At 39.7% G+C, this 66,339-nt stretch overlaps 1 non-coding gene and 1 pseudogene across 1 annotated transcript; both read right to left on the reverse strand.

Moving 5' to 3' along the window:
- Positions 1 to 8,956: 8,956 nt before the first annotated feature.
- LOC114634991 lies at positions 8,957 to 44,549 on the reverse strand (annotated as a pseudogene).
- An 11,297-nt stretch (positions 44,550 to 55,846) lies between these two features.
- Positions 55,847 to 55,978, reverse strand: LOC114635012. The gene has a single exon (XR_003713401.1). It is a non-coding gene; the product is annotated as a small nucleolar RNA SNORA17 (small nucleolar RNA).
- Between the last annotated feature and the right edge of the window lie 10,361 nt (positions 55,979 to 66,339).

The raw sequence follows: 66,339 nt of genomic DNA on the forward strand, positions 1-66,339 counted from the left end.
TGGGGAGTAGAGAGTTGTTTAATAGGTACAGAATGTTTGTTTAGAATCACACAAAGAGAGAAAAGAAAGCTAATTAGTGCTATTGTGAGCACACTGAGTACAATAGAATTTTACATCAAAGATGATTAAGATGACAAATTCTTTGTTTTCTATAGTTACAACAACAACAAAAATAGTTTGAAAAGTAGCCTAAAGAACTGGGGTGAACTTTTCCTTTCTACCTTAATTCACAATGGTTTTCTCTCTAACTTCCAAAAACTAAACAGTTAAGAATATGGCTCTAGCAGCATATGTAGCATAGGATAGCATTGTCAGGCATCAATGGGAAGAGAGGTCCTTGGTCTTGTGAAGGTTCTATGCTTTAATGTAGAAGAATGCCAGGGTGGGGAGGTGGGAGTGGGTGGGTGGGTGGTGGGGGAGCACCGTCATAGAAGCAGGAGGAGGGGGGATAGGATAGGAGGTAGCCAAAGGGGAAACTGGGAAAGGGAATACCATTTGAAATGTAAATAAAAAAAAATCCAATAAAAATAGAATATGAATCATGGTACAGAAAAGATGCCTTTACCCTGATGGAGTCTTCATACTTCTGTTTATAGACTGAGAGGAAATATGGTTCAACAACTTCCTCCAGGTATAAAATTTACATATCCATACATAAATCATTTAGCATAATAGGCCTATAATGGAAAACATCAATTAGCAGTTCATCTGTCCTCATTTGTGATCTCTCTCCCCCGCCTTTTTTTTTTTTTTCGACACAGGGTTTCTCTGTATAGCCCTGGCTGTCCTGGAACTCACTCTGTAGATCAGGCTAGCCTCAAACTCAGAAATCTGCCTGCCTCTGCTTCCCTAATACTGGGATTAAAGGCCTGCACCACCACTGCCCGGCTGTGATCTCTCTCCCTTGAGGGAACTGTTATGGGCAGAAGTCATCCACAAACCTCTAAGTAGTGGCAATTGCTATTTCATGTTGTAACACCTTTACTGGTTATTTCAGCTTTCTGCTGTAAGGGATGAACAATAACTCATCTGTGCCACCTCCCACCTGCTTTCCCCTCTGCCTCCCAGTATAGATGCACCACTGTTCTCAGTTCCTCACACCAACCATCGCAGAGACCTCAGGGTTTAACCTCCATTCTTCCTTGCAGCAATCCCAGGCCTTCTCTCCTGAATTCCTATTGGAAGCTATGTATGAAAGAGCCCCTTCCCATCACCCTCCTGCCCCCTTCATCCTGCTTCTGTCAGCTCTGGATTTACCTTTTTGTGTCCAAGGCTAGTAGCAGTTAAAAAGGCATAAGCATCTGTAGTTTCTTTACAAGTTCTTTCCACATGGTCATCACCAGTGAACCTCACTATGATCCTAAGGTCTTATGAGTAATATTATGTGCATGCTATATGTAGTCCTCCTTCTCTGAGGTCCTAATACTATGGCCTCTGACACTTGAATAATAATCCAATGTTAATAACAACAACAATAATAACTATAATAATAAAATAATAAAATGTAATCAATAATTGATTATATTATTAATAATAATTTATTATTATTATTTTAGTTCAGTCACAAATATCATGCTTTATAGTCACCAGTTACTAAAAGTCACAGTGACTTAACTACAGTTTTGGATCCTGATTGGTTGCTTGGCTAGTTGGTTGGTTGGTTGGTTGGCTTTTTTTGAAGTTTCTGGCAGCCTTATCTTTCTTCTTGGTGTTCTGTGTCTTGCTCATTCATTGAAGTTGATAGAGTTTTCAGTCCCTTACTTTAGCAGCCTGCCTTCTGAGCCCTCTCTATTTCTGTTTCACTTAAGAAAAACAGCTGTTTTCTCAGGATGCTGCACAAATGCCTGTTCATTGAGTTAGATTCTGCATTTGCTTGTGTGAAGTTTTCATGTCTTTTCAAATTAACTCTAATTCCCCTAGGGTTATGGATTTCATACTACATTTTTCTTCTGTAGGGAGCTGAGGAGGAGGCTCACACACTGAGCTGACAATCACAGAGCCTGTATGGGTCTGACTTAGGTCCTCTGCAGGTATACTATGATAGTGTATCTTGGTTTTCTTGTGGGACTTCTAAAAGTGGGATTGGAGTGTGTCTCTGGCTCTTTGCCTGCTTCTGGAACCCTTTTTCTCCCACTGGGTTGCCTCATCCAGTCTTGATATCATGGTCTGTGTCTAGTCTTACCGTTACTTGTTATGCCATGTTTCATTGATATTCCCGTGAGGCCTGCTCTTTTCTAAAGGGAAACAAAAGGAGTGGATCTGGGGGAAAAAGAGGTTGTGGGAGGGGCAGGGACTGGGAGGAGGGGGGGGAAATGGAGTTGAGATGTAACATATGAGAGAAGAATTAATTAATTAATTAAAAAAAAAGCCGGGCAGTGGTGGCACATGCCTTTAATCCCAGCACTTGGGAGGCAGAGGCAGGCGGATTTCTGAGTTCGAGGCCAGCCTAGTCTACAGAGTGAGTTCCAGGACAGCCAGGGCTACACGGAGAAACCCTGTCTCGGAAAAAAAAAAGAAAAAAAGAAGAAAAAAAAAGAAAAAATATATTCATATATATATATATATGAATGCAAAGAAGGACTATTAAAATATCCTTATTATACAAAATGATCTACAAATCAATGCATCTCTTAAGAATCCCCTTCCTACAATGGATTTTTTTTTTTTTTTACAGAAATATAAAAAGTAATTCTAACATTCACATGAAGCTATAAAAAGACCCCTAGTGGTCAAACCTCTATTGAGAAAGAACAACTCAGAAGGCAGACTACTAACTTGTGCATGTGAACTATGGATTATGGTAATCAAAGCAGAGCAGTTCTGGCCTACAACAGACAGACACATGGACTAGAGCTGTGATCCAATAATTAATGCACACATTTACATTCCACTGATCTTCAGAAACGTCAAGAGTAGATAACCAGGAGGGAATGTCTTTAAGAACTGGTTTCTAAGGGGCCAAAGAGATGGCTCAGCAGTTAAGAGCACTTACTGTTCCTACAGAAGACTCAGATTTGGTTCCCAGCACTCACATAGACACTCACAACCTTCTGAAACTCCAGTGCCAATGGATCCAGTGCTCTCTTCCTGTCCGAGTACATATTGTACAAACATGCAGACATAATAGTCATAAACAGAAAATAAAAATACACAAACCCTTTTTTAATGGTTTTGGGAAAGCTAAATACCTATGCATGAGATGAAATTGGACCTTTATCTTATACCATATACAAAAATCAACTCCACATGAATTAAAGACCTGTTAGAAAAGAACTAGTAAAAAAAATAATAAATGGAAAAAAATCCCTATAACCAGAGTTATAGACCAGTGACATGACCCCTCTCAAAGCCCAGGTTATAAAAGGAACAAAACTCTATGAACAAAAACTCTATCAGACTAAACTCCTTTATGTAACAAAGGAAATAATCAACAGAGCAAAGAGGCAGCCTACAGAAGGATGAATGTACTAAAAACTTAAAGAATTCCTATAGGTTAGCAGCAACCAGAAAGCCTGACTTAAAAACAGGCAAAAGATCTTCAAGGACACTTCTTCAAAGAATAAATACGAATGTCAGACAGCTATATGAAAAAAAACCCAACCTTCATGTTACTAATGATCTGAGAATCATATCAAAACCACCCTGAGGTGGGTGATTATCTGTTAGGGGAACTACTGTAGCAATAAACAAAAAATGTAAAAGGTGGTCATAACAATGAAGAAAATGGAATCTTTGTTGTTTGTGAGAATATATATTGTACAGCCGTGTAAGAAGCCTGTATGACATTTACCCACAAATTATACAGAGACCTGATATTCCATAATCCAGCAGTCCCCCTACTGGTTAGGATCCACAGAAGAATCCAATCAATATGGCAAAGAAACATTTGCGCGCTCATGTTTGTTGAAACACTATTCACCAGCAGCAAGATACGAAATAAATTATACTAAGGCTTAGTCAATGAATAGATGAAGGGATGGAATTATATTCAGCCTTTTAAAGGTGCCAATCATGCCAGCTGAAGCAACAAAGGAACCAGGGAGGCAGCTAAGTGAATATGTTAAGCACACACAGCCAAATGCTGCATGATCTCACTTATGTGTGCTATCCAAGTTTAGCTTACAAAGCAGAGAGTGGCTACTGGGGGCTTGAAGTGGGCAGAAAATAAGACATTGATTCAAGTTTCATAATGCATAAGTTCTAGAATCACTGCCCAGCCTGGTGATACCAGCTGGTAACAATGTATTAAACAGTACAGAAAAAAAAATGATCTCAGTGTTCTTATCTCCCAAAACTAATAATCCCATGGGTTGACAGAAATGGTAATTAGCTTGGCTGTCATGATCATTTCTCAGTGAGTATACATATAAAACACTACACTGTATGTCATAAATACTTTGTCATATGAAGATAAACAAATGGAGTAGCAAAGCCATTGTGAGCATGAACACACATATTGCTTCAAGATTCACTTCAGTTACTGAACAGGAAGTCTCCCTAACAGGCAGTGTAAGAGGCGGGTACACTCAGTGGTACTCCACATCTCCCTGGAAAGTTTCATGAAAACTTGGGCTTGTTTTTCCTATCCAGTGCTGTAGCATCTTTCCATAGGCACCTTATACAGCATAGCCACTGCACAGCAGTGCCCAGGGCTCTGTTTTCCAGCAGCTATGGATCCTTCCTCATTATCACCACGTATACACTGTCTAATTTGTCTATGACCTCTCGGTCCACTCCTCCACTAGTCACAGCTCCACTGTCTGCCTGCTTCCCTGTTGTGCTCTCCAGACTCAAGAGTGTTATTAGAAGCGTCCTAGTTACTCAGTGAGTATCACTTGCACTGATAAATTCATTATTTAATGCAAGATAGCTAAAAGTGCTAGTCTGGGCCATTATTGTCCCTAAACCTTTTATATAATTTACCAGCATGGCAATAACAGAAGTTGCTGGCTCATAGAAAGTGAGATACATTCATTAGTTAGAATTCTTTTTTGAAACCAGAGAAAACCCAAATCCTTCAGCCTCAAATAAAACTATGAAAATTTTTCACTAGATTTGTAGTGACCACCTCAGCCAGGCAGGTAATCTTACCTCTGGGCAAGTAGAGCTGACCAGTAAAACCATATCCGTTTTCAATGCTTCAGAGTGAAAGAATGTTCCAGTCTTCCCTGCTGGAGGTGCTTTGAACTTTTTAAACAACTCAGGGAGGCTGAGTATGTTCACCAGCAGAGAGCTGAGGAGTAAGACAAAAAAATACCAAGTTATTGCTTAATATTTTAAATTAGTAAATCAGAAAAAAATATCTGAAATGGCTATGTTGATATCTGAGTGTTTCTTAGAATTTAAGATTTTCATTCATTGCATAATAAAAAGTGGCTGCCTTCCAAGCATTTGTATTGCCCTAAAGCAATAGCTATCCAATGTAATAATCTAAGAGGAAGTCCTGAGAATGGTCACTCAAAAGCATCTGTCTTGAAGAGATGACATAATAATTGAATGACTTTTTGTGTTGACATGTCTTTTGCTGTCTACACATAAGTCTAACTCTAGAAAACAATCCATTTTGTGTTTAGTTCAACAAGCATTCATTGTTCATTGTATTGTATTATTGTATTGTATTGTATTGTATTGTATTGTATTGTATTGTATTGTATTGTATTGTATTGTATTATTATGAAATTACCCAACCATTCCACTCCACATACAACGTATCTCAGGTCTTTTATTTTCTACATCTACTTTGAGTGGCTTCAGCACAGTCATTTCCTAAACATCTCCAAAGAGTAACATTTAAAAAAATATTCCTTAGATAAACTATGCTACTTCCATGAAATGTAATATTATTCAACAGTGAGACAAGAACCGTCAAGGCTCAAAAAGACATGGAAAGACTTTAAATGAATGTGGTTAAATAAAAGAAGGAAACCTGGAAGGCTGTGTACTATATCATGTCAACAGTATGACATCACATCAATGGTATGACATCATGTAAAAAGGCAAAACTAAGAAGACAAGTGCTGCCAGAGGCTGAGAGGAGAGAGGGTGAGCATGCCATGTACAATACTACGATGCTGGACACTTGTCACTAAACACTGCTATACCCACAGATTGGGAACATCTAGAATTGTGCCCTCATATATAATCTGAGCATGGCATATAATAGGGTCTCCCTGTAGGTTCATCCAGTTCTAGCATATGAACTACTCTCAAATGGAATGTTTGCTATACAAGAAGAGATCAAGCCTTTGTGGTATCAGAAGACAAAAGGAATTCCAAGTTTGCTGTGGGAATCTAAACCTGCTCTATGACATGTGATTTTTTTTATTAAACTCCAGTTTTTTCAGAGTTAAATAAACCACTGTATGACTCTATTTAGGACATAGCAGTGTCAGAAATGTCATCTATAATTTCATCTTGATTTATTTTAAATTCACCTTCATAAACACATACAGTGCAAATGTGCCACATGTATCTTACACTTACTGCTCAGTGTTCCACTGGCTGTCAGAGCTTGCAAGGTAAGGGTTTAGGACCAAATTTGTAATTCTAAGCTTGGTGTCAACAAATTTGAAGTTACCGAAAGTGCTTGTAAACCCTGACCTCTTATTAGTTAAATGCGCAGAAAAAGTGTCACCTTTCAAATGTGAAAAGTCTTTGAACTATTCTCCTGACTAAGAAAAACAAAATAGGTGCTTAAGGAAGTGATTAATCAATAAGCCAACTGACTGAAACTGGCACCCCATTACTAAGTAAATAAATATGTGTTCTAAATTAGCGCTGTAGCACCTTGGGACCTAGAGACACATCTGAAAACCAATTGATGAATGGATTATCAAGAGTGAGAACATAATTCGTGACAAGCAGTAAAGGTGTACACTCTGTAAAATACAGTACTTTATTAGTGGAAGAAGAAGCACTTTCAGATCTCAGATAACTAGTCTAGAAAATCTTAGTGGAGGTTGGAATTCCTGGATTTCCACACCCAGATCTGCGCATGAGCTGTAGCATGGGTTTCCTGTATCCAGTTTATCAACTTCTGCCTGTTTCTCTGGTTTAATACCTGATTGATTCCTAGCATTACAACTCCTAAGAACACTAAAGAATTATTTCTAAGTATTAAGGCAGTGTCAGGAGCCTCATGTTGTGTCAGGAGACTCGGGTAGAACTCTATGTGTAGTGTCTATTATATCAGAGACATTTTGATTTTGTTTTGTTTTGGTTCTTAGTTGTAAGTAATGCAGAGTCATTACTTGGGGCAATTGAGAATGAGAATGAGAGGGGGGATTGGTATGTGGAGAAGAGTATCTATTAGAACACTGAAATTCAGGAACTTATAATCTACAGTATTAAAACCTGGGGCAGTTGGCAATATCTGAAGCAGAGGAAATTGATCACACACACACACACACACACACACACACACACACACACACACACACAGACAGATAGACAGACAGACAGACAGAGAATTCCTGTAGCAGATACTTCAAGAACTGAATTTTACTTGAAAAAAATCACAGCATAGGGAAATCACCATTGGTAGCATAAGTAGTTTGTGGACAGTTGGAACTTTCATAGCCTGCTGATTGGAATCTGACTTGGTACAACTCTGGAGAACTCTTTGATCTTTTGCTATGAGGTTAAATACTCACTTACCATACAGCCTTCCAAGTGCCCTCTGAGGCACTACCCAACAGAAAAGAAACCAAAGACTTCATATTATTCACAACAGCCCTGAGCTGCAAATAACTCATATGCCTATCAAATGGGCCAATGAATAAGAAAGAATTTAGTCCCATAAAATGCAGCAACCTTTAGGAGTTAGAAAGGAATGAATTATGGATGAACATGATAACATTATGTTGAAGGAAAAAGCCAGAACAAAAAGATTATGTCATGCTTGATACCATTTCTATGAAATTCTGGAGCAAGTAAAACCAATCTAGACTGTAAAAGTGTAGATGTGAAGTTGGTTTGGGAAAGGAAGGGGTGGAGAATCCCATTAAAATAGACCAGGGACTTTTAGTGGGATGAAAATATGCCTTAGGAAGATGGCCAGTTGGGCTTATGTACTGGTCAAAACTTATCAAACTATAGTGCTTAAAACAGCTGCAATTTTTGGTCATGCTGTCTAATTGCCTTCTAAATACTTACATTTATGTCCATAAATTTGTATTACTTTCAACTTTAGTCAGGGAAGTTTCCAACTATGGTGAGCACTATTTAGTGTAGACTCAAAACTGGTCAAAGTACCAAGTATAAATAACAGTTGGTGCTCATCTCTGGATAGGTATTCCACTTTAACCTGCCCCACTCAAGGCCCAGGAAGCATCAAGGAAGAAGAGGCCTGGCAGAGTGTAAAAGCTGGAGGATGGAAGGGTGGGAAGGGCAGTTGTTAAATGCAACAAGCTGCTAGAAAACACATGGCTATTGTATATAGCCACTCATAACTGCTGTGGCTACCTGTACAAGTTCTGCACAAGACCTGCACAAGATCGGGGCAGGAATAATTCCAGTGTACATACAGTTAAGGCCTCCCTGAAAGTTCCACCCTTGGTATAGGAGCTATTAACAGTTGACAGTTTCTTTTCTTCCTTCCTTCCTTCCTTCCTTCCTTCCTTCCTTCCTTCCTTCCTCCCTCCCTCCCTCCCTCCCTCAGTCCCTCTCTCTCTTTCTTTCTTTTTTTTAGATGTTTTAACAGTTTATTTTGAAGTTCTTTTTAAAAACAAAGTAAAAGACAATCTGAGAAAAAAATTACACAGATGATACTCATTAAAAAAGTATGGTGATTAAATCAGATAGGGATATGCTCTCTTCTGCAACTCCAGAAGTGAGTTCTGTGGTCCTGAAGGTTCTTACACTTCCAGAGTGGGGAGGGGATTCATGGCAATTAAAGCTGCCTCATAATCATGTAAATCTACAGTAGCAACCAAATGTTTCCTTTCTTCCCAAGAAATCAATTTCGATCGTCAAATTGTGCCTTATTTTTTTAAAAGATAAGATGCTAGAAACTCAGTGGGATTTGGTGATCTTTCCTTTGCGAGTACAGCAAGGCCCTGTAATAGGATAGACACGACCATCTGTTCCAGGTACGCACGGGTGGGCAAGGACTGTAGATCCACCTTCTGTTTAGATGACTTCTCTGCGTTAATCTTTTCATTCTCAACTATTCTCTCAACACTGTCGGTGAGCCCGTACTCAGAGTGAGGGTTTTCTGCAACCTATGTCTGTCCTTCCAGCATCTGCTCTGACTCCCTGGCGGACAGTGCAAACCGCAATCAACCAGATACCAGTCAGCGCCAATGCTGTCGGTTCCTAAGTCGACAGTTTCTGAGAGAGGGAAAGAAACACTCCTTTGAAGATTGTCTGACCATAAGTTGCCCACACCTCGGGTGGATGGTCACACATTCATGTGCATAGGACAGCACAAGATGCACAGGGTTATTAACAACAATAACAAAGCAGGGCAGGAAGTTGTAAAGAATAGGTAGAGAACACTAGGGCATGTTAGAGGAAGATAGTGTAAGGCTCCCGGAGTGGGGAGACCCCCACTCAAACCACAGGAGAGTTCGCAAGCGACCGAACTTGCTGCAAACCGCAAAAGGCTTTATTTCTGGGTATCAGTCGACTGAGGCCAACACTCACAAGGGGAGCGTCAGAGGCTTAGGAGCAAGGGGTATTTAAAGGAGAAAACCGAAAACCAGGGGGGTGAAGGGGGAAATCAAAAAGAGGAACAGTGGTTAGTCATAAACCAAGGTAGAGAGTGGGAAACATTCTGTACACATTTTTCTCAGGAATGTGACCTTAACCTAGCCAGCCCATTGTGATCAGTCACTCCCTGGGGTGACTTGACCAACCTGTATTTGTAGTTCTGCTATTCTTTGTCAGAACGACCTGGCTGACTTGCCCCCTGGCTAATTCTTCAGGTGGCCAGCTAGTTCCTGGAACCTAGGCCTGTAAACCTGCCAACCTTAATTCAGATGATGGGGTCTCAAGCTTCTCTATGAATTTTTATATCCTTACAATAGTAATGACCCAATATGATCAAAATACATTGTGTAAATGTGTAATATTTTCAGAGAATAAAGAGATTAAAATTTAAAAGGTTAAAACTGGCTACACTTTTTTGAATAAAAAAAGGTTTCTTTTTAATATGAAAGTCTCAAGGGAAATAAAGTTAATTACTTTGTCCTTTCTGAAATAATGTATTACAGGGCCCATGGCTCTTTCTAAGATTTACTAGAGGATGTGTATACACTTTGAGTGAAGGCAAGAAATTTGTTTTGTTTTTAATTAACTTTTTTTATGTTTTAAATATTTAGTGCCAAGATTAGTGACCTTTAATGGCAATCATGCATGTCTGGGGAATAAGCTTTTTCTTCCAAAACTAGGTCTTAACTTCTTTGTCATCAAGGGGTTCTTTCCCTCCTGATACTTTTTCTCTTTAGGAGAAAAATTAGAACAGCAAAGCATAGGTTATAAGAGTAAAGCTTGAAGAAAAATGTAGAGTCTTTTAAATTGCAAGAAGTATTGGGGTGCACAGTCTTGAGAGACACAGCAGGTATGTAGAGCCCTGACCCAAACAGAGAAAGAATTTTAAAATTTCTATATAGTTGCCATTGTGTGTGGATAATCATTTAGGCTTTCAACAATCAAGATTTTGTGTCTCAAATGAAGATGCCAAGGGGTGGGGGTAGGTGAATCTGTAATCTAACCAAGGCTATATAACCTTTATAATCTCAAGTGCCCAGTTTCTATTCCACACTGGATGTTGATCAGGATTCTTTTTTTTTTTTTTTCTGATCAAGGTTCAAAGTTTAGTATTCAGCTCTTCTATTTAAAGGAAAAGCCACACAGTGAACCCATCCTTTGTTTCAGCCAGATTAAGTCACAAGGCAAGCTCAGCAGGCAGTCTATTCTTCTAAGTCCAGTAAAAAGTTGGATCTGCAGTCAAGGAGGATAGCTCCATCTAGGTCCTATTACTACTAGGACCTAATATTACTAGGTCCTACTATTACTAGGTCTAATTGTGGTAAACAAGGTCTTTCTGGCCTGCTCAAGGCTAGAAGAGGGCACAATTCCCCCTTATTAGTTCTCTTCTGGGTTCACACTTCCTCCCTCTTAAGAGAGTAATTGCCTTTATTTCACCACTAATCCTGAGAAAGGATAATCGTCCCTGAGTCTGTATTGCTTCCTCGGTTCCTTTAAGTGTGGATTCCATCTCAACTTCTATAAAAATTGCTTTCCCAGAGATGCTGAATGAAGTGTAATTCTCAGATCTCATGGCTTGTGCTGGACTCACGTGCACATCGAGCTTCAGCGCTGTGACTCTTGGTAAACACTTCTTTCTTACACTGGCTTCCATGGCCTTTTCTCCTTATCTTTAATCCTGTGGTTCTCCTTTCTCCTTGAGGCCAGCAGTCCACAAGGATGAAGGGAGCAGAGTCAACAAACAGGGTTTCCCATGGCCTTCAGATAGCTGGTGAGTATCATGGAAATGACTTGTTTTGGGATCAGCTCCAGAGAGGCAGCTCAACTTTAATTGGGGTAAATCGAGGGCTATATAGTATTTGAGGAAGGGGGAAGAGATTTTTAGGGTAGGGCTACAGTTTAGGGTGCCGGATAATGCCTCCTGTGCATGGAGAAGGGCTCTAGGAATTCCAGGTGCTTGCTGGACAGGTTCATATTGGGGGGTGGGAAAGCTGATTCTGTAATCTAACCAAAGCTATATAACCTTTCAAAGGGAGGGGGGGTGTTGTGCTCACCAGACAAGGTCAAACAGAAAAAAAAGCCCTGCTGGTAAAGGGAGTCCACCATTTTCCCAGAGCTTAAGAGAACTCTCTTGAAAATGGTAGACTTCAACCTTAATCAGCTGGCCCAACGTTATCCCTTCTCTATCCTGTTATTCCATCTAATTCCTCCTTCTCCCCCCTTATTACTACTCCTGCCCCCACTCTTCTCTTCTGCACCCTTCTTCTCTTCCTCTTCCTCCTCCTCTTCCTCCTCCCCCTCCTCCTCCACCACCACCGCTTCTTCTTCTTTCTCCTCTTTCTCTCCTTCTTCTATAAGGGTCCCATACCCAATCTACAATTCTTCCTCCTCTTCCTTTTCTAACATATTCTCTCATAAGCTACATCTTTTAACTCTCACCATCTTGACATGAATACAAAGTTTGCAATGTTATTGACTGGATTCCTCATTCTTTAGCCCCACCCATCCATCCCATTTTGATGGCCATCACTGAGAACACCAAATAGAGAAGACTCACACTGAGCTGACATTTGTATTTTCTTTTTTACTTTTTATTTTAAATTATATTTATTATTTAATTGATATTTTTATAATTTATTTTTTCTCAAATCGTAATTCAATCACACAGGGGTTATAAACACAGAAAGGCAGGATGTGGGGAAGAGAATAACACTGGAGTGTGGGTGATCAAGAGGAATACAGATATCATCAGAACCGGGTATCAGCTGGGTAAAGGTTCAGGGGACAAGTCACTATGACTCTGCCTATGACTCGCTTGTCCTTATCTAAGTTGGTATTGTCTGCCCAGGCTACCTATTTACAAGGTCTATGACTACTCAGGCTTGTAAATTTCCACAAAAGCTGCCTGTGTACATTAGCTTATAGCCATTTGTTTTTCCACTGAGACCCAAGACTTGGTGTTAGTATACATGTATGATAGGCCTATTGCTGATTTTAGGCCTATGGCTGATTTTAGGCCTTCAGTGGGTAAGCAGGGCTGCCCCTGACATATCCTCCCTTCTCTAAGTATAGAAGGGCTGTGGCAATTCTAAACTTGCAAAGGCGGGGATAGAGGCCTGACCTCCAGTATTTGAAGGGGACCTTGTAATGGCTCCAGTCTCCCTGTCCTTATCCAGTGAGGCATGAGGGCCATACCCATCCCGATGTCTTTTTCCTGGAGAGGGGATACTTTTGACATCAACTCCTATGCAGTCAGGCTTGTCCCTCAGGGAACTCAGATAGATATTTTTATCTTTTATTTATATTCCCTTGCAGTGCTTAGCCTCGCAGCCTAAGCAAGAATTCAGATCTCCTGACAGAGGGGGTTCTGGGTGGCCCCTCTCTGCTTGGTCTAGGGGCAGAAGTCCCCCCCCCCTTTTAGGTTGGGTGGAGATGGGTTTTGGAAACACCATGTATAAAGTAACAATCTCATCTTGAGTCTCGTGGTCCTCCATAGCTAACTAATGATAATGTATCTGAGTAGGTTTTGCTACCAAATTATTTATCTGTTGTATCACAGAGTTAGTCCGCCTATTTGAGAGCCAGGGACCATAAGAAAAATTTAATTTATTTTTAATAATATTTATTTTTTAAATATTACACAGTACTATATATCACTGGGGAGGTTGAAAAAAGTACTTTAGTAAATCATTCTTCCTTCTCATCTCCCTGACCCCTCTACTATCTCACTGTCCCCTTGTGCATTTATCCTTTCTACTCTTTTAACAGAGAATCAAAACCAATATCCCCTTGCATTCCAAGCATCAAGAGATTCTCCATCATAACCATAGTGACAGGATGGATCATATTGGTAGATGTTATAGCTCATCTTTTTAGAGTGAAGAAAGCAAGTACAATGCTCTCTATGACCATCATTCTAAGGGCACAGAAGGCTGTCATAGTCTTTCTTCATCCCTGCCTTGCACCTTCCTGACAGTCTAACTCGGAAACCTTTGCACAGCATCTCCCCTGGTTTCCTTCTCCAAGGAAATGATATCTACTTTAGATGCTGTTCTTCTCTGACCAGGGCTGTGGCTAAGCATCTTTTGCTGTACTTTGTATTCTTTTACATGGCATTTTGAGATTCTCTATGAGTACATTCGTGTTTTGAGACACTCTATGGGTACACCTGATGTTTTCAATACTCTATGGGTACACTTGGTGTTTTGAGTATTTGAGATACTCTATGAGCACACACAGTGTTTCAGCTCCTTTATGGAACACCCAGTGTTTTGGATGCTCTATGGTTATCCTCAGTGTTTTGAGATACTCTGGGTGTACCTGGAACTGAATGCATTCTGTATTTTGCTCTGCTGTTTCCATGCTACAGCAGCTGAAGTCCTATTTGCTATTCAAATACCATTCCCTCCATGAAGGTTTCTTCTGGGCTTAATTTTGTTATTTTGTTTTGGTTTTGTCACAGTATGGCTTATTTTGTTGTTGTTGACATATCTTCCTTAACTATGCTGCAAGTTTATATGACCCTTATCACAGGGTCATCTTGCTCATTTTTGTGTTTTCCATGGCACAAATAGAATAGTTTCTTATAAACAAAGGTAAGCTAAGGTCTTTTATTTTTATTCTTCTCTCATATATTACATCCCTACCGCAGTTTTCCCAGCTTCTCCTTCCTCTTCTATACCCCAATCCACTCCTCCATTTCTATCCAGAAAAGATACTCCTCCCAAGGTTATCAACCAAACATGGCCTATCGAGTTACAATCAGACTAGGCATAAACCCTCATATTAATAGTGAGCAAGGCAACCCAGTAGAAGGAAAAGGGTACCATAAGTAAGCAAAAGAGCCAGAGACCATCCCTGCTCCACTATTAAGAGTCCCATAAAAAGATCAAGCTACACAACAATATGCAGAGGTCCTAGGTCAGACCCAAGCAAGCTCCCTGCTTCAGTATCTGTGAGCCTCTACGAGCCCAGGCTAGTTGATTCTGTGTGTTTTCTTGCTGTGTCATTGACCTCTCTGGCTCCAACAATTCTTTCTTTCTCTCTTCCACAGGATTTCTCAAGTTGTGCCTAATGTTTGGTTGTAGGTCTCTGTGTCTGTTTTCATGAGTTGCTAAATAAACCCTCTCTGATGACAATCAAGCTAAGTTCCTGTCTACCAGTATACCAGAGTATCATTAGGAATCATTTAATTGGCTTTCTTTTGCTGGTCATGTATGTTCCTATCCTAGGTCTCTGAGTGATACAGCCTCTGGTTCCTGGCCTTCCAGGCAGTGTCAGGAGTGGGCTTCCACTCATGGTGTAGTTCTCAAGCTGGACCAGTCATTAGTTGGCCATTTCTACTTTCTGAAACACTTTTACTTCAGCACAACTTGTAAACAGGACAAATTGTAGGTCAAAGATTGTGTGTCTGGATTGGGGTCTCAATGCCTGGTTTTAAGAGATGGTCATTTCAAGCTTTATACCCCCCATTACTAGGAGTCTTGACTAGGATCACCCTTGTAAATTCCTGAGAGTTTCCATTGTACTAGGTTTCTACCTCACCCCTGAAATGCTCCCCAGTTCTAACTGTCTCTCCCACCTAAGCTCTTTTTTTAACTGTTTCCATTAACAACATAAAACAGTACAGAAAGTCTTTTGGTAAAATGTTTACACAATCATTAACCTACATGCATTTCTATGGCTTTCAAGGTTTTTAGATCAAAGGCCTTTGAGAATCCATCCAAAGCAATGGACTTGCATTTGGGGATTTCAGGTCCCCCAAAAAGCCATTCATGAACTCCAACTGAGGGATGCTGGTTTTGATGTAAGAAGAAGAGATAGTTATCTCTATAGAAAAAAAGATCAAAGTGTCCCAGGACTGGAAAGGAGGGTGTCCCTTGAGTTCCAGGGGAAGAAAAATATGTCCTTTGGGAATCATGTCTTCCTTCAGTTGTCACACAGATCAACAGAGAGACAGAAGGGTCTCAATCTGGGTATAGTTTTGCATTAACCCATTCTCCATGATCACTAGTGTGGTGGTTAAAGGCAAGAGCAAGAATGCTCCATAAATAGCCGATATCCCAAGAAATCAAAGGCAGAGTCTCTAAGGGCCATTTCTCAAAACTCTAATCATTTATTAAATCTTTTGATTGAATTGTGCATCTTCATGCCAGTGTAAGTTTTTATTTAATGCGGTAGTAAATACAAGGCCAGTTTGCAAGAGTAATGAATAGTAATTAAGGAGACCAGAGTGGCAAAGCTTTTAATTGTTCAGTATCACTACATAAATCTGACATTTATTGCAAGTAGAGCTCTGCCCTGGAAGTGTTTCAGATGTGTTGGTGAGGGCTCTTAGTGATATTTAAATGCTATTATGATAGCAAATTCAGCATTCATGTGTGAATAGCAATTTATATGTGGTAAAGGGTATAATTACTGAGTATCCTAAAGCTAACTACTTATACAGAAATAAACATTACATAATCCATTAAAATAATTACAGATTTTAAACAGTAGCAGACTCACTTAACACTTTTTGTTTGTTTGTTTGTTTGTTTGTTTTTCAAGACAGGGTTTCTCTGTGTAACACTGGCTGTCCTGGAACTCACTCTGTAGACCAGGCTGGCCTCGAATTCAGAAATCCACCTGCCTCTGCCTCCCAAGTGCTGGGATTAAAGGCATGCACCACCACCGCCTGGTGACTTAGCACTTTCTAATAGCAGATGTTATCTTCATCTGTTGAGACAGCCATTAGCTTCTTTAGATGTCTCTGTATAACTCAAAGCACATTATTATTCTCTTTTGTATTTATTGTAAATTCCATCAATGTTATTGTCCTTAACAATCAATATCTTCCATTTATATAGAATTCTATAATTTATAAGGAATTATTACAAGCAGAGCTCTACTTGTAATAAATGTCAGATTTATGTAGTGATACTGAACAATTAAAAGCTTTGCCACTCTGGTCTCCTTAATTACTATTATGTATTATGAGACTCTCTATGATAACCAACTTAGGTAAATAGGATGTTTTAGATTGACCTTCCCCACCTCCACCCTGCTCCTCTGCTTCATGTGGCCAAGGCACCACGATGATGTGTGATGGAGAGGTAGGAAAAATGGAGGAGCAGTGTAGTGTGTGCATTGTGGAGAGAGGCAGAACTGAAGACCTGACAGCAATGACAGGTGTGAGAGAGGGCTGAGGTCAATCGTGGAACAAGTCACTGTTCAGTGTGATTGGCTGGGTGGTACACAACAGCTGGGAGCTTGCACAGATGTAGACTTGGCCAACTCTGGGATCATCCTGGCTCCAGGCAACTATGGAGGCCCAAGATGAGAAACAGTTCATTTTCTGGATTGGACCTCCTCAAAGGACCACTGTGGTCTGTGATGCCACTGAGGGCTATGTGTGACTCAGTGGTACTGATGCTGTCATGTCATGTCATGTCATGTCACTGAAGGCCACAAGGATCTATGGTCTGTGCTGCTGCCATGACCATGTTGATGTGCATGGCCTGCTCTGCCATTTGAGGCCATGGTAATATCTAGGTCTGTACTGCCACTGAGGGTCACATCTGAGTCTATGGTCCTACTGCTGTCATCAGAAACCATGTGGATGTAGAAGCCCATGATTGACACTTTCACTGACTGTAATGAGCAAGGAAGCTACTTTGACATCAGTGATTGCAGACACATAGTTGAGAAAGAAGGACATGAAAGGCTTATGTGAGAACCCCTACCAAAAGTAGCAGCCTAAATGGAAAGTCATCAAAGAGGACTCTCATGAAGTATGGTGGAGATGCTGAAGTATATAACTCTCCACAGTTGATGGCTTCTGTTGAAGGTGCAGGAGGACAAGGACTAAGTTCTGTTTAGGGGGCTGGCCACTGAGAGTTTGATCACATTCCAGTGAGCATATGAACAACATAAACTGGACTTGGCTTTTGTGATGGGAGATCACAAGTGGGAAGAGGACGTGGAAGGACTGGGAAGTAAGTGTGGTGGTATATGAGGTGAATCAGTACAGAATTTCAACAAACATTATTTTGAGAAAAAAGAGAAAATTTTAGATTAGGAAGTAAAGACACAGTGTGCTATAAACTAAACTGTGTCTACCTAAGGCATAGACATTCAAGTCCCAGCTCCCACATTGACCATAGTGGGAATCCTAAACCTACAGGATTAGTGGCCAGGTGAAAGGTGGGGGAAAAAGAAGATGGAGGTAAGGGGAGAAAGAAGAGGGAGATAGGAAGATGGGGAGTAGGAGAGGGCAAAAGGAAAGTAGAGAGAGGAGAGGTAGAGGCAGAAAGGCAGTGAAAGGAAGTACATGTGTGCACAAGGAGAAGATGATGCTGGTTACTTCTGTGTCAACTTGACACAAGCCAGAATCATAGACAGAACCTCAACTGAGAAAATATCCCTACCAGATTGGCCCATGAGCAAGCCTGTGGTTCATTTTCTTCACTGATGATGTGAATGGGCAGACCTCCATGTGAAAGTTGTCACATTAGGACTGCTGGTCCTTGATACTACAAGAAAGCAGGCTCAGCAAGCCACGAGGAGCAAGCCAGTAAGCAGCACTTCTCAGTGGCCTCTGCTGTTACAGCTACTGCCTCCAGGTTCCTGCCTTGTTTTGATGATGTGGAAGTGAAGTAAGCCCTCCGCTCCCTGTGCTGCTTATGGTCATCTTGTTTCCTCATAGCTATAGAAACTCGAGATAAGATAGTAGCCAGCTGTAAACTCAGGAGAAAGGCATTGACCAGAGCCCAGTCATGTTGGATCTTTGAGCTTGACCTTTCACTCTCCAGTAGTTTAAGAAAAAAATTGTGATGTTGAAATCACTAAGTATGTAACATTTTGCATGACATTTAGAACATGTCAGGAAAGCCACCCTACTCCATTCACCCCCTATCTATCTACCCCACCTACACCCTATCTACCCCACCCACCTCCTATCTACCCCATCCACCCCTATCTACCCCATCCACCCCTGTCTTCCCCATTTATTCCCTATCTACTCCATCCATCCCCTGTATATCCCATCCACCTCCACCCACTGAGTCCATCCCGTCACAGCCCACCCTCCCTTATATCCTACCCCCCATCTCTAAACTTCTGCAGAGAATGCAGATGCATGACACCTTTTTAGTCCACTGCCATTTTTGGCTAAAGCATGTCACCCTTAAGGGTGGGGCAATCCATTGCCAAGTTGGAATAGACTTTTTTTTCTCAAAGAGTTGCATGAGGGGAAAGAAAGAAATTTGTATATTCATTTAAATGAAGAAGTCACTTCATAGGGAAAAAAACAATATTATATGTGAAGGATATCTCACGGCATTGGAAAAAAAAAACCAATGTGGGCTAGAGAGATGGCTCAGAGGTTAAGAGCATTGGCTGCTCTTCTTAGAGGTCCTGAGTTCAATTCCCAGCGACCTGGTAGCTCATTGACGATCTATACTGGGATCTGATGCTCTCTTCTGGCAAGCAGGCAGGCACCGTATACATAATAAATAAATGTTTTTAAAAAGAAAGGAAAAACATTAATGTTCCTTGGGAATTTCTTTCATCGTTCTTTCATTATCATCAGGGGAAGGGAGACTACTACTATTTTTGTGGGTTCCGGGGCCTCTCATAGAACCTTTCCTGATTCTAAGGCTCCATCCGACACAGGTTTCCTGCCTGAAACACCAGCAGTCTTGACCGAATAATAAAAGTGAACAGGAACCCTAAAAGAATCTCTGTCAGTGATATAAAAGATAAGAAGCATGTTCACAGGTCAAGAATAAAAAGATATGTCAGACCCACTAGAGGATTTGTGAAGTACTCAGGCCTCTTTTGTGTTTATGAGAACAGGAAAACAGAGGTGTTTGAAGTTCAGTGGTGGACCAAGTCTCTGAGTTTGTAAAATCTCTTCTCTTACTCTTAAAATGTCCATAGTTTGCTTCTATGTGGGCAAAGGCTCTAAACAGAACATGAAGGGAAAAGACAGCGGGAGTGGAAAAGCTGTAGGGGAAGAAAACCAGAAACACGGAGAACATGCAGTGCTTTGGATAGGGTTTGGATGTGGGCCCGGGTTTTCCAGGCTGGAAACTCAGTCTATAGCATGACTTTGCTGACTGAGATGGTAGGTTCTCCAGGAAGTGGAGCCCTGTGGGCTATTAGTACGTCGTGGGAACACCACCCTCAGAGTATTAGTGATAGTCCTGAATAGCTAATACTCTCCTCGTCAGTCCTCTCCTTTCAGCGCTGAGCACAGTTTCTACTAACCTGTCAGTGTATCTTCCTCTGACTTATGTCGAATCTGCTCCTCACTTCCCGATCTTGGGAATCTTTATTTACTCAAACTCACTTAACACCAATTCTTCAACACCTACTGTTTAAGTAAGTTTTCCTGTTCTTGCTGTTCAAAAGATGTCTGCCGAATCAAAACTCTCCATCTTGTTTGAAAGCTGTTATCTCTGTCTGGGGCTTCAGATATCTATTCTGACAGCCAAATACTGAACAATGAATTTGCCTGTTCTAAATCTTGGCTGTGACCAGTCTATGTATGGTGATTTGTCTTGTTAGCCAGAAGGTGAGATCAGAAGGGCTGTGTGGGTGGCACTGGAGGACAATGGAATTAGCGCTGGTGTATTACCTGCAGCATGTGTATATTTTAGAATAAAATCATCTCATTCTTTCTTTGCCCAGAGCCCTCTAAACCACCCTTCTCCTCTCTCATGATACTACCAAAAATCAGTCTTCTAAGATAACTTTGTCCTTATCCAGAAAAGGAAAGGAGCTACGTGCCTGCTGTCCAGGTCTTCACCTACTCTGATCACTTTTTGCCAAGGATTCGAAGGAATAATTTTTCCGCTGTCCTTCACCTTCTCCACCCCATCCCTGCGGCTCTTTCCTTTACGCCACACTTGCATTTGAAAGAAAGTCTAACGCTGACCAGTGTCTCTGAGTAACATTCCTTCATGACTTCCTCTCTACAATATAATTTTCATTACCTTTGTTTAAGTTTGTCCCAGAGAGTGGAAGCAAACAGCAATTATTCAAGGATAATTAACCATTGGCTGACTGATCTGGAAGAAACCAGGGCACAGCATCACACCAGACACAACCTAGAGAGCTCAGTTTGGATTTAGATAAGCCAGAATCCCAAGGCCAACCTGGTAGGAATATAAATCTTAATTACCAAATTAAGGCAGTGATTAAGAATGATCTTTGACCTTTACAGCTTTTAGTCACTCAAAATACTTTTAAGTGCCCACTTTCTGATGTACTAGAATGAAAATGTTATTGCATATGCAGGACTCTACTTTTAGGAGTTCTTAGAAATTATTGTAGTCTTAGGTATGCATCTAACACCAAACAGGAGAGTAATTGTTTTCATCTAAACAATGTTTCCCAATAAGATAACACTAAACTTGTTTTCCACTAATTATTATGTCGCTCGCTGAATTAATTAGTTTTCTCATTAAAAAGGGAAGCTCTGGCGATTTTGATACCATAAAGGCCCCAGATCTCTTATATTCTTTGACTGGACTGTTCTAAAAGATTCAGGGCAGGGCAGAATTCAGTGAGTGTCCATGTCACTTTTACTTAGCAAGGTTTGGAAGGGGCTCATTGACTTCATGACTTTCCAGAGTTTCTCATTTGGAAACCCTGTAACTAGATTCTTGACAGAGACTTTTCAAGTGAATAAATAAACAAACACTAATATTAGCTAAAATAAAGGTAAGAGTTGTGTTTATTAAAACTGCCGATGTCTGGAGGCATGCAATTACTCTCTATTTTACTCAAAACAAATGTCAGTCAATGGTTGCTACTCTTGATTCCACTAATGATTCTTGGTGTGCATCTTCCATAGAAGTCCAAAGGAAACAATTTTCTTAGAAACTAATACCATAATTAAAATGGTCTCCTGGACGCCCGTGCCAAGCAATTAAAAACATCTTCCCACCTTTTAAGTTTACAAGCTGATGCTCTGATTTCTTCAGTTAGTGGCAACTATATTCATTTTACCATCATCAACGTAAAAATATTTTATTTTATTTTTTTTATTATTTTTTTATTTTTTTATTGTTTGGTTTTTCGAGACAGGGTTTATCTGTGTAGTCCTGGCTGTCCTGGAACTCACTCTGTAGACCAGCCTGGCCTCGAACTCAGAAATCCACGTGCCTCTGCCTCCCAAGTGCTAGGATTAAAGGCGTGTGCCACCACTGCCTGGCTTCTTTTTATTTTTATTTATTTTTTTTTGTAAAAATATTTTATTAGCATTGTGAGACTAGCTTTTCTTTTTTTGCAATTACTAACCAAACTGTATGTTCTAAATTGATTTTATTTGTTTGACTAGTAAGTATACAGAAACTTGGAACAGAGAAGTAGAAATAAACATGCTGTAAAACTAAAATCATCCAAACTTGTCAAACTTCAATATGGCAAGCCGTGGAGACTCCAGGTCTGATTTGGCTTCTCATAGCCTGAGTCAAATTGTCAAATTTTGAGAGTGCTGTTTTTGTTGGTTTGTTTATTTGTTTATATGAGTACACTGTAGCTATCTTCAGATACACCAATGGCATCGAATCCCATTACAGATGGTGAGCCACCATGTGGTTGCTGGGAATGGAATTCAGGGCCTCTGGAAGAGCAGTCAGTGCTCTTAACCACTGAGCCATCTCTCCAGCCCTGTTGTTTTGTTCATTTGGACTTTTCTTTATTATTATTTTTTTTCCTGTGAGGTGGAAACAATAGCTATTTCCACAGAATTGTTGTGGGAATAAGCAAGCTCATTGATTAATGAAGGAATGCAGGTAACAGTGCCCAGCACCATTCCAGAAACTCAGATGATGCATAATAAACTTTCATCCCTACCTCTCTTCCTTCCTTTCTTGAGCAATGTACAATAGTTAAGAGACATGGAGCTTTATTTCAGTCCAGAGAAGGAAATGTTTTCAACAAAATAATAGAGTTTACAGAAACTTATTTGAGCACAAAAACCAAATGTCTGGGTGAATGTCGGCATTTGCCTTGAGGAAGAGTCAGGATTGAACCCAGCCACCAGGGAATATGTAGGAATGAGCTTGCATTCCTGACAGTACAGTGACTTGGTGGAAAACAAGATAGGGCTTACTTCTAGAAAGTTCACATCTTATATACAGAAATCAAAGCATAATTCTAGAAATACATCTTAGGATACTTTAAAAAATATGTCTTAAGGATAAAGAACATGCTGGTTACCATAAGACAAGAATATGAAGGAGAAATCAGGACACAAGAATAGTTTAGTAACCCAGACATGGAGGCTGAATGATCCATTTAGGTATGATTGCTGGCTGGGTGACACAACACTGCATCCCACAATATGCTGCTAGGGCTGTGGGAATGGAATGTCCTTTTTCTGGACTAAAACTCAAAGGTAGTCTAAGTCCAAACAATATTTGTTCAGATGATACAAGATGATTTATGAACTGATTAAAATGGACATGTCTAATCCCTCCCAAGGACTTACTGTGCAAAACTACAGAAGATAATAATATCACTGTTATTGTAGGTAAAAGAATTTCTCATCTGTTGATCAAATAATTAAAGAATATTTTTAAAATTTTCACCCAAGAAAACACATTCCATCGTAGAGCAGTAGTGAACAGGGCTTCTTAGAGGAAGTAAAGGTTTTTAGAATGATTGAGACAGCCTAGAGAAAACTGTGGAGTGAGTGGTGCTCTTTAAATATGAAATGTATGTTGAGAAAAGAAGTAACATATGAAAAATATTAACTATGATAGACACTAATTTGTATAAAGACAAAAGATATAAAAGACATAAGAATTGGGATAATACAGACACCAAAAAGTGTGGAGAATGATAAAACACAAGGAAGCAAGACCACAAATGTTTTCAGTTTTGATTTTTTTTCCTGGACAGATGAAAACCCAGTACTTTAGTAATAGCTATAGCTGTCAAGTTATTCCTATTAAGCCTTTAAAAGGCAACATGTTCACAGGGGGATGAAAATAATAAATGATGCATTCTCTACATGCCAGGTGTTAAAAAATGGATGGAATTATATTTTAAGCCAATTTTGCATTCATTCCTACAAAAGTAGATTCTAAAGGTATGAGCATTAATGCACTAATTGGTAGGTTCAGGAAAATGTATTAATAAAAACATTATTAATTTTGTAGTACTGTGTGTGCTTATGTTTAAAAACTGACCTTTTAAAAATGACATTTAGTTACGGTAAGAAAGGTGAAAAGTTCTTGGATGGGATTTTCACCACATTATTCTAACCAGGTACATGAGATAAGCTTTGTTGAACTCTATTGCAGGCTTTCCCTTTGGGCTCCATAAGTATGTAAGCAGAATGCTTATCTGGGTCAAAAGAAAAACACAAGATACAAATTTAAAAACAAAGGTTTTAAAACAAAAGCTTATAAACCTAAAAGTCTGATTCCTGACAAGATAGTTTCTCCTTTTTCTTATTTTTTCATTTCTCCCTTACAGTCCTTTGCAAATCATATGAATTTTAGGACTTGATGTGCCAGCCATCCACTTGACCACACATGACTCATATGATACCTTGAGCATCTTCTGGGGCCTCAAAAAGATATTATTCAACTTTCTATAAAACACATTCTACCACTTACTGTTGAGAAGGAAAGATCCTGTAACATATAAATTCATTAGCATTTATATTCTGTTAAAGGTATAACATTTATATAACATATAACATTTATGTTCTGTTAAAGATATAAGTAATGACTGATTTTATTAGAGTGATTCAAATTTTTGAAAGCAGATTCTGCTAGGATCTGAAATGTGTTTTATAAGTTATGTTTCCAAACATAAAAGCACAGAGAAAAGCACACAACCACATTTTAATACTGTGCTTATAAAGTAAGACAGACTTGTATCTGGCTGTCACATAAATGCAATAGGTAGAACCCATGTTTATCTTTTTATTTCCTTTCGGAATATTTTTAGTTCACATCCTTAAATGCATTAAGTGGATAGAGTTATATTTGAATCCAATTTTGCATTCATTCCTACAAAAGCAGATTCCTGAGCTGTGTAGATTAATGTACTAATTGATTGGTTCCAGAAAATTCATCCATAACGATATTGCTTCAGTGTTGAAGTAGTGTGTGTATATATGTTTTAAAAATGACTTTTAGTTGCTATAAGAAAGATGAGCAGTTCTTGGTTAAGGGATGGGATTTTCATTTCATGTATTATTATAGCCAGGTACAGGAAACACATCCTTAAATGCAACCTTACAAGAAGTAGAGACCCCAAACCTTGCAAAGTAGAATCATAGAATGAAAAGTAACTGACAGCAAACCAAGGAGAATTGAAACCCAAGGATTATAGAAGGTGTCGCTCAATGATGAGGGACTCAAGAGATCCCAAGGCAATGTAGAGGCCGGTGCACAATGCTGAAAGATTAAAGAAAGCAGAAATTGGAACCAGAAATAGGAGGAATGGCTACAACTCCAGAGAAAAAATAAGTTCACACAACTCCAGGTGATAAAGTCAAAGCATCCCTTTCTCAGCTAAAACAGAAAGTAGGTTATAAGTTCTCTGTAAACAATAAAAGTCAGAATCCTGTGCCAAAAACCAAAGCACGGCTGGGGACTGGAGGGAAAACAGACTCGGAGGGATTTGAATATACTGCTCCGCTCTCAAAATGCAACCAGATGGAGTTATACTGCCCAGGGAAGTAAGAAAAGAATTCTACCCACCAGTCAAGAGGACAGCATCCTACAGATGCAGACAGACATAGCTCTCCCATGAGAGAGCCCACATGCCTATGTGCCTCAGAGGTGACAGTCAAGGGCCATCAGAATCTGAAGGGTGCCTTTAAGGACATTTATCTACTAAAGAAATCAGCAAAAGAAGAAAAAATGATTAGAATCCTTGGAGGAATTATTCTGACATTAAAATAATATAGTAACTAAAATGAAAGACAGATAAACTTCAATATAATACTAAGAAAATCCCTAAGAGCCAGGTATGGTGATGCACATCTTCTGTTCCAGTACCTGGGAGACTGAAGCAGGTAGATCTCTGTGAGTTCGAGGTCAGCCTACTCTACAGAATTGCAGGACAGCCAAGGCTATACAGAGAAACCCTGTTTAGAAAAACAAACAAACAAACAAAGACTATGACAAAAACAACAAAAACCTCAGAAAGTAGGACAGAAAACTAAGGTGGGGGAACAATATAGAAAAGTGGATCCAATCAGAAGAGAACCTGTAATAAGTTCTCAGAAAGGAGGAAAAAATCCACTTTTCTTCTTTTCATGTGCATGTGGTATGCGTGCATGTGTGTGTGTGTGTGTGTGTGTGTGTGTGTGTGTGTGTAGAGGCCAGAGGTTTTCGTCAAGAACCATTCCTATCATTCTCTACCATATTCTTTGAGGTAGGGTCTCTCACTGAAACCCAGAGCTCAGTACTTGGTTTTGTTTAGTTGGTTGGGTTGTTTTTATTATTCTCTTATGTATTACATCCCAACTACAGCTTCCTTTCCTTCCTATTTTCCCAGCTAGCCCCCACCTCCCCTTTCCCCAAAATCCACTCCTCCTTCTTTTCACTTCAGAAAAGAGCAGGCCTCCTGGAGATATCAACCAATCATGGCATAACAAGTTACAATGAGACTAGGCATATACCCTGATGCCAAGGCTAGATGAGGCAACAACCCAGTAGGAGGAAAAGGATCCCAAAAGCAAGCAAAAGAGACAGTGACAGCCCTTACTCCCAATCTTAAGAGTCCCACAAGAAGACCAAACTACACAACCATAAAATATATGCAGAGGATTTAGGTCAGACCTATACAGGCTCCCTGATTGTCAGTTTAGTCTTTGTGAGCCTCTACGAGCCGTGCTTAGTTGATTCTATGGGCCTTCTTTGTGGTGTCCTTGACCCCTTTGGCTCCTATAACCCTTCCTCCTCTCTTCTGTGGGATTCCCCAGAGTGCACTATTTGTCAATCTAGACTCTTACTGTAGACCAGGGTGGCCTGGAACTCAGATCCACCTGCCTCTGCCTCCAGGGTGCTGGGAATAAAGGTGTGCACCACCACTGCTTGGTTGTAATTTTATTAATTTAAGCTGCTTTTACTAGGTATACTTTTTTCAGTATTATGAATCACATCAAGTAACTTCTTTATACAAAGTAACTGGGTTGTGTGTTTTCTCTGAATTGATATGTACAAGAACATACTATTGTCTCACAGGAACTTCAAATGTGCTTGATCTATTCCAGGATTTGGTTTTTGTTGTTTGTCTGGTTGGTTTGTTTCCCTCTAATACCTAGACATTCATTTTTCCTTAGAGTGTATCATAGTTTGTTGTTCTCTTTCATGAAAGCTACTTTTGCCTTCCCCCAAGAATATTGTTATTTTCTATTTGGATTCTAACATTTCACTAGACTGTGTCTAAGACTTTCTTTTCTATATTTTCCACGGAACCCAATATACCAAAACCTCAAACTTTCTGGTCCTTCACAATAGAATGGTACTACACAGAATCCATAAAACTATTACAGTTCCCAATATCCACCTCCTAACACTCCCCCTTGCCATACTCACTCAGCATATCCCTAGCTTCAAATAGCTCTTGGAAACATTGATATTGCATCTATTTGATATGTTTAAAATTTCAGCAGACCATCATTCCCAATAGTGCCCTAAGAGATGCTATTTTAGAGGCACTTGTCTTTATATATTTATGTAATATGAAAGTAGAAGAAAGACTGAGAGGGGGAAAAACACATCTAACAGAAGCAGGATGACAAAGATGGTAACAGGTGGAAAGAAAGACAAAATATTAGCCAGTTCCTTTACATGCCAAAGATAGATTTTAACCACATAGCTATAAACATATATATAATTACACACATATGTAATTGTGAATGTAGAAGAAAGTGGTTCGGGGGTTGTTGCTGTTGATTTATGTTATGTATATGGGTGTTTTGCCTGCATGTGTGACTGTGTAGCACTTGTATGCCTGGTGACCACAGAGGTCAGAAGAGGTCACTGGATATCCTGGAAATGGAAAGACAGAGAGTATGAGTCATCACATGGTTGTTGAACTTTGAACCCTAGTTCTCCTGACCAGCCAATGCTCTTAACCACTGACTTGTATCTCCAGCTCAGGAGGAAGAGTTTTTATGGTGAAGAAAAAGGATCAACAAGTGTTGGAAGAGGGAGAGGGAGAAGAGAGCAACAGAGTAAAAACAGCAGCAAACAAAGATGCATATGTGTGTGAAAATGCTAGAGGGAAATCTTTATTCTTCATGCAAACCAAAAATATACTTTTAACATATGTATGCTTTTTCTATTTAAACCACAATTGATACAAAGATGGAAGTACTCTCATTCCCTATTGATCAATCAATAAACCAACCAGGAAGAAATAATAAGGTGCACCGTTTGTAAATACACACACACACACACACACACACACACACTCCTGTTCTAGGGCATCAATATTGGCACCTAACATCAATAAGAGTGTAAAGAAACAAGATGCTACCTGTTATAATTAGTAAGTCATTGCTGTCTGTAACAGTTTTCATCCAACCAGGTGCAGGGAAATGTAAGTCCATCTAGAGATATTGGCAAAATTTCAGAAAAGGTTAGTCCCCACCCCCACCCTCACCACTGTCCCCACCAACCCTAAGGTTACAGACAAGAGAGGACTTGCTAGTTCAAAGGTAAGATCTTTCCAGGCAGGATGAAACAGAGCAAAGGTGATTGTGTCGAACTAGTCTGGCACTGAATTTAGGAACCAGCAAGATGATCCTTAGATCTTCTTAGGAGGACACAGTTGGTTGTTCTGGGCTATCTAGATCACCCGGGGGTAAAAATGGGTTTTCTTCAAAAGGCAGGTGGGAGTCAGTAGAGTCCCTAAAGCAAGAATGTGGCATAATCAAACAGGAGGTGTTGGAATTTTCAGAAAGAAATTAAATTTGCTTTAATTACAAAATATAGATAAATATTTGTAATTCTTCCAACTAAAGTTCAAATTTCTTGTTTCTTGCTCAAGGCTGCTCTTTGACGGACACTCACAGGATTTTACCAACTTTACAGCTTCCTCACTGAAGCCCCGGAGGAGTGCTTTCTGTCTGTCCAGGCATGGCAACTTCTTTCATAATTACTTTTATATATTTGATATATATTGCATTATTATTATTATTATATTATGTTATATAACATATAGTATACATATTAATGTAGTGTATGTGTTTATATATTATTCCATTGAAAAGTGCATTTCTACCTTTGCCATTTGATTCAATTATTTGCTTCAACTCCTCCCCTTTTCTCCAGATTATGGCTTCCATAATCACTTAAGTGAAAAGTGCAGTATTTTTAAATTTGTCTTACAGTTTTTAGGTAAATAACTGATTATGTGGGGATACTTTAAAAGGACACCATTGGGTATCTGTTTGACTTTCTGGACTATATATTTGGCTACAGCCTAGCCATCAGGAGCAACCACTCCTGCCAAAGCCAAAACTACTCATAACCAACAGCTCCAGCCACAGGGTTGAAAATACTATGTCCTGGTAGCATCTGACCTTCCACCACCAGTCTCTACATTCTTCTCAACAGACTTGCTGGTTCTGACAGTGCGTAGGGTGAAAGGCATTGTGGTACTTGTTCTTCTGTTGCATTGACAGCTGGTGTGCCCCAGGTAGAGTATCCTTGCTTTTCTTTCATTGTTGCGTTGAAGTTTTTTACTTGCAAAATATGAATCAGGAACATTTCTTAAAACCAACCTGAGACACAGAAGGGAGCTATTCAGGAAACACTGAGGTATTGGGATATTGTGAATAATTATGAATAACTGGCAAGTTATTCATAATGGCTTTTTGGTCATCATTTAAGTATTTGAACTATTCTTTGGAGCATGAAATATGATGCATTTTATGGATTCATGCTGCACAAGATATAGCATTGAAGAAGAATTAAGGGGTCAAGGATGCTCCAAGGTTTTGTCTTATGCAACGTATGGGTTGGAAATTGCAGAACATTTAGAAGCTCTAAGAAGAGAGAAAGAAAGCATTGAAACAATAAGCTGCCATTAAAGTGTGAAGTACCACATACATTTCCCTCTGGATAGTAGACTCTAGGCACCGAAAGTGATGTAACAACTTTTTGTATTTTCTGAAAATAGCTCTTGGGGGTTGTATGTGCTAGAACTAATGGGGTAAGGCTCTGTCTAGATGAGATGTCATTTATGGTAATATTATAACAGTCCGGGTGAGACATAATGAGAGCAAGAACCAGTAGAAAAGATGAATGGCCCATGATCTTAGTCTCTCCTGTTTCCTAAGTGAGTTTCCTGTAAAACTGTTAGGGAACAGTGACCATTCAGATGATGTCAAACAATAGATGGCTCCATCAAGCCCTGACTTATTCCAGAAGGAATACGTTTATTGTGTAAATCATTCTGGAGAAATATCAATGGTCCCCTTTAAATATATCTAGTACTGTTCCAGGATGCATTTAAGCTAGGTAATGGGCAGGTTCTTTGCCCAATATGATTTTGCATTTTTTCCAAATGGGAATAAAAATAATTCAGAGTCAGTTATTGTTCGGTCTCTGGAAAACTAACTTCACTGTTTTTGATCTTGATGTTCTGAAGAGAGAAAATTTGATGATATTGCCCTCCATGATGATCTAACACCTCCCCAATCAGAATAAAAGGCTTCACTGAAATATTAATTGGTTACCATCCTTGTACAGTGAGATCATTACATCTAGACTTCTATCCAGTAAGCATTCCAAGACATATGGTATATGTCAAAGCTGAACACACTTTAAAATGATCCTTTTACTTAGGAGTGATAAGGGGATAAATTGTTTTTATGTTACAAATTAATCAGAAATATTTTGTGCTTGTGTTTTTTTCTGAACAAAAATTAAATTCCTTAGTCATGCCATCAACCCTTAACTTTTTGTTAGTATTCTTATACAAACAAGTCAAGTCAGAGACAAGTACTCCCATGTTTCATTCTGTATGTTGGATGAGCTCATCGTATCTTTCCTGTAAATATAAGGCCAAAGAGTTCCTAAATTTTTTTTATTAACTTCTTTTTTTTTGAGATGTTCCTTAATTTTTGATTAGTTCATTACCATTTTGTTTTTAAAAGACATGTTTTGGAAGGGTCTTAGGATTACTATAGACTTAAGCAAATTGAACCATGATAACACTAGTACTTCTGGCATCTATACATCATGACTACAGTTAATAAAACACTGTATTTATGGAATGTGCTAGCAGTGCATGTGATATATTCAGACCACAAGAATAAGGAATGTATACGTAATTCTTGAGCTTATTTCGAGAGTGAGTGCTGGGTTGTATGACATGAACATGTTAAGTAGGTACTGCCCAGCTGTCCTCTTGAATAGCTGTGCCATTCTGAATTTCATCTTAGAAGGTCACCCAACATAGTACATTCTAATGTGTAATGGTATTTCACTGTTTTATCTTGTTTTCCTGACACAAGGTTGAGGTTCTTTTTCTATGTCCTTGCCATCCTTGTATCTTCTTTAAAGAGGTATCTATATCATTGGGCCAATGCAATAATTAGACTTGCTTCTTGCTTGTGTCTTTTAGGAGTTCTTAACATGTTTTAAATATGTTGCACGGATGTTGCACATACACATACATACCTATTGTAGCACAATTAAACCAGCCAACATATGAAAAAACTTTAAGTATCAATGCAAAAAGAAAATCCCATAAACACATTTGTGTGTGTCCATATTTCAAAATAGAAGATTAAAATTCTCCCATTTGTAATAATATGCCTGGAGGATACGGTCCCAGGCAAAATAATCCAGGTGCAGAAAGACAAATATAGCATGACCCTACCCATAAATGAAATCTAAATTATTGATCTTCTAGCAGTTGAGAATAGAGCAGCAGCTTAGAAGTGTCTGTCTGTAGAGGAAGATCTTAGTCAATAAGCAAAATACCTATGTAAGAGAACTATGTTCAAGGGGCCTATTGTACAGCACAGTGACTATAGTTGCTGAAACACTGTAGCCGTGGAAGATATCAACTGTGCAAGTGAGGTGTTCACAGCACAAAACTGAAGACTGTTGTTCCATGTATGTTAATTTACTAGACTTACTGATTCCACAATACACATGAACTTCAAAGAACACTATACATAGTAAATTCATAGAATTTCATTTATATATTCAAAAATAAGTCAACTTATTTTTCTTTCATCAGTAGAATGACTATCACGCGCTGGTGTGGTTTTGTTACATCTCTGTACTGTGTTATATGTTATGCACTGATCAAATCTACCATTTTTAAGTCTCCTCCTGCTTCCTCAAACCCCTTTCCAGCCTTCAACAGTCCTTACATTTTTACTTCATTTCTTTGAAGTTACCAAGTAGAAGAGAAAAATGCTTCTGTTTGGCTTATTTCACTTTACATGATGTAATTTCATTCTATATATTTTCCCAAAGGAATGGCATAGTCTTATTCTTTATGGTGGAATGAAACTCCATTGTAGCAGATAGCTTCAAAATCTTGGGTCTTTGCACAACTTGGAATTATTTTGGCTGTTTTGTTTGTTGTGTTTTTAATGTGAGAAACAACAGTTAAGTTTTCCCACTTGGGACATTTTTGTTAACAATTGGCAGACTATAAGTTGTCTTTTTTCTGGATCCTCTATTGTGTTTGCTCCACAAGTGGATTTTTTATGCTAATACCATGGAGATTTTATTACTATGGCACTATCATTTATTTTTACATCAGATATCACGGTGCCTCTAGTATTGGCTCCTATTTTGTTTTGGTTTTGCTGAAGGTTGTATTTGTTATTAGGGGTTCTTGGTGGTTCTATTTGAATTCTAGGAGTCTTTCTATTTCTGTAAAGAATTTCATTGATATTTTATGGGTACTGCGTTAAATTTGTACATCTATTTAATACTATATGCATTTTAGCAACATCAGCTCTGCTGACCCATGACCATGGAAGGTCTTTGCACTTTTCAGTATCTTTCTGCTTCTTTCTTCATTGTTTTCTAATAGTAATAGGTAGATTTTTTTTCTTGAGTTTTTCTTTCTTAGCTATTATGAGTGGATTACTCTCCTGCTCTCTCCGTCTCTCTGTATCTCTCTGTCACTCTGTATCTCTCTGTCTCTCTGTCTCTCTGTCTCTCTCTCTCTCTCTCTCTCTCTCTCTCTCTCTCTTTCTCTCTCTCTTTCTTTTTTGTCAGTAAGTTCATTTTTGTGTCCAGTAAATCTATTGATTTTTTTGAATTTTTTTATTTGTTTATTTGTTCTAAAAGTCTTCAGTGGTGTTTAGGACGTTTTTTTTTTTTATTCCTATTCTTGGCAAATAGGAATAATTTAATCTCTTCCTTTCCAATCTGCATCACTCTTCCTATCCCGTACCTGACTGCAATGCCTAAAGTTCTAGTAGTGCATTGAGGTGGACAGCAGAAATGGAGACCTTTGTGGACAGCAGAAATGGAGACCTTAGACGGCTCCTGATCTTGGGGAAAATGTTTTGACCCCATTCGATTTGATGTTGGCTGTAGGTTTGTCACACATGATCTTTACTATGTTATTATGTTCAGGTGTGACCCTTCTATACCTCATTTCTTTTTTTAAAATGTATTTGTTTATTTCACGTATGTGAGTACACTATAGCTGTCTTCAGACACAAAGACGGCATCAAATCCCATTACAGATGGTTGTGAGACACCATATGGGTGCTAGGAATTGAACTCAGGACCTTTGGAAGAGCAGTCAGTGCTTTTAACCACTGAGCCATCACTCCAGCTCCTCTATACCTTATTTCTTCAGGACTTCAATCAAGAGGAGATTCCTAATTTTATCCAAGCCTTTTTCCTTATCTCTTAAGAAGATGGGTGATTTTATACTTGATTGACTTAAATGCTGTGTTGTATTTGTTGATTTGTGTCTGTTGAAGAGTATTTACACCTCCAGAATGAAACCAACATGAAGATTTCATGTGAGTTTTTCATGTATTGTTAAATTTGATAGGAAATTACTTGAAGATTTTTGCATCTATGTGCCTAAGTGAGCCTGTAGCTCTCTTAGGGTCCTTATCAGGTTTTGGTATCAAGGTGATTCCGTCTTCATTAGATTATCTTAGGAAACTCTCTGTTCTTGCTCTATTTTAGGGTTTAATTTTTGGTTTGATGTTGATGGGTTACATGTGTTCAGAAACCTTCCATTTCTTCAAGTAGCTTCTTCAGCTTATTAGCATAAGGATTTTTAGAATGTTCACTAATGATCCTTTGGGTCTTAGTTATATATCTATTGTAGAGTTTTCTTTTGATGACTTTTTTAAGAACCAAATTTTATCCTTCTTCATTTTGCATATCTTTCATTCAGTCTATATATAGTTCACTCATTTCTGTTTTGAGCCTTACTATTTCTTTACTTCCACTGATTTTGCATTTTGTTTGTTATTTTTGTTAATTCTTACTGAGATGCTCCTAGAAATCCAATGCCAATGCCCACTTCTGCCCTCCATGGACACACACACACAAACTCACATGTAGCATCCACAAACATGTAGTACACACACACACAGACACACACACACGCACACACTTAAAACTAAAATCCTTAAGACATACTTATAAAGTAGGCAAAGTTTGGCAAAATGCACTCAGCCTTATCCTTCTAGCATGTGTGTGTGTGTGTGTGTATGTGTGTGTGTGTGTGTGTGTGTTATATACACATATATCTACAAGTTGTGTGTGAGGATGTTGAATGTCTGTGGTTTTCTATCTTATTTTTTAAGACCAAGTTCTCACTGAACCTGAAGTTTACCATTTCCATGTCAGCTAGGTTGGCTAGCCAGCAAGCTCCCAGAATTCACCTGTCCCCACCACCAATGGTGGGGTTACAGGCATGCATGAATATGTCTGGTTTTTAAGTGGGTGCTAAAGATTCAAGTTCAGGTCTCACACAAGCCATCTCTCCATGCTTGTTGTTTTTATATTATATTACATTAAAATCCTAAGTTTATATATGCTACTGCATAAAAAGCAACTGAGGACTTAAAATCAAGTTAGTGTTATTTCAAGATTCTTTTGGCTCCAAGAGGTAATTTTGCCTGGTAGGTTTCATGAAGATGTAGTCAGAGGTGGGCTGGGGCTGCAGAATTGAGGATCTCCACTTGTGCTAGAGATTCAAGAGGGCTCTGTCATGTGGCTATCAGCCAGAAGCTCAGCCATGGTGTCAACTGTGCAGCAACCAGGCTTCTCCATATGGCCTGGACTTTGTATCTGTGTCCCCAGAAAGTGTCCCCTCAATGAACTCTCCAAGAAACCTAAATGGAAGTAGTAATGAAGTTCTTATGATCTGACATTAGAAGCACCAGTATGACTCTCCTGCTGCCACCTCCCAGTTGACAAATTACTAAGGTCAACTCAGATTCAAACTCAGACATAGCTTCCATTCTTGGTGAGAATAAAGCAGGACATTGGTGATTGTATTTAATAAACATTTCATTCTGTTCATTTTGCTAGTCTGTAGTTAGTAGGGTCCAATAACAAAGAAAGAGAACTTCAGACCAATTTCCCTTATGAACATCGATGCAAAAATACTCAATAAAATTCTAGCAAACCGAATCCAAGAACACATCAAAACAATCATCCATCATGATCAAGTAGGTTTTATCCCAGGAATGCAGGGATGGTTCAATATTCGGAAATCCATCAATGTAATCCACTATATAAACAAACTTAAAGAAAAAAACCACATGATCATCTCACTAGATGCTGAGAAAGCATTTGACAAAATTCAACATCCCTTCATGATAAAAGTCTTGGAAAGATCAGGAATTCAAGGCCCCTACCTAAACATAGTAAAAGCAATTTACAGCAAACCAGTAGCCAACATCAAGCTAAATGGAGAGAAACTTGAAGCAATCCCACTAAGATCAGGGACTAGACAAGGTTGCCAATCTCCCCCTACCTATTCAATATAGTACTGGAAGTCTTAGCCAGAGCAATTAGACAGCAAAAAGAAGTCAAAGGGATACAAATAGGAAAGGAAGAAGTCAAAATATCGCTATTTGCAGATGATATGATAGTATACTTAAGTGACCCCCAAACTTCCACCAGAGAACTCCTAAACCTGATAAACAACTTCAGCAAAGTGGCTGGTTATAAAATCAACTCAAACAAATCAGTAGCCTTCCTCTACATGAAAGATAAACAGACTGAAAAAGAAATTAGGGAAATGACACCCTTCACAATAGTTGCAAATAATATAAAATACCTTGGTGTGAATCTAACCAAGCAAGTGAAAGACCTGTATGACAAGAACTTCAAGTCTCTGAAGAAAGAAATTGAAGAAGATCTCAGAAGATGGAAAGATCTCCCATGCTCATGGATTGGCAGGATTAATATAATAAAAATGGCCATCTTGCCAAAAGCAATCTACAGATTCAATGCAATCCCCATTAAAATCCCAACTCAATTCTTCACAGAGTTAGAAAAGGACATTCTCAAATTCATATGGAATAACAAAAAACCCAGGATAGCAAAAACTATTCTCAACAATAAAAGAACTTCTGGAGGAATTACCATCCCTGACCTCAAGCTGTACTACAGAGCAATAGTGATAAAAACTACCTGGTATTGGTACAGAGACAGGCAGGAAGATCAATGGAATAGAATTGAAGACCCAGAAATGAACCCACACTCCTATGGTCACTTGATCTTTGACAAAGGAGCTAAAACTGTCCAGTGGAAAAAAGACAGCATTTTCAACAAATGGTGCTGGTTCAACTGGAAGACAACATGTAGAAGAATGAAAATTGATCCATTCTTATCCCCTTGTACAAAGCTCAAGTCTATGTGGATAAAGGACCTCCACATAAAACCAGATACACTGAAACTAATAGAAGAGAAGGTGGGGAAAAGCCTCGAATACTTGGGCACAGGGGAAAAGTTCCTGAACAGAACTCCAATGGCATATGCTCTAAGATCGAGAATTGACAAATGGGACTTCATAAAATTGCAAAGTTTCTGTAAGGCAAAGGACACTGTCAATAGGACAAATGGATGGAACTAGAAATTATCATCCTGAGTGAGGTAAGCCAATCACAAAAGAAGACACATGGTATTCACTCACTGATTATTGGATATTAGCCTAGAACCTTGAAATGCCCAAGATGCAACTCACAGGCCACATGAAGTCCATAAAGAAGGAAGACCAAGTGAGGGTGATTCGGTCCTTCTTAGAAGGAGCAACAAAATACTCAAGGGAGCAAATATGGAGACAAAGTGAGGGACAGAAACTGAAGGAGGGGCCGTCTCAAGACCACCCCACCTGAGTATCTATCCCATGTGCAATCACCAAAGGTAGATGCTGATGTGGAAGACAGGAAGTGCATGCTGATAAGAGCCTGATATGGATATCTCCTCAGAGGCCTTCAAGAGTCAGACATATTCAGAGGCAGATGCTCACAACTAGCCATTGAACTGATCATGGGGTTCTCAATAGAGGAGTTAGAGTGAAGACTGAAGGAGCTGAAAGGGTTTGTGGCACCATGAGGAGAGCAACAATACCAACCAACCACAGCTCCCAGGGTCTAAACCACCAGCCTGGGAGCACTTAGGGGGGGATCCAGGGCTTCAGCTGAATATGTAAAAGTGGAGGGCCCTGCTGGGCATAGGTGGAAGAAGAGAACCTTGACCTCATGAAGGCTGGATGCCCCAGGGGGTGGGAATTTTGAGGGTGGGGAGGTGGGAGTGGGGGGGTGTAGATAGAGGTTACATCCACAGAGAAGAAGGAGGAGGGGCGAGGGGATTGGTGGTTCCGAGGGGGTGGTGGGGGATGGGGTAAGGGGACAACATAGGAAATGTAAATAAATCATCCAATAAAAAAAAAAAAGAAAGGGAAGTTTATCTCAACTTTTTATATTATTTAAAATAAACATACTATGCATATGAAAAAAAAAAGTAGGATCCAATAAGGTAATGTTTCTCTCTCAGTTCTATCATTTCTTAGATCTGCGACTTAGCATTGATCTCATGCCAGACAGTAAAAGATACTTCTTTGTTTCTACTTGGAAAGAAGCATAGGGAAAGGCAAGATACAAAGCAAGAAATGTGGTGTGTTTGATGTCTGATGTCCATGATCAGGTTCTTGCCTAGAAGGACATCACAGTTTCTATGCACAGCTTCTGCTGCTTCAGTTGAATCTAGGTAACCTTAAAGTAAATGATTTACTAAAGGACCATGCAGTGTATGATAGAACACATGGGAAAGTCAGCAGAGTCCAATATTGGCCAGTGCTCCTTGTGGAACACAGAGAGTGTTATAAATCTTCAAACAGCTGAGATTGAAAAAATCCATTAAGGATTATGCACACTCATTAATGTTGTTCCCAGTCATTGGTGCCTATAGAAACAACATTCTAAGAAAAAGGTTATAACCTATTAGCCATTCCAGAGAAGCATATTTTATAGTCCTGTGGCAGAGCATAAATGTCTATTATGATCTCCATCTTTAGAAGCTGTCTATTGAAACTTCAGGAGCATTTGTTATCAAACTGATTTTTACCCTTTCTTCTTCCCATAGTTTGCCAATATAAGCCTGAGCAAAAGGCAACACAGTTATTAAGAAAGACAAAATAGGGAGCCAGAGGAGTGTCTTAGTCGGTAAAGTGTTTACCATGCAAGCTTGAGAACCCAAGTTCAAACCCCAGCATTTTTGTAAAAGCTGAGTTTGGCAATATACACTGTAATCCCAATGTGGGGAGGTAGAGACAGGTAGATCCCTAGAGATTACTGGTCAGCCAATTGGTGAGCTCCAGGTTCAGGAGTATACACTGTCTCAAAAATAAAATAAAGTTGGTGTTAGTGAGATGGCTCAGTGTGTAAAGGTACTTGCCACCAAGCCTGCTGATCTGAGCCCAATTCCTACAATCCACACGGTAGAGAAAAGAAAACCGACTCCACACTTTTTTTTTGTAACTTCCATATATTTGCTATGGCATACACATGCACACATACACAAAGAGAGAGGAGAGAAAGAGGGAGAGAGGGAGGGAGGGAGGGAAGGAAGGAGGGAGGGAGGGAGAGAGAGAGAGAGAGAGAGAGAGAGAGGGAGAGAGAGAGAGAGAGAGAGAGAGAAACTACAAAGGTGGTGAAGCTATTGTAGAAGACATCTGACATGACATTGACCTCTGGTCTCCACACATGTATACACATACAGGAATACACACCCACATGAATGAACACATACTCATAGACCAAAAGACAAAGGAAAGGTCTGGCCAGCAAAGTGGGACCCTGTATACCTCTTTTGGAGAACTGACCTGCAGACTGAGGTAAACATCTCTGAGAAGGACTTAGTAGATCCAAATGGTACCCACATGGTTAACTACACCACAATCCTGTCTCTCGGTGGCAAGAAGGAGGAGGGAAAAAAAGCTTAGTCTATATTTGCCCTCTATTGAGTGTTATGTACTCCTAAATGGACAGACTTCTGAGTGACCACGAAATCCCCATCCCTACGTGGCAGGGAGAAGTGGAAATAAAGATGCAGAAACTGTTTTATTCCATGGCTGCATGACTACCAAGCAGATGGGTACATGAGCTCAAAGTTGTTCTTTATAAACATTGAGAACTCCCATCAATCCAAACTGGATCCATCTGGCTCAGCCCAGCTCTGTCCAAGAGTGATGGCAGATAGATCTGTAGGTCTAATTACTATAGCATGAGAAAAGTGGCTCATTGTCATGTGAACCTCAGATTATGAACTCTTACATGTGAACTTCAGATGCTGAAGATCTTTATATATATAAATGGCCTACTTAAAAACTCTAGCATGACTTTCTAACAACTATTTCACATCTATCTATGGAATGGGCAATTATATGCAAGCAACATCCTGAGTTTTTTTAAATGAACTAAAACAGTGTTTATAAAACTTGGTATATAATTTCTGCCACACCACAGATTTCTAATAATTATAAAAATAGACTTAATAGTCTTACTGGGATCATTGCCTTATAGCTCCTTGCTTTTCCTGGGAAAGAAATTCTGCTTTCTTCTTTCCCTTTTTGTCTTCCTGGTGTCATCAATTCTGTGCTCCTTGTTGCTCCTTTTTTTTTTTTCATTTAGTAAAATGTCATTGCTCTCCATGGGATGTATTGTTGATTTTTAGCCCAAAGGAGAAAACTGATGCCAATGTCACAGAGCATCACTCTGAACGAGGTCACCTCTTATCCTGCCCTTCCCACCTATTAGAAGGTGTTATGGCCTCAAAAATTGTTGAGTAATTTTCAATAATTATATACTACTTATTTAAATAATAATCAAGACTGAAGCTATGTCCAGCTTTGTGCCCTCTAATTTAAGATAATTTAAAGATCAAAAGACTCATTTTTTTCCTTCACTCTCCCTTGTCCATAACTAGTTTGCTCTCAGTCATACTTCCTCTGGATTCCACGGAGAATTCCCTCCTATGGAACTCAGAGGGGCCTGTGTCAATGTCCCTCTGCTTTGGCCATTGCCTTTATTTGTGGTTCTCAAACTATGGCAGTTATCTTTTAAAAGCTGAGTGCAAACATCATTCCATTATAGCAGCCTTCTTTCTCACTTCTGGAGGATGGGAGAGATATAGGGAAACTTTAACTTCTGTCTCATGCACTGGCTTTCTAGATTCTTGCAAACAGTTTTTCTGCTTTCCATTATGCTAACCAAGCAGCCATATATTCTGATCCCTCCCCTCATATATAAACCAATTCCTCACCATTTTATGTTCCTATTGCCCCTCCCCTAAATGGACATTTAGTTATAGTAGATGTGTTTACATGCATGAGGAGGGGAAAGGGGATAGGTGAGCAAGGCAGAGGAAAGGAGAGAAGATCAGGTTTTCAGAAAAGACACTGATGGTGTCTGGGTTCTTCCTGACATGAAACACCATAAATGAGTGGTCTTCACCACTCATTTTTTATCTTCTGCTCTGGATTCCAAACCACACCCCATGTGTTAATCAGCTCAAGCTGCTGTAACAAAGTACCTTTAACTGGGTGGCTTTGAGAGGCTGGAAAGTCCAAGATCAAAGGGTTATTGGGTTCAGTGTCTTTCAGGTTTACTGATGGCCATATTCTGGTTGAATCGTAAGATGAACAGAGGGAACATTCTCCCTCTTCTCTTGTGTCTCTCTTTATGAGTGCATTAATGCAATCAAGGGACTCCAACATTATAAACTATTTCTCTCTCAAAGGTTTCATTTCCACATACCATCACACTAGCAACTGTGTATGTAATCTGTGTTTGGAGTGGATACAACAAACCTTGACACTTTCAGCCTGTCCATTGCTCCTTCTCAAGGAGCTCTGTTCCAGCTGCACTGAACGTGAAAACTGTGTTTTTAAGATGTTTCCCAAGATTTTCTTTGTGCGACATCATATGGTGTGCCCTTGGCCAATGGCACACGGGTTTCAGAGTTAGAAAGACTTCATGTCCTGGCTCGATCACTTTCCGGTTTCAGCAACTAGGAGAATTTTTGTTTTAGACTGTTTTTTTAATCTTTGGTTTTCTACTCTGAACAAAGGAGAGCTTCTAACACTGTGTCTTCTAACTCTCCTGGCCATCCTCAAGTTATGGGAATGATCCAGAATATCTCAAACACCCAGACTGAGCCCAGTCTCTGGTCCTTTCTATTCAAAGGAGAAAGCAAGAACTGTCCACTTGCTTTAGCATAGGCATGTGGACCAACCACATTTACTCACCCTCCAGAGATTTCAATCTTGAAGAACCAGCTCGGGGAAAGTCTCTGGTGACAATCATCTTAAGGCTGATGGAGAAACATAGCATTTCAGGGCTGAGTGGCAGCAAAGCTGAATCCCCAAGTAACAGTGTCAGCTGTGATTATCACTCTACCGCTCACTGGAGCAGCCCACACTCTGCTGTTAGCTATTACTCCTGAAGACCGTATCTCCAGCCTGGACCTTCAGACAGACTCTATGTAATATCTTTATAATAAAACTTTCTTCCGATGAATCAGTCTGTCTTATGATCATGACCCCTGACTAATACAATAATGTCAAGTGCTTAAGTGCAGCTCAGCATAGAGGTGTGATTGTGATCTTTATGGCTCACATACTCTGTCAGTGTCACTTACAGAATAAATTACTTCTGCTGTTAGTTTTCTGCAACTTGTTCTCTCTGGCAGTTAAAAATAATTTCTAAGGCTTCTAGTGTGTTCTAGTGATCTTTGGATCTGGTTCCGATAGCATTCTATTTCAGCTATTTTAACCTATATCCATGAATAAGAAGTCTCTCCCATTAGTCCTTGTTTCTCAAAATTGTGTCTATGTGGTCTCAATATTCTTATATATGTTTGAATTCACTGAGATTTTCACTGAAACAACAAACCAGCTCTAAATCAATCTCAAAAATGGATGTCTTTACATTTTGATTCCTTGCACCCAATGTCTTGACATATTTAAGTCATGTTTTATATCACTTATTATCATCTTGTTCTGGTCACGTAGGTTATAGTTCATTTCATGTGACCATGCACATAATCACAGTGAGAAGAGGGCATCATTTCCAAAACAGTTTCTAGCTGTTCACTTCTGCTACCTAGATGTTTATTTTATACAGAAATTTCCCTTGCTGAATTTTTTCTTTATATTTAATGTTTATTGGACATACCTCCTGCCTGACATCATGAGTCCTAAACCATAATTATATTTCTCCCTGAATATGTATAAACCATGTGTTTTCAAAATGTGCTCCAAAAATCTCTTGCTAACCTACACTGTAATTCCTTATTAAAGATTCCAGGCCAGGCCCATTCTTCCTTTCTGAATCCATCTTGTGATATTTTTTCTCAGCCAGGTGCTATGATTTTTTAAAGCTTGTTTGTGTGCTTTGCTCACCTGTGTTGTCCTCCTATTTGATTACTGGGGGAGTTCCTATTCATTATTGAAAGACCAGCTCAAATGTCATCTCCTGTCTGCATCTGGCCCTGGTCAGACAAAGTTAGCTTCTATCATCTGTATTCCCATACCAGTATCTACATACCTTAGCAGACAAGATACATCATATCACTTTTTGCCCCATGTTTCTGTTTCCCCCAAAGAGGCTGTGAGATATGAGTATCCTCCTCATCTCTATATCCTCAGTAATCATTATATTTTGTAGAATAAATAGTGAGATGATTAATCAGTAACTATTGTTATGATTTAAATAAAGCCAGTGATTAATTTTTTTCTGGAAGCAACCATTTTTCCTATTTTTTTCTTGTTCTTTTTCCATTCCCTCAAGGTAGCTGGCTGTCTCTGCAATTTCTAACATATTATTCTTTGTAATTCTAATCATGTGTTGTCTTTTCCTTGGTCTATAAAGCAACACATTTCAAACGAGAAATCACCTTGAGTTAGAGGCAAAATACTTCCTAACCTCTTCCTCCTCTATCTTTGGTTTAGATGTAATGTTTGTGGTATAAAATTATCTTTTTCTTAATGGAAAAATCATTTACCATGTCTGCATGGATGTTCACACAAACAGGTTCATTATTTCTTCATAAAAACTACTAAAGTCTAAGCCAAGAGTCAAAATCACAGGCAAATGTCACACGATGCAGGCAAACTGCAATGAAAGCTGTGTCAGGTGCCTACAGTTGCTACCATGGGCAAACATGGAAAGCTCAGCTCCAAAGCTCGGAAAACAGGAAGATTTCCTGGAGACCATAGGTCAGGTTGGAAACATAGGGGCTAAAAATAATCCAGGAAAAAACAGGTGTTTCCTGCACTGAAATTTCGATTTTGACAAACATCTTCATTACTAAGCAGCCTGTTACTCCTCTGAAACGTCATCCTTAACAATCTTCTTCCTTTAGGTCTATTCCCAGTCAGCCACCGAGGACTGCTCAGTACCTGCTAAGTACCTCTGAATATCACCACCACTTAAGTCTCTCTTGGTCTTGAACCACTGACAGCATCACATAGCCAAGGACTAGATATTGTTCTTTGCTGAATCTAAACCACTTCCCACACTGTGACTACTACTGCCCTTGTAAAATGCCCAGTTGGCTGTCATCTTTCTTCCCTATACACCCCTATGCTTTTGTAGATAAATGTACATGATTTTTAACCAAACTGCCTTTGAAGGCCATGAGAAATTGTAAAAAATTATAAGCATACCAACATTTTCTCATTTAAAATGTGTGTCAACTTTGAGTAAGTTAACTTGCTTTTCTGATTCTCTATTTTTCATCAGTAAAATACTCATAATAATAACTATTATTTAACATAGTGTAATAAAGAATGACAAGGATAGTAGATATGAAAAATTTTTCTGCTAATGGCTTATCAAACCAAAAGAAATACGAGTCACAATCCTGCCCCAGTTTGTTACATCATCTTTGAAAACATGGTCTATCACTCGAGAAAAAGACTTAATATCATCTTCAGTTTTTGTTTTTGTTTTTTTGTTTTTTGTTTTTTTCGAGACAGGGTTTCATTGTATAGCCCTGGCTGTCATGGAACTCACTCTGTAGACCAGGCTGGCCTCGAACTCAGAAATCCACCTGCCTCTGCCTCCCAAGTGCTGGGATTAAAGGCGTGTGCCACCACTGCCCGGCTTCATCTTCAGTTTTAATGTCTAATTCTTGAAGCATGTCCTGAAAGGCTGTCTCATGGTTGTGATGTATGTCATTGCCCATGCACTGCAGGGTCTCTAATGCCTTCTGGACTGTTGCACCAGCCTCACCCAGAGGCTTCAAGTCTTTGGAGCTGGTCGTCTGCTCCCGCAGGTAGCACAAGATGATCTCCAGTGACTGGTGGTATAGCTTGTTGTACAGGTTCAAGGCAATAACCATGTCTCTTCACAGGCCAAACATGGTCGGATGCTGTAGGTGGCTTGGTGATGTTAAACTAGAACTGTGTCTCTCAACTGGGGTGTCACATTTGGGTCTCCGGTCTCTCTTTCAGTAGATCCCAGACCTCATGCCTGACCACTTCAAGTGCTTTTATGTGGGCAAACAAAGATTTAGAAAGGACAGCATCAGGATCATATATTTCACCTGCCTCAGTAAGTGGTGTTGGTCTCCCACACAAGATCTCAAAGGAGGTAAGCTTAAAATGTCCTGGAGAGTTCTGAACTCGGAACAAGGCATAGGGAAAGAGGGCTGTCTAGCTAGTCATTACCACCAATCTCTAACGCTAATTTGGTTAAGGTCTCTTTAATTGTTTTATTTATCCTCTCTACCTGTCCTGAACTCTGGGGTCTATTAGCACAAAGTAGTTTCCAATTAACCCCCAGCTGTGTGGCCAGTCCCTGACTCACCTTGGCAACAAAGGCAGGTCCATTAACAGACTCAATAACCTTGGGTATTCCAAACCTTGGAAAGATTTTTTCCAGGATCTTCTTAGCCATCACTTTAGCAGTTTCATTCTTATCAGGGAAGGCTTCGACCCATCCTGAAAAGGTGTCTATAAAAACTAAAAGATATTTATTTTTATATTTTGCTGGTTTGACTTCTGTGAAATCCATCTCCCAGTAAGCTCCGGGCCAGTCATCGCTAAGTCTCTTTCCCATGGTATACATGGAAGATCTTGCATTGGTTAAGGCACAAGCTCTATAGTTTCTCACCACAGCTTTCGTCAAATCAGACAGTCTTATAACATAATATTCAGAGGATCTTACCATATCTTTTAACTTCTTGGTTCCCAGATGAGTCAGATAGTATAGATTAGTGACATATTTTTTATCTTCTTCTTGTGGGAGGATTAATTTACCATCTCTGTTTTTTTATTACCCCATAAGGGGTTTCAGAGTGAAAGTCTAATTTGTCCATCACATCACTTGATGGTTATTGGTAATGTGTCTGAAACTGGTATCTCGTGTGTCAAAATAGTCTCTGGAACCCTTAACTGCTAGAATCATTGTTCTCTGTGCAGCTTTCTTGGCAGCTATGTCAGCCATCTGATTTCTTTTTGCAACAGTGTCCTGAGTCACTTTATATGAGCTGTGGCAAAAGTATTCTGGGCATCTCCCTTCTGCCATTCACAGGGCTGATGTCAGCGTGAAAAGTTCTGCTCTTTGTGCAGAGGTACCTTCTGGTAGGCTACCAGCCCAGATCACTCACTTTCCATCTACCACCACAGTTCCCGCCATCTGCCTACCTTGGACTTCCTGGCCAGGGCTGGTCCTTTAGGTCACTCTGAGTACCTGTCTCTTCTGCCAGGATGTCCATATAATGATGAACAGGAGGAGAATCATCAGTCTCAGGCAGCAAAGTGGCAGGGTTCAGGACAGCCGGGGGTTTAAAGACCACTTTCTCAGTCAACAACAAACTCTGGTCATCTATCTGTCAGGGGGCTGCTGGATAATACTCTCAAGAGAGTGGGGTGTCACAACAGTTACCTGTTGTCCCAGAGTCAATTTGTTAGCATCTTTGAAAAGTAGGGCCACAGCAACAATGGCTTTCAGACAGGTTGGCCGTCTGCTGGCCACTGGGTCTAGTTTCTTGGATAAGTATGCCACAGTCTTTTTCACAGCCCCAAGGTTTGAGTCAGGACCCTCATCTATAGAGTAAAGGGTTTAGTCAAATCCAGTAAGGCTAGCACTGGTGCCATTAGTAAGGCCCTTTTGATATCTTTAAGAGGCTTTCTGATGTTCAGGGGTCTGAATAAACTCTCTTCTTTCTTTTGTGAGGGGATACAGGTGGGCTGTCAATGTTCTATAGCCCACAAAAGTCGGCCATGTCTAAAAGTTCTCTCACCCGACTAGGGGTGGTTCTGGGTGACAGTCTAGTCTTTATCTCATCTTACTCGGTTCTGCCAGCAGTCTCTTACAATAGGCACACTGATCTTTGCCCAGTAGGTGTCGCTGTATTTCTTTTCTTCTGCTCTCTTTTTTTTCTGTCTGGCTTTGACCTTTTATTGCCCAGGTTCTCTGTCTATCTAAATCTATCTATCTCTGTCCTTTTTAAAAATTGTGGCCAAAATCTTTTCCTATATTTTATCTATCTAGTACTTCTCTCATCTTGGCCAAATTGGTGGGACATCTGTCCCTCAGAGACCCAGTACTAGAGAACCCGATGGTAATTCCCAGCCCCCTTATACCTTCCGCTGCTCAGGGAGCTACCGCCAGCTCCCTGCCTTTGTAGCTAGGGGTGGGGCGGACAGGACAAGGGCACTGAACTGCACCAGCTCTTCTGCTGCCTGCCACTGCCACAGACGAGGCACGGGGCTCACACTCTGGGAAGAAGCTAGTGGGGGTTAATGGTTACAGTCGAGTCCAATCCCTCAGGACTTGTCCTTCTCCTGTTCTGGGTTCCCGCAGCTGGCCCTCTCCTCCCTGTACCCTGGGGAGGCAGAGCCAGAGCCCGCACGGCAAAGGGCTCAGAGTGTGGTGCAACAGTTCAGAGTTCGGAGTTCAGAGCGTGGCTTGGGTGGAGGTCTCGACCTGACCCTGATGGCGCCCGCCCACCACCCGCAGATGCTCTGCACTTCCCACCAGAGGTCCTGCCTCTCTGTTCTGTACTTTCCTGTACCAGCGGCTTTATCTCTTCTTCGGCTGATGGTCATGTTATTTCTTTTTAACTCAGGATGTTTTAACACAGTATATTCAGTCCAAAATAACATCAGTCAGTCAAAGTCTGAAAACCACCACACCAAAAGTTTGCCAAGAGAACAGAGAAAAACAACACAATCAAGACATAAGCTGTTAGTGGAAGAACCCAATAAAAATGATCTTTGTGGCTTGTCTAGTTCTCGCTCCTGCCATGAACACAGAAACCTCTCATACACAGTCGATTGTCTCTATCACGACTAACACAAAACACAGACAAGACAACTACACAAAGAGACTAATAGTCTTTATCATGAGTGCCAACACCACTCCAGAAAAACAGACAGTTATCTTCCTCAGCTTCCAGATGGGAGTCCCCCAGGCATCCCTAGGGATCACTAACCACCTCCTGGGATGTCTCCCAGGGCCACAGCTGGTGATCCCCTAGCACGTCTGCTTTGGTCACTCCCTCAAGAAACAAACGGCTGCAAACTGAAAGAAGTGCACTTTTCAGAAACCAAACAGTCAGACAAACAAGGGCCCACAAAGACAGAACAAAGCAAGTGAAATCCTACCTCCAAGAAGGTTCCCATGTCTTGGGTGGTCGAAACTTCCTATCCAATGCACCAAAATGAAAGTCTCCCTGCCCGAGAGGGGAGACCCTCACTCAACCCACTCGAGATTATGTCCACGCAAAGACCACGAGACACCGATTCTTGTTGCAATTAGCAAGAGATGTATTTCAATCAGCGCGTATTGAGGCAGAAACTGGTAGCCTACACAAGAGCAGGAGTTTCAACCCCCATGTTTGGGTGCAAGGGGTATTTAAAGGAGAAAACCATAAACGGGGGGGGGGGGGTGAAGGGGGAAACCAAGAGGGAACAGTGGAGAATTCTAATCTGTATCATAAAAATAGTAGACAGTTTTCAGCTCATTATTTAGCTGATTATAAACCAGGGTGGGAAGTGGGAAAACACCCTATACATGGTTTATTCAAGAATGTGACCTTAACCTGACCATTTTCTTGTGGTCAGCTACTTCCTGGAGTGACTTAGCCAACCTGTATTATTAGTTCTGCTACTCTTTATTGGAACGACCTAGCTGACCTGCCTTCTGGCTAATTCTTTCTTTGGGTGGCCAACTAGTTCCTGGAACCTAGGCCTGTGAACCTGCCACCCTTAATTCAGATGGGGGGGGGTTGTCTCAAGCTTCTCTATGAATTTTTATATCCTTTCACTATAACACATTATGCCTAGTAAAAAATACCAACCATCTGACAAACACATACAATACCATGTAGACATTGAGATTCAGACATGAAATAATACTTGGAAAGAACTCAAGTTTGAGTACAGAAAGAATTTTTTTTAATATATTGAGTACTTAGGAGATGAGGCAGTTCAAGACAATGAGGAAGATTAGGGAGTGAACAACAAACAAGAGTGATGCTTACTCCTAAAGAAACAGACACTCCACTATCCTTTCCCTTTAGGGCTTTGCTTTATGGCCTATTTGGAAGAGAGGCTGGTGCTGCCAGTATTTTAGAATTACCTGTAAATATTTATTTACAGATCTGTAGTTTGGATTATCTTTATTTTCCTTTTCATAGTCTATTTTTAAAAGATTTGTTGCCTTCCTGCGGCCTTACAATAATATCTAAGGACAGGCTCCAGTTTCTGAGGGATTAATCCTCTACGTAATGATGAAATTCAGTGAGGAAAAATCTAGAGTTAGAAGAAAATTAATTTCATGGCTTATAAAGAAAATGTGAGTGTTTTTACTTCCTCAAGCAAGTATACTCAGGAAACTCACTTTGTTGTGATGCCCAGCAGGCTGAACTGATGGAGTGGAGCTGCTGCTAAGATTGGTCCTCTTCACATTCTCCCTGGTACTCAGGTAGAAGCTAGACCTCAGACATTTCCCTAAATAGTGCAGGCACACTTTCTCCAAGGAACTAAGGAGAACCTCTGCTGCCATCTAGTGCTTTTTATAAAGAGTTCAGCCAGATGAGCATGATGTGACGCTGAGGGTGGCAAAAAGCTAAAACTTTTAGAAATACTTAGGTGTTCTTTGTTTTTACTATATTAGTTGGTAAGATGAGCAGGGCCATGGGCTACACAATATGGGTTCCTGGAGTAGATGCCATGGAGGAGGTTGCAGAAAATCTGGTACCAGGGCCTCCGCAGCAGCTCCACCCAGTTCTTAAACTTTCTGCAGGAAGGTTTCCTTTGTGATGATGAAGAGTCCAACTGAGCACAGAGGGTGTGAATTCAAATGCATATATGCCTTGCTAAGACCTCAGTTCTTGAAATACTGTGATACATGCCTTCTAGGACCTTCAGCAGACTGTTTCCCTTGTCAATGGAAAGGCCTACCTCTGATACCTTCTTGCTGCCTTTTCTCTACTCCTCCATATCCTTTTATTACCAGCAACACTGAGAACTCTCCTCCAGACTCTGCCCTTGACAGTATTCTGTATCCTTTGGGAAGCTATACAGGAGTCTTTGAAGGCATGCTTGAGTACCTTTCTAAAGACTAGTGAAATATCAGGTTCAAAAGAAAGACTGGGAAAGCTGAGGTTGGCAACCATTTATCTCTGAAATCATTTCAGATAAGCATTTAATCACAGATGAACAGACAGCACCCAATCATAGTGGCTTCCAACCATCTGTAACTTATTTCCAAGAATTCATCACACAGCTGCTAAATCTAGAAACTTAAATCATCTTTGACTTTATCTTCTCTCTTCTGTCTCCATCAACCAACACATCACACATAAACACACACACAACTCACTACATATATACACACTATACACACATTCAATACACTACATATATACACAACACACACACACTAAACCCATAGACAGATTTTAGTGGGTTCTACCCTGTAAAAGTCTCCTAAGTCTATATAATTTCTCTATTACTATTCACACCGCATATTACATAACATATATGTATTATATCAGTTATAGCCATTGTGTAGCCCCTTCTTTTATCCCCATATCTAATAGTCATCTTCTCATTAGAAGGAATTTTTAATTAATTTAGTAATGTTCTTAATCAATGTTCTTCAGTGATTTTCCTCAGTGTTTAAGACACAGGGTGCACATTTAAGCACAACCTAAAATGGCCTCGGTGATCGGTTTTTACCTCGTGCCCGTGTCTTCCTTCAACTCAATGCTTTCTTATTGTTATACTGACCACAAATCATTTGTATATTAGTTACACAGCATCTGTCCCTAAGCTCAAATTTTAAGTGCTGTGAAGTCAGATACCAAGCCAAAACAGGTGATCAACAAAACCATGTACTGAATGAATTAATGAGGTTAATATTGTCTCCAACAATTTTTAGTTGTTAACATTCTCCTTGTTTGAATATTAAGCTTCATTTAAAAACTAACTTGTGCTCTCTCTCTCTCTCTCTCTCTCTCTCTCTCTCTCTGTGTGTGTGTGTGTGTGTGTATGTGTGTGTGTGTGTGCATTCAGGAATCTGTGTATATCAGATGACATACACAGATGTAACTCTAAAACTAGAGTTACAGATGGTTGGGAACTACAATGTGGGTGTTGGGAATTAAACCCGGATCTTCTGCAAGACTAAGTGACACCTGAGCCATCTGTTCAGCCCCAGACACTAAAAATATTAGAGACAAAGAGTCCTCAGATGTTATGAAAACCTAATGTTCAGAGGGCAAAGATTATTCAGACATAATATTTTAACTACAATAGAATGTTTTTTTTAATCAAGTAAAAAGAGCAATACATTTGAAAATATCCTTCACATCAGGGACTTGCTTTCTCAGAATCATAGAGGAAGGGATTGATAAAAGTTGACTGGATCTGGGTAGACTGAGAAATTGAAGGTTTAGAGGACAAAGAGGACACAGGTAACAAGTGGGTGGAGAAGCCAGGCAGTGGTGGCGCACTCCTTTAATCCCAGCACTTGGGAGGCAGAGGCAGGCAAATTTCTGAGTTCGAGGCCAGCCTGGTCTACAGAGTGAGTTCCAGAACAGCCAGGGCTATACAGAGAAATCCTGTCTTGAAAAAAACAAACAAAAACACCAAAAAACCAAACCAACCAAACAAACAAAGAAACAAAAGAAAACAGAAAAAAAAAAAAAGAAAAACAAATGTGTAGAGAAAAATCAAGTGGGCTCAACTATAAAAAAGATTACAGTTGTTTTAATCCAGCAAAACTGTAGATGAGCTCCCATATAAAGCTGCATCACAGTTGATTAAATGTGTATAGTAGACATTTAATGATTTGATTAATTTTTAGAGAATGGTGAGAAATGTATATGGTACATTGCTAGAATCGGAACAAGAGACTATGTGAAGTTTTCTTCCATCATTACTCTTGGACAGCATTTGGTTAGTTGGTGCTATTTGTGAGCTGGGTCATCATTGTAAACGTGACTGGATTAAGACTCACCTGGAAGATAATAGAAAACCTGCTAGTATATCTCTGAGCCCATTTCAGAGAGAATTAACAGAATGGGAAAGACACACCTAAATGTAGGGTGCACCATCATGTGTGCTAAGAGCTTAGACTGAGTAAAAGAGGAAAGAGGGGAGGGGAACCGAGAGCCAACACTCCCCAGTGTGTGCTTCTCAGTCCAGGGAGATGTGAGGAGCCATACACACAGTTCTTTCTTTCCCTGACACAATAAACCTGTCTTCCAAACTCTCTAGATGTTTGGCCAATTCAGAATCTATTAGAAGCCCCTGCAAAGGAGGGCTCTGAGCCCTGCTGAAGATTTCCTCATGATGTTGAATCTAAATCTCTTTTCAGCAAATATTCTTCTCTAGAAATCTCATGTTTAAATTGCTTTCTTTCCTACTCTTCAGTCCTCCTGGTCTGAGGCATAAGGCAGTGGTCATTCACTCTCCTTTGAAGATTTGCTCCTGGCTTACCCAGCATCCACTTCTAGGTGTGACTTTACTGCACAAGAAAAATACACATCCAGCTTCTCTATTGTTTGTGACAAGAGATCTTTCAGATTATAGAAATTCTTCATCCTTTAGGCCACGGTACAAAGAAAATGAGTTTATTCAGTATACTTGAAGGAAAACAGCAGGCATGGTGATAACTGAAGAACCACCTCTGTGTGTAATGAAGTGTTGTGGTCTGCCTTTTGAAGGGATTCTCTGCTTGGTTAGAGCCAGCCATTCTATGGACAATTTCCCCTGGCATGAAATTCTTGCTATGTAAATGAGGGCAGGCCTCATTTGGCTGGTGGGGCAATTATGGGGAGCCACTACGCATCGGATTTCCTGTCATAAGATTCCCTCTGGGGTGCCAGGTTATGGCTAGTTTTGAGTGGTCTCCACTCTGCTCTCCCACTGTTCTGCTGTTTGGGGATGCTTTTGGATGCCTTCTGAATCAGGCTTACATCAGAGAATTGTTCCCTTAGTCTGTCAGTCATGGCTTCCCATTCACACTCTTGACCATTTTTTGTTTTGTTTTCTCTAAATTGAAACATAAATATAGATGTAATCAGTTAATAGCCACATAAGAAACCTTGTCTCCTCTTAAATCTTTTGCTTAGAATTAGGTTCCGAGAAGCCAGCACCTCCTAACTTTCAGAGAATTGACATACTGGCAAGTTAGGTTAGAGGAAGTCATGGGAGTTGTTACATTCTGTTACATTCAGGGTCAAGTTCTTGCTTCTTGTCTCTTGATAACACTGTGGCTTATTGCAGTCTCTATCCTCTAAACTGAATTGAAAAGCAGACTACCCATTAAGGTTTATCTTATATCTGTCTGCCCCAACTTTATGTTGAGTCTTAGAACCTGGAGGCAGGATGCATCACACCTGCTCATGTCTAGACACACACAGCTCACTATCTTTCAAAAAGGATTTCTCTCAGAATATTGAATGAATGTCAACAGGATAACTTGAGAAAGTCACCAGCCAGCCATCTCTCAGAGAACGACTTAGTGTGGGAGGTAGGATCAGACTGTCATAGGTGCAGCCTACCACATCTGACTGTAGAACTTTGGGCAAATTCCTTCAGAAATAGAAGGGATGGCTCCAACACTCTTCCCAGCATCAAACTACCACGCTAGGAAATACTTGTATAGTCAGGATTTAGCCACCAGCTGGAACTGATGGGCTGGATGGAGAAACATTTTAATGATTTAAAATGTTACTCGCTTGTAATAAAAATGTAATTTTGTTTCTTCCAAACCTCCTGATTATTATGGAGGTTTTTCTGCTGAGTGTTATTCTACAAAGGCATTATGAGCATCAAGACTGACATAGCCATAAGGAATTGTGGAAAGTTTAATATCTGTTGATGGGGATGAGAAACAAAATTTTCCATTTTTAAAATCATCAGATGCCTTTTAAATGGATAACATTAAATTACTGTCAAAAATGTTCAATATTTTCTCATCTGCATACAATTGTTTCCCAGTGGATGAAAGCTGCAATCTGGTTCACTGGGCTGTTGCGGCCATTTTTTTCCCCACTTTATCCTCAGCTTGCTACTGAGCTTCTACCAAGACTAAAGAGATGGCATTAAATCATGTTTGGGACGGGGGTTGCTCGGGAATTGGAATAAACCAGATCAGACAATATCTCTGAATAGAGTACTTTTTAAATAACATTACTGGGTTGAGAAGTTGGCGCAATCAATAAAGTGCCTAATGGGCCAGCAAAAAGACCTGAGTTTAGATTTCCAGCATCCACATAAAAAGCCTGGCATGGTGGCTTTTTGCCTGGAACCACCCAAGCACTAGGAGGAAGAGGAGGCTGGGGGCAGGGGATATCCTTGAAGTTCACTGACCAGCAAGCTAGCTAAGTCCATGAGCTTGGATTTTTAGGAAGAGATGCTGTCACAAAGAGAAGATGGTGAGTAGTGGAGGAAAGACGTCACTCTGATTGTCAAAGCTACACATATGCACATACTCCCATAGACACTGTGCACACACCCCTACTAACAAGTGCATTTACCACACACACACACACAGACACAATTTTAAAAATAATAATAAGATTAAATAAGAAAATGAGAGGTTTGAAATGTGGAATGCAAAACAGCCTTTCTTCAGCCTTGAAGGTAGTGTGTGTGTGTGTGTGTGTGTGTGTGTGTTATTTGTTTGTTTTCATCCAAGGGCACAAGACTGAGACACGACGTAATGTTATCTTAGCTCTCTTGCAGCAAATGCAACCTTAGCTCTCTGCATTCAGAAGGAAGAAGACAATTAAGCATGGTGGAGCCTAAGAAAAAAGGAAAGCTTCATGATTTCTGCAGGGAATGCCATTTCGCTATGCTAAGCATGCAGTACTGAGAAGGGACTATCATTCAGAGACCATTTCCCAAACAATCCCTCTGCTGTGGTCACTTAGACCCGTGGTTCTTGCAGCTGGCCATCCTTGTCTCAGAGGAGTACCAACACAAGTTAGGTTTAAATATTAGGTTGTGGGAACAACACAAGTTAGGTTTAAATATTTCTGGTTGATGACTTGCTAAAAAATAATAAATACCTAATTATAATTAAGGGGAATTAATCTATCTAAGCAAGTAAGTTTGGTTTATTTTTTATAACTTCTATTGGTTCTTTGTGAGTTTCACATCATGCATCCCAATCCTACTCATCTTCCTCTCCTCCTGTACCCACCCTCCACCCTTGCAACCTCCCCCCACAAAAGAGAAAAATAATTTCATTGTGAAAGCTGTAATATGTCATAGTGTGTCCCACGGTATACTCTTTTGACCACACTTCTTCTCTTGCAAATGTTCATTACAATGACTTCATCTGGTACAAGTCCTCTGGCTTCTGCTACTCTTATAAGTACCTTACTGAGACTCCTCTCAGAAATCTTATTGTTGCCCTGTGTCATGAAGATTCTGTAGTTTTGGATTTGTAGGACCAGCCCCTTCATCCATTCCAACAGTTCATAGATAGGGTAGATTTGGAGTGGGCCAATTCAAAGGCCTGTATCTGCCCAGAGAGGTATCTGAGCTTGTCAGCCCACCAACTTTCCCATTCTCATGCCCTCAGGGCTGGCTTACCAGCAACTCGCACTATCAGGGCCAGCTCTACCCTGCTGCTCAGGCAGATAAGAAGCAGAGCTGGCTCTCTTACACTCGTGTCCTGGGCGTTCGTGCATGCACAACCCACACATTCAGGGCCAGTTCTGCTGTGCTGTCTGGAAGCAGGGCCAGCTCTCCCAAGTGCTACAGCTGGAGAGAGGCAGGGTCAGCTCTCCTGCTCTCATGACTCCATGTCAAGTCTCCCACCTGCCACATGTGGTGGGGGAGAGGAAAGGAGGATATCTCTCCCTAGTTCGTGCTACTGCTCTGAAGATAAGTGGGCAGGCAGGTAAGGGGAGGGGTCAAATTTATCCCTCAGATGTCCTAGGGAGCAGCCCAGACCAGGGATGTCTGTTTGGCCTTTGGCTTTGGAAGTGACAGACTCCTGCTGCTTCAGGGTCATGGTCCCAGATGTGCGCCCCCCCCACACCTTGCTACCCTCAATTCCCGTGGCAACACAAGCCAGAATCCCACCATGGTCCTGGAGGACAGTTCGCTGTCCAAGTCTCCTGGTGCAGGACTGGTGTTTACCTCAAGTTCAATTTTTTCTGGGAATGTTAGGCTATGAATTGTTCAGATGTTCATGGGTCAGAGCATTTAATATAGACATAGCCTCTCTCCTCTCTGCCACCTACTGACCCATACATGACTCAGAAACCATATCTGCAATGCCTGTAGGAGCAGGGAATTTTAGTTTTTAGTTAATAAAGGTGGTAGAGTGGTAATGTTGTTGTAGAGGAAGTAGGAAGGGGAGCAGAATGGTGCAGAAGTTCTTTGTTGAATTTGAGAAAACAAGTAAGGTAGCTTTTGTGTTTCTGGGTTCAGAGGAAAGAACAGAAATAAGAGAAAACAGCACACATTTGAGTGTCTACCATGTTCCATGCACTTATTAAGTTATTCAATGGTTTTAAATGACTTAGAACTATTTTTATCCTCTTCCTGGTGGAGAATTGCCTTAGAAGAATGCTTAGGAGAGGAAAAATGAGGAAAATGACTCTTCAACCCCAGCACAGGCAGAAGTCTTGTTATCAACTTAGCCTCAGTCCTCCAAGTTTTCAAATTTTTCTAAAGAGCTTGGCACTAATGTTAACTTTTAACAAGAGCCAAATAATCTTTAATTAGGAAGCTAGAGAGATGGCTCAGCAGGATTTCCTAGTCTTTCAGAGGGCTAGGGTTTGATTCAAAGCACCTACATGGTGTTTCACAACCATCCAGAACTTAATTTCCATGGGATCTGATGCTCTTCTCTGGTCCCTGATGTCACCAGTCACACCTGTGGTGCACATTTGTATGTGCAAGCAAACACTCATACACATAAAGTTTGTAAAAATTATTTAATCAGGTAATTATATAATGTACTTTTGAAGATAAAAGAAGAAACATGGTGGCATACACATTTAATCTCAACACTTGGGAGCCAGATGTAGGTGGATCTCTGTGAGCTCAAGGCTGGGCTGGTCTACATAGTGAGTTCCAGAACAGCCAGAGCTAAGTAGATAAATCATGTTTCTAAAATATATTTAGAGAACATATATAGACTTTTGTATATTGCAGTGATATACACATAATATATATATCATAGACTATATATTTTCTAAGACATATAATTCTTTTCTTCTTGACATATAATTCTTTAAAAGTGAATCTCTTCTGGTAATTTTAAAGCCAAAATCTTTTAGTAAATTTTGCAAACTATAAAAATGAGGAAGCATCAATGACTTCCTTAGTCAATCCACCTACTGTTATGGTGCTCTCTCCTTGCCTGGTGGTAAATTACTTAAATTATGAGGGAAGAAAGACTAAAGGGGTTTTGTGTACATTAACCTGATGCTAATGCTTATTTCTGAACAGTGGGCTATTTGGCATTTAATAATTTCTATTTCACTTACCTGTATTTCACAATAATTCTATATTGCTTGGGTTAATGAGAAAGATAAATATAAGAAGTAAATGGAGAGCTAATGTTGAAAGAAAGATGGCAACCAACCTTCTTCACCCATGGCCTAGTGTCTGAAAAAAACCAAACTGCAAAGTTCTGATTAAACAGAACACACACACACACACACACACACACACACACACACCACACCAATCAGAACCCAAAGAAGAAAAACACAGAAGGATGGGTCCAAATGTTTATCCTGCCACACTAGGAAATGGCAGCAGGAGATATGCCATTCTTGGTATAAGAAGAGAAAACACAGCCTGGTGCTTCTTCACCCACACTGCCTCATTAAATCTGCAGCCATAGTCTCTTGACACAAAGGCCAACATGCTCACTCAGAACTCTTATTGGCTTTCTCTTTCCACACTTTGATGTCCAGTAACTTGGCTGAAGGCCCCATGCCAGTCCTCTCTCAGTTCATGCAAGCATAGCTACTTTTCTCTTGACCTTGTGGCTTTTTCATATGTCATCCTGGGTGAGACTTTCTTGTCCCTGTAGTCTACAATATTTCTCCATTGAGAACCCTAAGTCAACCTTGAGGTTCCAATCAACATGTTGCCTCCTGAGCTTTGGCTGATCAGCCCAAGCCTCATGAAAAGTAACAACAGTCACACCACTGTGCGCCTTTCTTGTCCTTAGCCTCAGTGCACTGACTCAGCCCCAGCATCACTGTCTTCAGAGAAAAATCTGTCATGACTTGCCCCCCAGACACATATGTGTTTAAGGGTTCTTTGCATTATCTTTCCTTCATTTCTCATTATAACAGGAGATCCATGAAGTAAAGAACCTATCTGTCTTCACAGGTTTGTCTCTAACTGACACATGGTTAGCACTCAGCATACATTTAAAGGAATGGCTTTTGGGGTAACCAAGCACAGGACACAGAGTAGGAATTATCCCCATTTCATGGGTGAGGCAATGACAGGTGACTTTCCGTAAACACACAACCAGAGCACAACAAATCAAGTAAACTAGGCATGCCAAGGTGGTACTCATTCTGCTAATAACCAGAAAAGTGTTAGTTTTAAATAACTCAAGATATCTTTGCTTTAAATTACTTACACAGTAAAAGAGTGTTTATGTGAACACCAAAGAATGTTTCTTACTAGGAACGTCTCCTAGTGAATGCATTTAGTGAGTTCTGCTTTTTATTGCTTTCTTTTATATGTGGGAACACTGTAAGTTTTTTATACGTGGGAACACAGAAAGTTTCTTCATTACATTGTACAGTACATTTCAGCTGAAATAAAGGTACTTAAACAGAAATGTTCCACTATTCAAATGAACTATGCATGCCCAGGTGGTACTCATTCTCATAATAACCAGAAAAGTGTTAGTTTTAAATAACTCAAGATATCTTAGCTTTAATTTACTTAGGCAGAAAAAAAGTATTTATAACAACACCAAAAGAATGTTTCTTACTCTAAAACATATTTAGTGAGTTCTACTTTTTATAATTGCTTTCTTTTAATTGGGGAACACTGTACCTTTCTTTTCTAGTATCTTCACAGAAAGTTTCATCATTACATTGTACAGTGCATTTCAGCCGATATAAAGGTACTTGAACAGAGACGCTCCAGAAATCAAGTGCACTGTGGATGCCCAGTTGGTACTTGTTCAGCTAATAACAAGAAATGTGTTAATTTTAAATAACTCAATATACCAAAGATTTAAATTACTTAGGCAGTAAAATAGTATTTAAATGAATACCAAAATGGTCGTTTTTATTTTTAAACTAGGAATGTCACCTATAGAATGCATTCATTGTGTTTTTTTGATAATTGCTTTTTCTTAATTTGGGAAAACTGTGTTTCTTTTCATGTATCTTCACAGAAACATTCTTTATTACATTGTGCTGTACATTTCAGCTGAAATAAATGTACTTAAACAGAGACACTCCACAAATCAAGTGAACTGTGCATGCCCAAGTGGTACTCATTCTGCAAATAACCAGGAAAGCGTTAGTTTCAATAACTCAAGATATCTTAGCTTTAATTTACTTAGGCAGTAGAAAAGTGTTTATACGAACACTAAAAGAATGTTTCCTACTAAGAATGTCACCTAGAGAACGTATTCATCTAACAAACGCATTCACCACCTTCTGCTTTTTATAATTGCTTTCTTTTAATTCAGGAACACTGTACATGTTTCTTGTTTCATCTCAGAAAGTTTCTTCATTGCATTATACAGTGAATTTCAGCTGTAATAAAGCTACTTAGACACAGATGCTCCAAACATCAAGTGACCTGTGCGTACCCAGGTGGTGCTCATTCTGCTAATAACCAGAAACGTGTTAGTTTTAAATAACTCAATATATCATAGCTGTAAATAACTTAGGGATAAAAGGAGTCTTTATATGAACACTAAAAGAATGTTTCTTACTAGGAACGTCACCTATTGAATGTATTCATTGAGTTTTTTAATAATCGCTTTCTGTTAATGCGGGAACACGGTATGTGTTTCTTTTTGCATAACTTCACAGAAAGTTTCTTTATTACATTGTACTGTGCTTTTCAGCTAAAATAAAGCTTAGAAACATACCACAAATCAAGTGAACTGTGCACGCCCAGGTGGTACTCATTATACTAATAACGAAAAATATGTTAGTTTTAAATAACTCAATATATCATAGTTGTAAGTTACTTAGGCAGTAAAGGAGTTTTTATATGAACACTAAAGGAATATTCATTACTAGGAACGTCATGTATAGAACACATTTATTGCGTTTTTTTAACAAGTGTTTTCCCTTAATTTGGGAACACTGTATATTTCTTTGTGCATATCTTCACAGAAACTTCCTTGTTTATGTTGTACTCTACATATCAGCAGAAATAAAGGTACTTAAACAGAGACACTTCACAAATGAAGTAAACTATGCATGCCCGGGTTTCCTACTAAGAATGTCACCTAGAAACATACACTTACACTTGTTTAATGTAAGAAACATTCTTTTAGTGTTCATATAAACACTCCTTTTATGCCTAAGTAATTTACAGCTGTGATATATTGAGTTATTTAAAACTAACACGTTTCTGGCATTAGCAGAATGAGCATCACCTGGGCATGCACAGATCCCTTGATGTTTGGAGCATGTCCAAGTGGTACTCATTCTGCTAATTACCAGTAGAGTGTTAGTTTCAACAACTCAAGATTTCTTAGATTTAAATTACTTTGGAAGTAAAAGAGTGTTTATGCGAAATCCAAAAGAATGTTTCTTACTAGGAACATCACCTACTGAACACATTCATTGCGAGTTTTTTATAATTGCTTTCTTTTAATGTGGGAACACTGTATCTGATTCTTTTCACATATCATCACAGAAAGTTTCTTTATTATATTGTACTCTACATATCAACAGAAATAAAGGTACTTAAATAGAGATACTCCACAAACCGAGTAAACTATACATGCCATGGTGATACTCATTCTGCTAATAGCCAGAAAAGTGTTAGTTTAAATAACTCAAGATTTCTTAGAGTTAAATTACTTTGGAAGTAAAAGAGTGTGTATGCCAACTCGAAAAGAATGTTTCTTACTACAAATGTCACCTAGAGAACACAGTCATCTAAAAAATTCATTTACTGCCTTCTGCTTTTCATAATTGCTTTCTTTTATTGAAGAAACACTGTACATGTTTCTTTTCGTGTATCTTCACAGAAAGTTTCTTCATTATGTTGTACAGCACATTTTAGCAGAAATGAAGCTACTTAGAGACACTCCAAAATTCAAGTGAACTGTGCATGCTCAGGTGGTACTCATTCTGCTAATAACCAGAAACGTGTTAGTTTTAAATAACTCAATATCTCATTGCTGTATATTACTTAGGCAGTAAAGGAATGTTCATACGAACACTAAAAGAATGTTTCTTACTAGGAACATCACATATTGAACACATTCATTGAATTTTCATATAACTGCTTTCTCTTAATGCAGGAATACTGTATGTATTCCTTTTTGTATATCTTCACAGAAGCTTCCTTTATTACTTTGCACTATACATATTGGCAGAAATAAAGGTACTTAAATAGAGACACTCCACAAATCAAGTGAACTATGCATGTCCAGGTGGTACTCATTCTCCTAATTACCAGAAAACTGTTAGGTTAAATAACTCCAGATTTCTTAGCTTTATATTACTTTGGAAGTAAAAGAGTGTTTATGGGAACTTGAAATAATATTTCTTAACAGGAGTGTCACCTAGAGTATGAATTCATTGTGTTTTTTAATAATTGCTTTCTTTTAATGAGGGAACACTGTATGTGTTTCTATTCACATATCTCGACAGAAAGTTTCTTCATTACATTGTACAGTGCATTTCAGCTGAAATAAAGCTAATTAGAAACATGGCACAAATTAAGTGAAGTGTGCATATCCAGGTGGTAATCATTCTACTAATAAACAGACATGTGTTTTTTTAAATAACTAGATATATGATAGCTGTAAATTTGTTTTTTTTTAATTTTTTTCTTTTTTTATTGGATATTTTATTTACATTTCAGGTGTTATCCCCTTACCCCATCCCCCACCCCAGCCGCCCCACCGAGGAACCCCCATCCCATCTCCCCTCCTCCTGCTTCTATGAGATGTGCCTCCACCTACCACCCCACTTCCACCTCCCCACCCTCTAATTCCTCCCCACATAGCATCCAGCCTTCATGGGACCAAGGATCTCCTCTTCTACCTATGCCCGACAGGGCCATCCTCTCTTACATATACAGCTGGATCCATGGGTCCCTCTCTTTGTGCTCCCAGGCTGGTGCTTTAGACCCTGGGAGTTCTGGTTGGTTGGTATTGTTGCTCTCCTCATGGGGTCACAAACCCTTTCAGCTCCTTCAGTGTTCACTCTAACTCTTCCATTGGCAACCCCTTGATCAGTTCAATGGTTAGCTGTGAGCATCTGACTCTGAATATGTCAAGCTCTGGCAGACCTCTAAGGACAAAGCTATATCAGACTCCTGTCAACATACACTTCCAGACCTTTGGTGACTACACATGGGATGGATACCCAGGTGGAATGGTCTCCAGATGGCCTCTCCTTCAGTTTTTGTCCCATGCTTTGTCTTCATATTTGCTCCCATGAGTATTTTGTTACTCCTCCTAAAAAGAACCAAGGCACCCACAATTGGTCTTCTTTCTTCATGAGCTTCATGTGGTCTGTGAGTTGAGTCTTGGGTATTTCAAGCTTTTGGGCTAATATCCAATAATCAGTGAGTGAATACCATGCATATTCTTTTGTGATTGGGTTACATTACTCAGGATGATATTTACAAGTTCCATCCATTTACCTAAGAATTTCTTGAACTCATTGTTTTTAATAGCTGAGTAGTATTCCACTGTGTAAATGTACCACATTTTTTGTATCCATTCCTCTGTTGAAGGACATCTGGGTTGTTTCCAGCTTCTGACTATTATAAATAAAGCTGCTATGAACATAGTGGAGCATATGTGCTTGTTATATGTTAGAGCATCTTCTGGGTATATGCCCAGGAGTGGTATACCTGGGTCCTCAGGTAATGCTATGTCCAATTTTCTGAGGAACTGCCAGACTGATTTCCAAAGTGGTTGCACCATTTTGCAATCTGACCAACAATGGAGGAGAGTTTCTCTTTCTTCACATTCTTGCCAGCATCTACTATCACCTGAGTTTTTGATCTTAGCCATTCTGACTGGTGTGAGGTGGAATCTCAGGGTTGTTTTGATTTGCATTTCCCTGATGACTAAGGATGCTGAACATTTCTTTAGGTGCTTCTCAGCCATTCGGGTTTCTTCAGTTGAGTATTCTTTGTTTAGCTCTATACCCCATTTTTAAACAGGGTTATTTGGTTGTCTGGAGTCTAATTTCTTGAGTTCTTTTTATGTTTTGGATATTAGCCCTCTATCGGATGTGGGATTGGTAAAGATCTTTTCCTAGTCTGTTGGTTGCCATTTTGTCCTATTGACAGTGTCTTTGCTTTACAGAAACTTTGCAATTTTATGAAGTCCCATTTGTCAATTCTTGATCTTAGAGCATAAGTCATTGGTGTTCTGTTCAGGAACTTTTTCCCTGTGCCCAAGTATTCGAGGCTCTTCCCCACCTTCTCTTCTATTAGTTTCAGTGTATCTGGTTTTATGTGGAGGTCCTTTATCCACTTGGACTTCAGCTTTGTACAAGGAGATAAGACGGGATTGATTTGCATTCTTCTACATGTTGTCCTCCAGTTGAACCAGCACCATTTGTTGAAAATGCTGTCCTTTTTCCACTGGACAGTTTAGCTCCTTTGTCAAAGATCAAGTGACCATTGGTGTGTGGGTTCATTTCTGGACTTCAATTCTATTCCATTGATCTTCCTGCCTGTCTCTGTACCAATACGATGCAATTTTTTTTTAATCACTATTGCTCTGTAGTACAGCTTGAGGTCAGGAATGGTGATTCCTCTAGAAGTTCTTTTACTGTTGAGAATAGTTTTCGCTATTCTGTTTTTTTTGTTATTCCAAATGAATTTGAGAATTTCCTTTTCTAACTCTGTGAAGAATTGAGTTGGGATTTTAATGGGGATTGCATTGAATCTGTAGATTGCTTTTGTCAAGATGGCCATTTTTATTATATTAATCCTGCCAATCCATGAGCATGGGAGATCTTTCCATCTTCTGAGATCTGCTTCAATTTCTTTCTTCAGAGACTTGAAGTTCTTGTCATACTGATCTTTCACTTGCTTGGTTAGATTCACACCAAGGTATTTTATATTATTCGTGACTATTGTGAAGGGTGTCATTTCCCTAATTTCTTTTTCAGTCTGTTTATCTTTCATGTGGAGGAAGGCTACTGATTTGTTTGAGTTGATTTTATAACCAGCCACTTTGATTAAAATTTTTATCAGGTTTAGGAGTTCTCTGGTGGAAGTTTTGAGGTTATTTAAGTATACTAGCATATTATCTGCAAATAGTGATATTTTGACTTTTTCCTTTCCTATTCGTATCCTTTTGACTTCTTTTTGTTGTCTATCTGCTCTGGCTAGGACTTGCAATACTATATTGAATAGGTAGGGGGAGAGTGGGCAGTCTTGTCTAGTCCCTGATCTTAGTGGGATTGCTTCAAGTTTCTCTCCATTTAGTTTGATGTTGGCTACTGGTTTGCTGTGTATTGCTTTTACTATGTTTAGGTATGGGCCTTGCATTCCTGATCTTTCCAAGACTTTGAACATAAAGGGATGTTGAATTTTGTCAAATGCTTTCTCAGCATCTAGTGTGTTGATCATGTGTTTTATTCTTTGAGTTTGTTTATATAGTTGATTACATTGATGGATTTCTCGAATATTGAAGCATCCCTGCATTCCTGGGATAAAGCCCACTTGATCATGATGGATGATTGTTTGCATTCAGTTTGCTAGAATTTCATTGAGTATTTTTGCATCGATATTCATAAGGGAGATTGGTCTGAAGTTCTCCTTCTCTTTTGGGTCTTTTTGAGGTTTAGGTATGAGCGTGATTGTAGCTTCATAGAATGAATTGGGTAGTGTTCCTTCCATTTCTATTTTGTGGAAAAGTTTGAAGAGAACTGCTATTAGGTCTTCCTTGAAGGTCTGATATATTTCTGTGTAGTGGCCTATTCCAGTCAGTCAACAGGGTCTCCAGTGCAGGAGTGAGGATACACACTTCCAATTCCTGCTGTGTCCTTCACTGTACCCTGCTTACTGGAGCCCTAACGTTGAGGCACCACTTTGTAGACGCCCATGCTGCCCCACATTTGGGGGCCACTTTGTAACTGCCTGTTCTGCTGCTTCAATCTGTGGGTTAGGGTCTAGCAAGAGAGAGAGTGGGGACAGAGGGACTAGAGACGTGAAAAAATGAGACAAGACAGAGTCTGGTCTATTCTTTCCTCAAGCCTCTCCTTGAGTCTAGCCTTTAGTCTAGTGCTTTATTCAAAGGAAATCATGGGTATATATAAGTATAATCAGGGGAACACAACTGAAGACACTTGCACCTAGCAGCTGGGGGCAATAAACAACAAAACAAGATATAGAAGAAAAACATATTTATCAGAGTGTGCTCAGCTGTTGTAGGCTGTTGAAAACAAGTCTCTTGTCAGCATATAAGGTTCGAGATGGCTGCAAAGATGATAGCCACTTTCTGCTTGGAGTCGGCTCCCAACAGGCCCCCCTTTTTAATTTGTTTTCAAAAGGGAAGGCTGTGAAAACTTATGGAAACCGTGCCTGTCTTAGGTTGGAACAAAGGACCCCAGCCTCCCTTTCCCGTCTCTGGATACTCAACAGCCATTGGTTGAGCTCCTGTATTAGGATGGTGAGGCCTCCCAGTTTGGGGCAAGGGTCTTGAAGTGTTCTCTTACCGGTCATTGACTATCTGGCTTAGCGCGTAAGTTAGGTGTTAATCCTCATCAGTCTTGATGACAGAAGGTTTGGAGTTCCCTACTTCCAGCCTGTAATAACGGACCTGTATGGGTTTCATTTGAATAGCGTCTATCTGTTGTCATACAAAAGCCATCAGTTTGTTGAACATCGTGAACCCAAGAAAGACTAAGCAAGGCCTGAATGGTTAGTGCAAAAGCAACACTCTTTTTAGGGTAGCACATAACTCCCTCTGTTGGAGGAGTAAAAAGTATAAGCCTCTTCTATTCTGTAGCATGATTTCAGCTAAGAAGGATAATGAATTTTACAAATGCATTATAGCAGAGTCCATTCTTTCTAAATCTAAATCTATAGAAGTACAGAACTGATCATAGCTTTGATCTTAACAAAACAAATAAAGGAAATCCCTATTCTTGTCCTAGTCAATCCTAAACCCAAAAAACAATTATAAAAACTGTGGTCATGGGTTTTCCCCTGAGTCTAAACAATGTACCCCACTAAATCATAAATCAGGGAACCGAAAGTCCAATAGAGCCACCCTGGAGGTGTGGGTGGTGATGTCTTCTTCCACACTGAGAACTTCCCAAGTCCGGTATGCTGGTTGATCCGCTCCTGTTTGAAGACAATTGTGAAGCATCTTCATGTTTCCTGTAAAGAAAAAATACGCTTCTCAGGGGATTTCTTCTCCCTGGATTTGTTATTGTTGTCTATTTGTTTGATCAGTCTCTCTGGCAGACAGCGTGCGGCATCTGCTGTTTG

Source organism: Grammomys surdaster, unplaced genomic scaffold (assembly GCF_004785775.1).
Source record: "Grammomys surdaster isolate TR1022 unplaced genomic scaffold, NIH_TR_1.0 1162, whole genome shotgun sequence".
NCBI lineage: Eukaryota > Metazoa > Chordata > Mammalia > Rodentia > Muridae > Grammomys > Grammomys surdaster.